Genomic DNA, 71,366 nt, shown 5'->3' with positions numbered 1-71,366 from the left:
CCCTTCCTCTGCATGGTTGTGCCTTTCCTAACTATGCATGTCGCCCAGCTCTGCTCGAACTGTTCGTCTAGACTGCTAGCTGGATCTCTACACTTGTTAATTCAACACGGATCAAGCTGTTCGTCTAGTCTGCTAGCTGGATCTCAATGCTTGTTAATTGAGGGCTGCTCGAGCTGTTCGTCTAGTCTGCTAGCAATCTTAATCTAGGACTTGTATACATGTCTTTACAATCAGATAGGTTCACTGTTCAACCTTGTACAGAATATGTTTTTTGCTGGTTGCTGGTTAGCTGAATATTTGCTTTGGATCAGTCCCTTTTTTAACCGACTAATTGGAGATTTACATGCACCTCTATACATAATGAAGACGCATTCGTCTGTTGTAAATGCAACGAACAAATTCTTGAACGCTGATTGTTTCTTCTATTAGTATTATGTTGTTCACTGCCATTGTATCTGATAAGTCCAGTCATGAACTTGTATACGCAATGAAAACAAATGAGATACTACTGGAGATGCAGGCCTGGAGCCTTGAATTCAACCTCCTCCCAAAGTTGGCTTTTAATGCAAATAAGAAACTCAGCTGCGGGTTTATCTTGCCTTATTTATGTATAAATTTCAATTTGTAAGTATTGCCGGTACATCAACCATGATGTGCAGTACGAGTCGACTAGTTTTTCTTTCTGTATTTCCTTGTGTGATTTGATATAATTAGGAATTGTTTGGTGATGGCACTATTAATTTTCCTCTCAGCAGTTGATTTGTGGAATAAGTTAGAGATTTTTTGGTTTCATGTTGTATCCTTATCAATTTTCTTGATGTTTGTGTTCATTCAAACACTTAAATTGATGCATTTTGTTTTCCAATAGCAGACAAAAAAACCAGAGCATCATGGACCACTGCTCAACTTGACCTACTCATTTCTGTGATGAAAGAGTATGCGGATGCTGCTAAATTTCGTGGTCAGAATGGATGGACAAAAGAAGGATGGAATTCCATGGTTATACGCTTGAATAACCAGTTTCCGAGAGCTAATTTTATTGTTTCTCAACTAAAATTTAGAGAGCAGCGGTTGAAGAAAGATTATTTTATTGTCAAATCTATTGTAGAGAAGAGTGGCCTTGGTTTTCATTCTGTTACAAAAATGCCAACAACCATTGATGAAAAATGGGATGAACTGAGCAAAGAACAACAGGAGTGGAGATACAAAGCTTTCCCTTACTACGATGATTTGCATGCAATTTATGATGGTATGTTGGTTTCACATGTTACGAATTTACCATATGATCTTCCATGCTTGTAGTTTACAAATTATTCCTCTGTACCCAGGTAAAACAGCAGAGGGGAAGGGTTGTAAGAGGACAACTGATGTGGTTGAAGAGAAGTCGAGTCCGGCTACAGATTTACCACGAGGGGAAAGCTTCACACAACAAGTTCTAGATGCCGCTAGGCTTAATTCGCCTAGTCCAACATTACCGGCTCCAGGCTTTGAAGGTCATAATTACGAGTGGACTGAAGGCATATATGGTGAGGATGTTGAAGTATTTCCTGCTAACAACACAGAACGTATGGAGAATAACAGTAGCCAAATTCCCACTGAACACATGAACACACTTCCTGACCCACCACCTATGAAAAAGGCTAGGACATCTAAAGGCAATGATGAAGGTAAGGCTAAGAGAGGCAAAGAAACAACGATTGAAGATCCGGTTGCTGTTAGAAAAGAATAACTTAAAACTTATGTGGATGTAAAGACGAAACAAATTGAGAGCTATAGAGAAGTGAAAATGGCGCAGATGAAAAAAAAGATCTTGACAAAGATCCTTATTGCATTGCCAATTGCATTGTCAAACTTAAGACCGTACCAGATCTCTCAGCAAGTGAACATCTTAAGATGATCGATTATCTGAAAGGACAAAGAGTTGACCGTGAAATCTTCATGACAGTGGAGCATGATGTTGTTCTGGAGATCCTCAAGCAAGTGCTTGGCCGTCAAATTTAAAGCAATAATTCGTTCTAGTTATTTTCGTGTGAAAAATAAAATTCTTTTACTCTATTATTGGTTTATTGGTTCATATTACTTTAGTTTTGTGTTTTTGTAAAGAAATATCACCCTGTACTATACCATGATTAAAAAGAGGAACACGAATGTATGTCAGCATACATTAGTTTCAGCTCTAAACTTTTATTTTGCCGGCACTCTAGTTCCTTTCCTAAAAATCACAGTCCTTTTATTTTTGTTACCTTCGCCATGTTATTTGTGCACCCGGCTTGTAGGTGATAGTATATGTAAGTTGTATATATAGCGCAATAATTTTTTTGGTGGACCTTGCGCATTTGATCAGGTATTTAGAAGAAAATTCCATGGTAGATGACGCACTTGTATTTGTTGCACAAGTTGATACTTGCATTTTACATTACATATCTACTCATAGAAATGTAAAGTGCATTATTCATGGATGAGAAAGCTACTACATTATTTTCATAAAATGATTCTACTGATCATATGAGTTTTATTCTTGCTTCAACAATTGCACAAGTCATGTGCTATTTCTTCTAGCGCGCTCCTGGAGATCCTCACATTAGTCTTTCCACATTGATTCAGCAATTTGAACCCTTTTTGAATGACCCAATGCACACCGCTCATTGAGAGATTCTACATCACTTCTGTATTTTGCATCTCCACTTGGAATATCAACTATATGTGTTGGGTCAATATCGGAGCCAACCTGGTCAAACCATTGTTCACCCACCTCGTGATTGTGAATAAAGTTATGAAGTGCACAACATGCTATGACAATATCAGGTTGAGATTCAATTGGGTAATGTAAAGCACACTTAAATACTGGGAAACACTTCTTCACAACACCGATGATGCGCTTGATGTGATTACGGAGTTGTGCATGCCTGAGATTGACAGCTCTTTAGCATTTTGTGGCCTTTGGTTGCATTTGGCTTGCACGTTCAAATGGTACCTGAAATTCAAAACAAAATGAAGATAGGTGTATTTTCACATTAGGGTTGTTGCTCTAATAGAAGAACTCGTTTGTACCTGAAATTTCGGTAGGGTGCAATAAAATTAGGTGTACTTGCATATCCTGCATCAACCAAATAAAATTTTCCCTCTGGCACATAGAAATTGTTTTCTAGTGCATCTTGTAGCACTCGAGCATCAGAAGCTAAACCTTCCTAGCCCGCACTAACATGGACGAATTGATTATCTAAATTACATGCCACCATGACATTTTGTGATAATGTTCCTTTTCTATTGTGATACGGGTCTTGTAGTCTTGGAGATATGCTAATTGGAACATGTGTCCCATCAATTCCTCCGATACAATCCTTCATAAAGACAAGAGATACTGATGAAAAATACGTAAAAATATTTATAAATTATATGTAAGAACAACAAGATACAAGATGCATACCTGAAAGTATGACATAAATTTAGGGTTGCTTGAAACCTTTAAAGGAACATTAACAGGTGGCAACTGTATAAGCTGTCCAGATAATGACATGATACTTTGTAGCACTTTATTGAAATAGGTACTTATGGTTTGACCACTGTGTTGAAATCGCCCTTGTAGAGTATGGTTGCTTGCATTCGCCGAAAGGGTATATAAGAATATTGCGACTTGTTCTTCCACGGAGACAAGCCTCTCATCTTGTAGAAGTTGTCTCTCTCGAAAGCACTTAACCAAGTTATGGAATACATATTTTTCCATCCGAAAATCTCTTTGTATCTCAATTCATAACCCTCTAAAATTTATTTCACGTACTTATGCCCCGTAAGGATGGAAGTGTGAATACGTTGGCGATTGCTTGAACCTCTCTCGCCTTTGTATACGGTTTCGATGATGGCCAACTCATCATCTTCTCGGTGTTTACACTTCAAAAAAACCCCCACATTGATGGAGCAACTAGGAGGACTTACAGAGGATAGAGACGATGCAAATATCAAGTGAATGCGTCGAGCGTGGCCGCGCAATTCCAATCCTGGCGCAGCTCTTCGTGCCCCTCGGCAGTGACACAGATGACTGGCCAACTACGCGGAGTGTTGGGTCGCCACCTCCACTGCGCCTCGATGGTGACGCGAAGAATGGTCAGTAGCTCCGTCTATGTATATCTTCACAACCAGGTGATTCATAGGAGACGTTGTGCCATGGATGATCTTTTTGTATACACAAGCCACCCGTTGGGTTGTCATGCACGCTGATGGTTAGGATATCCAGCTAGCTTGCTACAAAAGCTCAACAGAATTATTCAAACGATTGGTCAGCTGCATGTCCTTCCACTGCTAACGGCTAGGGAGCTGAGTGCTTGTACGCAACGGCTAGCCAACAATATTGTGTTTTGCGGCAACAACCAAACAGGTCGCAGTAATCTCAATACTTCAAGATACTTTGGTATATCAAAATTGTAGTATCTTGTACCCATTGACAAAAATATTGTGGTTTTTAATACTTCGATTTTTCTAATATTTTGCTACCAAACATATCCTACATGATCATGCATGGCAATATGACAATGATGATGTGTGTCATAATAAATGGAATGGTGGAAAGTTGCATGGCAATATATCTCGGAATGGATATGGAAATGCCATAATAGGTAGGTATGGTGGCTGTTTTGAGGAAGATATAAGGAGGCTTATGTGTGATAGAGTGTATCATATCACGGGGTTTGGATGCACCGGCGAAGTTTACATCAACTCTCAAGGTGAGAAATGGCAATGCACTGTACCGAAGAGTGAAAGGATCGATATGGTTGACTAGAGGGGGGGTGAATAGGCAACTAACAATTTTTAACTTTTCTTTACCAAATTAAAATTTGCATCAAAGTAGGTTGTCTAGATGTGCAACTAGGTGAGCAACCTATATGATGCAATAACAACAAACAAACAAGAAAGCAAGAGAAGTAACACTAAAGAGCTTGCACAAGTAAAGGTAAGAAATAACCAAGAGTGGATCTGGTGAAGACGAGGATGTGTTACCGAAGTTCCTTCCTTTTGAGGGGAAGTACGTCTCCGTTAGAGCGGTGTGGAGGCACAATGCTCCCCAAGAAGCCACTAGGGCCACCGTATTCTCCTCACGCCCTCACACAATGCGAGATGCCGTGATTCCACTATTGGTGCCCTTGAAGGCGGCGACCAGACCTTTACAAACAAGGTTGGGGCAATTTCCACAACTTAATCGGAGGCTCCCAACAATACCACGAAGCTTCACCACAATGGACTGTGGCTCTGTGGTGACCTCAACCGTCTAGGGTGCTCAAACACCCAAGAGTAACAACATCCGCTAGGGATAGGTGGGGGAATCGAAAATCTCTTGGTGGAAGTGTAGATCGGGGCCTTCTCAACCACTCCCGAGCAAATCAACAAGTTTGATTGGCTAGAGAGATAGATCAGGCGAAAATGGAGCTTGGAGCATTAATGGAGATTGAGAGGGAAGAGGTAGGTCAACGAGGAAGAAGGGGACCCCCTTTTATAGTGGGGGCAACAATCCAACCGTTGCCCCACTAAACAGCCCCACAGAGGACGGTAGTACCGCTTGGGGGCGGTAGTACCGCTGAGCCAGCGGTACTGCCGTTCCAACTAGCGGTACTGCCGCGCAAAGGAGAGAAGCAGGGACCTGGACCCAGAGCGGTACTACCGCGGTGGTAGGGGCGGTACTACCACTGAGAAGCGGTACTACCGCCTCTACTGCCGCAACTAGTGCCGCAAAACCTGACACGATAAAAAGAGCCCTCGAGTCGAGGCGGTAGGAACCTGGAAAGCCAGCGGTAGTACAGCTGCGGAGTCACTAGTGGTACTACCGCCGCGAAGCGGTACTGCCGCTTGTGACCCCTCAGCACTACTACCGCTGGGTAGCACGGTACTACCACTGGGACCCAGACAAGACACACAAGTAGAGAAAAGATCTCTCCATTGAAGCGGAAGAGCTCTGAGGGTGAGAAGCGGAAGTGTACGTGTTGATTCCACCCAAGCAATACCACAGCAGACCCCCTCTTGATAGTACGGTGCCCTCTACGCAACTAGACCACCGAAAGAGAAACAAAAGAGCTACACCGTCTTGAATGACACTCCGAGGGGAGGAAATCGTCTCGTGCCAAGGATGAATCTCTGAAACGCTCAAAGCACATGATTAGTCCGCAAACACGTTGTCATCAATCACCAAAACCACATCGAGAGAGATATGCCTCAATAATCTCCCCCTTTTTGGTGGATTGATGACAACTAGGGATTTGCACAAGGAAAAGATATAAAAGTAAGAATACTTAGAACTACAAAATATAGACGGGCTCCCCCTGGATGTGAGCACCTAGTTAGTGGAGCCTTTGGAATGCAAGACACACACATTCGGATCAACACTCCCCCTATATTTTATAGTCCAACAATTCTAAGCACAGGATATATCAGAGAAGGGTATAAAACAGGATAAGCATGCAACTCATAAGATACTACAGTACTGAAAGACATAAGTAATAAGGTAGCGATAGGAAGCATATGTCTCACACCATATGTCTAGAACTTAGGTCTCACTGGCACCAAACCAAACCAAGCAAAGACAACTAGAAAACACACGAGAATGCAAGACACAAAGACACGCTCGCAACACAGCAACAACCCAAATCCCTAAACTCTCTCCCCCTTTGGCATCGAGACACCAAAAGGGCAAAGAGCATTGCTACATCTCCAGGTGATGGCAAGCTGAGGATCTCGAACATCACATCTCAGCGTGATCATCTGCATCTCCGTCGTTGGTCGGAAACTGCTCGGCGTCTGAATCAGTCCAAGGGCAATGCTGGTGAATCAATTCCTCCTCTTCAGTGATCTGTCCCTCAGAATCGCTGACAACGGTCGCACCCAGGTGACGCATGAGCTCCTTGTGGCACACCCTGGCCTGCTTCTCAGCCACATGAGTCATGTACTGAACATGAGACTCCATGCAGAAAAGCTTCTTCATCTTGTGTTTAACCTTCTTTGCCCAAGAAGGTTCTGCACTAGCGGGCCCAAAGTCCTCCTCGTGATCATCAGTTGCAGCCTTACCCTCAGCCTCCATGGCAGCAGCAGCAGCAATAGATGGACCACCGTGTTTAGGCGCTGGGGTGCCCCAATTGTCCTTCTTCCTCAGACGCTTGATCTCATGAGAAACCAAGTCTCCAGTTTCCAACATCACTCTGGGATAAACACGTGCCCAGGCCTTCTCAATGAGCCTCATGATGAATGGACCATATATCGGGCACTTGCGCTCAGAAGCGGCAGAGAGAAGTTCAGACCACATAACATGAGAAATGTCCAGGCTCTCTCCAGTGTTTGCTTCCTTCTCATGCTGGCAGAAAAGAGGCATGTCCACGAGATAGGAGTGGACCTGATCCAGATTCCCGATGCGAGGGAAGAGAGTCTCACGGAAGACATGATGAAGAATGTCCAGAAACGTAGACAGCTCATAGGTTTCCTTCTTAGTCACTGGGTGAACCTTCACAGTGCAGTAGGGCCAAAGGGCTTGCTTGTGAGTGGAGGTAGCATTGCGGTGAGGGCGGAAGCCTACTGGAGTCTCAAGCCCTTGATCTTCCACATCAAGTAACTCCATGAAGGCCTTCCACTTGACAGAAAGCAACTTGCCATTGGTCATCCAAGTCAGAGTCCTATCGGCATCAGTTCCAAGATGAACGGTAGCAAAGAATTGAGCCACCAAATCTGCATCGAAATCCTTGTTGAACTGCATGATCCTGAGAATGTTCAGCTAAGTACACATCTGAAGGGCTTCGCCAAAGTACTCAGGGTGCTTCTCCATGGCATTGGTGTCGATGGAGCGAACATCAACATAAAGATTCTTCTTGGCCTTGATCACATCAAAATAGACGGCAAACTGAAAGCGGTTCCAGAACGGGCGGTTGATCAAAGTGGGATCTTGGTTCGCCTCATAGGGGTTGCGGCGACGCTTTTCCCAAAACTCCTTGGCAGTCATCTCAGTCATAGTCGGTGACACCCTCGATTCAATCGTACAATAATCATGCACGCAAATGTGTACGATCAAGATCAAGGACTCACGGGAAGCTATCACAACACAACTCTAGACACAAATTAAAATAATACAAGCTTTATATTACAAGCCAAGGGCCTCGAGGGCTCGAATACATAAGCTCGAATACACAAGAGTCAGCGGAAGCAACAATATCTGAGTACAGACATAAGTTAGACAAGTGTGCCTTAAGAAGGCTAGCACAAAAGCAACAACGATCGAAAAGGCAAGGCCTCCTGCCTGGGAGACTCCTAACTACTCCTAGTCGTCTGCGGTCTTCACATAGTAGTAGGCATCCTCCGGGTAGTAGTAGTCATCAGTGGCGCCGTCTGGCTCCTGGGATTCGTCATCTGGTCGCAACAATCGGGTATGGGGGAAAAGAAGTAGCAAAGCAACCGTGAGTACTCATCCAAAGTACTCGCAAGACTTAAATCCGATCTAAACTAAGTATGCATCTGTATCAAAGGAATGGGTTGTATCTGTGGACTAAACTGCAGAATGCCAGAAGGGAAGGGGAAAGCCTAGCCTATCGAAGACTAGCATCTTCTGGAACCCACCATCTTGCAGCAACAGGAGGGAGTAGAGTAGCATAAAGAAAAGTAGTAGAAGTGTTATCAACCTCGGCCAGAGATCCTTTCTCGACTCCCTGCGAGAAAGCAATCCCGGAGCCATAATATCCAGTTATCCTCACAATCCAATCCTCGTCACCATGTCTCATCTCAAGTATCCAGCTCTAGTTGTGTCGATCGGGATACAACTCCAAGTGTCCGTTACCGTAGGACATGCTATCGATAGATGTTTTCTTCCCTGCAGGGGTGCACCAACTTACCCACCACGCTCGATTAACTCCGGACGGACACACTTTCCTGGGTCATGCCCGGCCTCGGCCAAACAATACGCCGCAACCCAACCTAGGCTTAATAGAGAGGTCAGCACGCCGGACTAAACCTATGCCCCCAGGGGTCATGGGCCATCTCCCCAGGAACTCCTACACGTTGCGTGGGCGGCCGGTGAGCAGACCTAGCTACCTCCTTCAAAAAGGTAGGTGCTTACCAGTCCAACCCGGCGCGCGCCGCTCAGTCGCTGACGTCTATTAAGCTTCGGCTGATGTATACGACGTAGAACGCCCATACTATGCCCACGTGATGGTTAGTGCTATCAGGCAAGAGGCCCCTCGGATCAAATATCCAAATCATAGTGGATTGGGAACGCGCGGTAACGAGCAGAGACTCACGATCGATGTGACCCCGTCGCCCCGTCTTGAGTACTTACAGCAAGGGCTAAGAATGCCCAGCCACGCCTCATAAGTATCTCGCGGGCACCTTCCAGGTCAACCCGACTCCACATCACTCACTATTAAGCTCGCGTGGGTACCCCTCAAGGTCGACCCGTCTTTAGTAACATGGTTCAGTGTAAAGTCTGTGTGTCTAACACCAAAGGGAAAACCCGAGGAATCACCCCCGGTGAACTCCCCTCGATGTTGTCATCAAGGTGAACGTAAGAGGATCCACCCTCGAGGTTCATGTTTGATGGGTTGCACAACAGAGCCGTAAAGGAAGTGGTTAAGGAGGAAATCACCCTCAATGACCTCGACCATATAGCTACACTACGGAGATCTCATCAGGAGTGATGTAAGAGGTTCCACCCTCGGCACTCGATGGTAACTCTGCAGAGTCGTACAACTAGGGGGGTGATGTGCGGTGTCGGGGCCTGGATGTCGATCACGTTGACCAAGTCATCGAACATAAAGCGAGGCAACTGGGACAAGGTGGGGGTCACTGATGGATCACTAACCAACCTATACTAAGCAGTTTAGGATAAGCAGGTAAGGTATGAAAGCAGGTAACAAAAACAGGCTATGCATCAGAGTAGGATCATACAGTAAGCAGTAGCAGTTCTAATGCAAGCATGAAAGGGAAAGAAATGGGCGATATCGGAATGCTCAAGGGGGGTTTGCTTGCCTGGTTGCTCTGGCAAGGAGGGGTCGTCGTCGACGAGTCGATCACAGGGGCAACATCGGTCTCGGGGTCTACCGGAGAAGAAGAGGGGGAAGAAAAAGTAAATAGGGGGCAAACAAGCATCACAAACATATAACAAGGCAAAAGCGGTGCCAGGGTGACCTAACGCAATACTAGGCGATACTGGCGAAGGGGGGAAACATCCGGGAAAGTATCCCCGGTGTTTCGCGTTTTTGGACAGATGAACCGGCGGGGGAAAGTTGCGTGTTCGCTATGCTAGGGATGTGTGGCGGACGAATGGGCTGCGTATCCGGGTTCGTCTCGTCGTTCTGAGCAACTTTCACGTACAAAGTTTTCCCATCCGAGTTACGAATTATTTTATATTAATTTTCAAAGTTTTTAGCAATATTCTGAATCATTATTAATTTGAAATTAAATAGCTAAATGCTAGGAGCACCTAGCTCTACATACACAGAAGTGCACCAGAGGCTGACAGGTGGGCCAGGAGGTCCCAGTTGACCAGTCAAAGTTTGACTGGTCAACAGGGGGTGGGGCCCCCCTGTCATTGACTGTTACATTAACTAACTAATTAATTTAGTCTAACTAGGTTATTAGTCTAATAAATTTTAATTAGTTTAATTAAACCTAATTAAACCTAATTAATTAATTACTTATATATTTTAAAATCTTTTAAAATCTTTTTTTAACAGGAGGTGTGGGGCCCCGCGTGCAGTGGCACAGAAGGCCAACCGGGGCGGGCGCGTCGTAGCGGGCGTGGGCAGGGGCGCCCGTCGGGGCGAACCCAGGCAACGGTCGCGGCTCACAGGCCAGCCACGATAGGAGCAAGCTGGCGCAGGGCGCGCCGGCGGCGGCCCAGCAGCGGAGGTGGCCTCGAGCGACGCGGGAGGGGAGGCCGGTGGCCAGGGACGGAGCGGCTGCCCAGGACGACCGGCCGGTGGTGCAAGTGGGAGTAGTGGGGGAAGCGCGGGGCGGAGTGGTGGCCGGAGAAGGCGGGCGACACGGGGCTAGGCGAGCGGCTGCAGCAGGCGTGGGCGGGCCACGCAGGGAGGGCGAGCAGGGCGTGGCCCTGATGTAGGCAGAACGCAACAAATGGAGCGGCCAGTGCGCGCGGGTGCTTGAAGGGGGGCGGCCAGGAGCGAGTGAAGGCGCGGCAGGGGAAGCGGTAGGCGCAGCCGGCGTGGCCCCGGGCGTGGCCAGCGTGCGGGGAAGCGGGACGCGGGTGCGGCAGAGTAGCAGCAGCAGTCGCAAAGCAGCGGGTGCGACCATGGAAGGTCGGGGCGCAGGGTTCTGGACGAGATCGAGGCGACGGCTACGGTGGTGATTCGAGGAGGGGGAGAGGGGAACACCTACGAGAGCTCACAGCGGGGCCGACAGGGGGGCTCAGGGGAGCTGGAGCGGTCTCGATGGAGCGGATCGACAAGGTGGACGGCGGCAGCCGTGGTTGGGGAAGAAGACGATGGTGGCGTCACCGTGACGTCCTAGCCTCGATCCAGCGGCGTAGGGGACGAAGATGATGATGGCGGTCCTCCTTGGCACGGTCTCACCGCTCGGGGAGGCTAGTGGCCATGGCTAAGACAATGGCGTGGCAATGGCCGAGCTCAGACCGAAGTGAGGGAGGCGCGAGGGGGGAGGAAACGGAGCTAAGGTTAGTGAGGGTGGTCGGGGTGGCCTTGTAGACGCCGAGGGAGGGTTGGATGCTCTACACGTGGCCATCCATGGCCACGGACGAGCGTGCAGCGTCCACCGAGTCTCTGGTGAAGAAAGGAGGAAGAAAATAGGGGAGTTGGGCTTTGGTCTGTTGGGCCAAAAGTATTGTGGTCATCAAAGGCCCAGTGGCACCGCTATTAGTTAGGCCACTTTCTATTTTTCCTTTTATGTATTTCAGTTAGCTACTGTTCATATTTATTTGAGTGACAAATTGAATTTAGTCAAACTTGAAATTTGGCACACAATTTGAGAACAACATTGTGGTGTTGCATAAAAAGTTTTAGAGCCAACGGAAATGTTCAAGCATTTTTAGAAAATGAAAAGGACATCTTAAAAACTGTTGGACTAGATAATAAATTCCCAGGGGTAATTTGGGAATTCCAAAAATGCTGGCTTCAACATGACAAATATCTAGGGATTATTTGCCGTAGGATGAACTATTTTATTTGCATGAAAGAAGAAGCAAATATTTGATGTGCAATTTGAATTGTATTTGAAGCGGATTTTGGACAAGTGGCATTTTGGCATGATGATCATGATGACATGACCTTCATTAGGGGGAGATTACTGTAGTGTGATGCTGGGGATGTTGCAAATCTCCTCCACTACAAGAAATCTCGTCCCGAGATTTAAGTGGGGAAGTAGAGAGTAACTTCGGGTGAATTGGTCCTTATAGGGTTAATTGTCTGGTGAACTATTCAGGGAATGAGACAGAAATATCTCTCGAGTTGAAACTTAATAAAACATCGAGAGCAAAGTATGAAGGTATCATGAGAAGTTTTAACGGGCAAGCAATCATTCGATGCCTAATCAAAAGGTGAAAGGGGTTCAGAGCAACAACAACAACAACAACAACAAAAATTATTGCGTCGGATACTACAATAGATCACTAGGAAGGTAGCTCATCAATTACATATGAAGTCATGTGAAAAAGGATACTTCAGAATCAAGGATGTACAGGAGAGTCAGATTTTGATCCTGTGGAACTGTGGGTTATGGGCCCATCATGTGTGTTAAGGGTAGGAAGAGCGGTGACATCTTGCACGGTGATGATAGTAAGGCAGTTCAGGGGGTAGCTTGTCAGTTATGTTGGCAACAACGTTGGTACCAAGGGTGAGGGACAAAGAGAACTATTTTCCTGCTCATTGAAACGAGGCAGACCAATAGGCGAAGTTCTCGTCCACCGGCGGTTACCGGATTGTCATCAACAATAATAACAGGGTCTTACTGCCAAATTGTGCACCGAGGTGTTTACATAACCAATGAACTATTACTGCGTAGATCATATAGATCACAAGAAGGTTAAACAAACCAATGGAAAGGAAAATGAAATTATAGGATTAATCAAACCAATGGAAAGGAAAATATGTTTACACACCATAATTGGGAGTATATCCTTCCCGAGGGGAAGTGGAGCAGGATATACATGATATGACAGCAAGTTCAAAAGCATTTAGATAAAGGGGCGAGGTAAGAATCATGATATTACCCATACAACGGTGTTTGGATAATAGATCAAGAAACATTCGGCAATGAGCTTCCAATGTTCTTGTTGATATTCGGAATACCTTTGTGATGCTTCGAGGTAGCAATAACATAGTCCAAGTAAGGGTTGGATCTGAAGATCACAAGAGACACGAAGGAACATTTCCAAGAATATCATGGAATGTAAGATATAACTAAAACATGATCAAGTCTGTATTGGCAGGACGTCAAGGATGGTGTTGATGACAACACGAATCATCGATGGGTAAGGATGGTATTTCTCGTCAATAATTAGATTGATATCCTGAAAGAGCTCAGAATGTTGATGATGATCACGACACATTTGTCGAGCGATTTCACGAAGATGTAATCGATCAGCGATGACATCAAGTCAAAGGAATGATGAACCAAAAGGTTATTGGAACCACGGGTATGACACAAACTCAAAATTAAGCTTGTTGTTCAAGGCTAAAAAGATATGACAAGGAAGATCGACGTAGGCTTACCTCATCATCGAAAATTGTGCTCTGGGAAGAAAGACCAGGTAGCATAGTTTAAAATTTAGCATGGTAATGATATAGCCGATCAGGCTAGGAATGACGTGATGGAGTATCATTCCAATGAGAATTCACAAGAGGTAGTCCAATGACACAATATCCTTGAGATATCAAGGGACAATACTCGAGTTAGATTAAAAATAGAGGTTGGACAGATGAAATGATCTGCAGAAGACAAGTATTTTAACTTGTCCAGGAAATGGAATTAAGGAGAAACTATGGTCGGAACCACGGTTATGAATGATCAAACCACCGATACAAGTTGAACTTATAACAAGGGGTAATCATTTTTACGAGCAGCTTCCATGATAAGTTCTACATCGGGTCCATGGGCATGAACACCAAGGTTCAAGGTCGACTCCCACTTCTTCAATACATAACCTTTCATTCACTCCTCATTTTCGAAGAATTTGTAGTGCGGAAGATTTATCTGGTGAAGCACCAGAAGAGTATGACTCACATCTCTTTCGAGTTCACACGGATAGGGAAGGTATAGGTTAAACCCATAGGGGCATCTTGGGAACATATACCACAAACTCCACGAGTAAAATAACACAAGCTCGAAGGCAGAGCATGGTTGAGAAGGCAGAGGATACAATTTACCAAAGGCTTTATGTATTTGAGGAAAGGCTCCAAGAGGTTATCGAATATGAAGGACGTTGTCAGATAAAATCCAACAAAGGATCTGGCGGTCCACATTGGATCTGATGGGAGTATCGATACTCAACCAGAAGAAGAAAGAATGCAAAGGCTTCGAATTATTATAGAAACATCTGAATAATTCGATGCTTTAAATGCAAAGAAATCATGATTTCAAAAATAGAAGATCAGAAGCAGACGCTCTGATCAAAAGATAAGTAAGTTGAAAAGACATAGATCGACAATCAATCAAGGTTTGATTTGTTGAACACCAGCTCATGTCAGGGGGTGACGTCTGAGTCGAAGGGAAGAATTCTAACTTTGATTGATGATTGCAAGTATTCACAAACATATCGAATCAAATGCTCAAAATTAAATATGACAAAGGATACTACTTAATATTGCCAGACATATGGAAAGCATCCACAATGCAAGCAGACAAGGAGGAGCAAGAGTAATAGGTTTCTAAGGATTTTCGGAAGATCGGATAATATTCCAAAGAATTTTGTGAAACAGTGAACAACTATGGACGAACGGATACTCGGCAAGCGCGAGTAATTATCCGCAGGGGTATTCATGTGGCAAAGAACTGCAAGGCAATAGGCTCAACGAATTCTCGGGAATACGGAGAGTAATTCAGGAAATCTTGTAATAACAAGAGCAACTGGGGATGAAGGTATGAACGATAACGTAGGTAGTTACGCCTAAGGATTTATTGGTGGTACGAACCGCAACGGCGAAGGGCACAAGGGTCTCGAGAAAGCATTGGATAGTATCTTTAGAATCTTCTAGTGCACCAAGCAATCATCTGGAGTGAGGGGCTCTCCGGTAGAACATATTTACGAGAACCTAGAGTTAGCAAAATCATTTAACCCGATTAGAAGAGAGATGAGAGCCCCAGAGTAAAGGTCGAGGAGTAAAATATCCTAATACCACCCAATGGCGACGTGAGCCCGTAAGCCACACAGCCATGTTAGTAAAACAGTCTTTCAAAGATTAGACTCAACTTCGGCCAAGGAGTTGGAAAGGGGGATCGTACAGGCAGTCAGCTCTGATACCAACTTGTGACACCCTCGATTCAATCGTACACTAATCATACACGCAAATGTGTACGATCAAGATCAAGGACTCACGGGAAGCTATCACAACACAACTCTAGACACAATTTAAAATAATACAAGCTTTATATTACAAGCCGGGGGCCTCGAGGGCTCGAATACATAAGCTCGAATACACAAGAGTCAGCGGAAGCAACAATATCTGAGTACAGACATAAGTTAGACAAGTGTGCCTTAAGAAGGCTAGCACAAAAGCAACAACGATCAAAAAGGCAAGGCCTCCTGCCTGGGAGCCTCCTCACTACTCCTAGTCGTCTGTAGTCTTCACGTAGTAGTAGGCATCCTCCGGGTAGTAGTAGTCATCAGTGGCGTCTTCTGGCTCCTGGGATCCGTCATCTGGTCGCAACAATTGGGTATGGGGGAAAAGAAGTAGCAAAGCAACCGTGAGTACTCATCCAAAGTACTCGCAAGACTTATATCAGATCTAAACTAAGTATGCATCTGTATCAAATGAATGGGTTGTATCTATGGACTAAACTACAGAATGCCAGAAGGGAAGGGGAAAGCCTAGCCTATCGAAGACTAGCATCTTCTAGAACCCACGATCTTGCAGCAACAAGAGGGAGTAGAGTAGCATAAAGTAAAGTAGTAGAAGTGTTATCAACCTCGTCCAGAGATCATTTCTCGACTCCCTGCGAGAAAGCAATCCCAGAGCCATACTATCCAGTTATCATCACAATCCAGTCCTCGTCACCATGTCTCATCTCAAGTATCCAGTTCTAGTTGTATCGATCGGGATACAACTCCAAGTGTCCGTTACCATAGGACAGGCTATCGATAGATGTTTTCTTCCCTGTAGGGGTGCACCAACTTACCCACCACGCTCGATTAACTCCGGCCGGCACACTTTCCTGGGTCATGCCCGGCCTCTGCCAAACAATGCGCCGCAACCCGACCTAGGCTTAATAGAGAGGTCAGCACGCCAGACTAAACCTATGCCCCCAGGGGTCATGGGCCATCTCCCTGGGAACTCCTGCATGTTGCGTGGGCGGCTGGTGAGCAGACCTAGCTACCTCCTTCAAAAAGGTAGGTGCTTACCAGTCCAACCTGGCGCGCGCCGCTCAGTCGCTGATGTCTATTAAGCTTCGGCTGATGTATACGCCGCATAACGCCCATACTATGCCCATGTAATGGTTAGTGCTATCAGGCCAGAGGCCCCTCGGATCAAACATCCAAATCGTAGTGGATTAGGAACGCGCGGTAACGAGCAGAGACTCATGATCGATGTGACCCCATCGCCCCGCCTCGAGTACTTGCGGCAAGGGCTAAGAATGCCCAACCACGCCTCGTAAGTATCTCGCGGGCACCTTCCAGGTCAGCCCGAATCCACATCACTCGCTATTAAGCTCGTGCGGGTACCCCTCAGGGTCGACCCGTCTTTAGTAACATGGTTCAGTGTAAAGTCATAGTAACCATAGTAACTGTGTGTCTAACACCAAAGGGAAAACCCGAGGAATCACCCCAGGTGAACTCCACTAGATGTTGTCATCAAGGTGAACATAAGAGGATCCACCCTCGAGGTTCATGTTTGATGGGTTGCACGACATAGCCGTAAAGGAAGTGGTTAAGGAGGAAATCACCCTCGATGACCTCGACCGTATAGCTACACTACAGAGATCTCATCAGGAGTGATGTAAGAGGTTCCACCCTCGGCACTCGATGGTAACTCTGCAGAGTCGTACAACTAGGGGGTGATGTGCGGTGTCGGGGCCTGGACGTCGATCACGTTGACCGAGTCATCAAACATAAAGCGAGGCAACTGGGACAAGGTGGGGGTCACTGATGGATCGCTAACCAACCTATACTAAGCAGTTTAGGATAAGCAGGTAAGGTATGAAAGCAGGTAACAACAACAGGCTATGCATCAGAGTAGGATCATACAGAAAGCAGTAGCAGTTCTAATGCAAGCATGAGAGGGAAAGAAATGGGCGATATCGCAATGCTCAAGGGGGGTTTGCTTGCCTGGTTTCTCTGGCAAGGAGGGGTCATCGTCGACGTAGTCGATCACAGGGGCAACATCAGTCTCGGGGTCTACCGGAGAAGAAGAGGGGCAAGAAACAGTAAATACGGGGCAAACAAGCATCACAAACATATAACAAGGCAAAACGCGGTGCCAGGAGTGACCTAACGCAGTACTAGGCGATACTGGCGAAGGGGGGAAACATCCAGGAAAGTATCCCCGGTGTTTCACGTTTTCGGACAGATGAACCGGAGGGGGAAAGTTGCGTGTTTGCTATGCTAGGGATGCGTGGCGGATGAACGGGCTGCGTATCCGGGTTCGTCTCGTCGTTCTGAGCAACTTTCATGTACAAAGTTTTTCCATCCGAGTTACGAATTATTTTATATTAATTTTCAAAGTTTTTAGCAATATTCTGAATCCTTATTAATTCAAAATTAAATAGCTAAATGCTAGGAGCACCCAGCTCTGCATACACAGAAGTGCACCAGAGGCTGACAAGTGGGCCAGGGGGTCCTAGTTGACCAGTCAAAGTTTGACTAGTCAACAGGGGGTGGGGCCCCCCTGTCATTGACGGTTACATTAACTAACTAATTAATTTAGTCTAGCTAGGTTATTAGTCTAATAAATTTTAATTAGTTTAATTAAACCTAATTAATTAATTATATGTTTTAAAATCTTTTTTAATCTTTTTTTAACAGGAGGTGTGGGGCCCCGCGTGCAGTGGCACAGAAGGCCAACCGGGGCGGGCGCGTCGTAGCGGGCGTGGGCGGGGGCGCCCGTCAACCCGGGCAACGGTCGCGGCCACGGCGGGGCTCACCGGCCAGCCGCGGCAGGAGGAAGCTGGCGCAGGGCGCGCCGGCGGCGGCCCAACAGCGGAGGTGGCCTCGAGCGACGTGGGAGGGGAGGCCGGTGGCCAGGGACGGAGCGGCTGCCCAGGACGACCGGCGGCTGGTGCAGGCGGGAGCAGTGGGGGAAGCGCGGGGCGGAGTGGTGGCCGGAGAAGGCGGGAGACACGGGGCTAGGCGAGTGGCTGCAGCAGGCGCGGGCGGGGCACGCAGGGAGGGCGAACAGGGCGTGGCCCCAATGCAGGCAGAACGCAGCAAATGGAGTGGCTAGTGCGCGCGGGTGCTTGAAGGGGGCGCGGCCAGGAGCGAGTGAAGATGCAGCGGGGAAGCGGTGGGCGCAGCCGGCGTGGCCCCGGGCACGGCCAGCATGCGGGGAAGCGGGACGCGGGCGCGGCAGAGTAGCAGCAGCAGTCGCAAAGCAGCGGGTGCGACCATGGAAGGCTCCGGGCGCAGGGTTCTGGACGAGATCGAGGCGACGGCTATGGTGGTGATTTGAGGAGGGGGAGAGGGGAACAGCTATGAGAGCTCACAGCGGGGCCGGCAGGGGGGCTTAGGGGAGCCGGAGCGGTCTCAATGGAGCGGATCGACGAGGTGGACGGCGGCGGTCGTGGTTGGGGAAGAAGACGATGGCGGCGACACCGTGACGTCCTAGCCTCGATCCAGCGGCGTAGGGGACGAAGATGATGATGGCGGTCCTCCTTGGCACGGTCTCACCGCTCGGGAGGCTAGTGGCCATGGCTAAGACAATGGCGCGGCAATGGCCGAGCTCAGACCGAAGTGAGGGAGGCGCGAGGGGGGAGGAAACGGAGCTAGGGTTAGTGAGGATGGTCGGGGTGGCCTTGTAGACGCCGAGGGAGGGTTGGATGCTCGGCACGTGGCCATCCATGGCCACGGACGTGCGCGCGGTGTCCACCAGGTCTCTGTTGAACAGAGGAGGAAGAAAAACAGGGGAGTTGGGCTTTGGTCTGCTGGGCCAAAAGTACTGTGGTCATCAAAGGCCCAGTGGCACCGCTGTTAGTTAGGCCACTTTCTATTTTTCCTTTTATGTATTTCAGTTAGCTACTGTTCACATTTATTTGAGTGACAAATTGAATTTAGTCAAACTTGAAATTTGGCACACAATTTGAGAACAAAATTGTGGTGTTGCATAAAAAGTTTTAGAGCCAACGGAAATGTTCAAGCATTTTTAGAAAATGAAAAGGACATCTTAAAACGATTGGACTAGATAATAAATTCCCAGGGGTAATTTGGGAATTCCAAAAATGCTAGCTTCAACATGACAAATATCTAGGGATTATTTGCCATAGGATGAACTATTTTATTTGCATGAAAGAAGAAGCAAATATTTGACATGCAATTTGAATTGAATTTGAAGCGGATTTTGGACAAGTGGCATTTTGGCATGATGACATGACCTTCATTAGGGGGAGAATACTGTAGTGTGATGCTGGGGATGTTACACAGTCTTTCCCTTTGTCTTGTTGGCAGATCTCTTCGACTGCTGAGGTGGTGGAGGTGCACTTGCGGATGCGCCTGCTAGTGGTGGTTGAGTGCTATAGGAACCACCTGCTGGCTCAGAGGTGCGGTAGCGCTTTGACGTTGCACGCCCGGGGTTGACACGGCGGACCTGCTGCTCAGGATGATCATCACCTGGAACCAAACACAAGAACACGCAAAACAACCAGAAAGAACGAGCATAATCCAACAAACACAACAAAAGGATCAAGGTACGGCAGGAACATGATGGAACTTGGCAGGCAGCGGTAGTACCGCGACATGCACGCGGCAGTATAGCCCAAGCGGTAGTACCGCTCCAAAGAGAGCGGTAGTACCGCTCGAGGCGGGGAAACAGCAGTTCCCTACTACCGTGGTCAGATCCGGCACTATCGGCCTGCCAAATTCAAAAATATTCCTACCAAACTCTAATCTAGATAGTCTAGTTGCCTTCTCCAACCTACTCAAGCCTAGATTTAGCCAAAAATCTAGAGATGCAACCACCATTGTCCCTAAGACGCAAGATCTGAAAACGAGACAAAAGGAGAGAAGGAACGGGGGCAATACCGGCATCCATGGCAAGAGAACGAGGTGGGGATCGACTCCACCGAAGGAAATGGAGAGGGACGCCCCGGAGACGAAGATCCGCCGGAGCCCTCCCGCGGCGATGCGAGGCTGGAGAGAGGAAGAGGAACGAGGGGGCGAAGCGAATGGGTATGGGGGAGAAGAAACCTCCCCCTTCCCTGATATAACCCCCTGGTCCCATCCCTCAGCGGTAGTACCGCGCTGGGGCGGTAGTACCGCTTATAAGCGGTAGTGCCGCGCACCACCAGCGGTAGTACCACCCAGCACGCCACGGCAACTAAACAACACGGCTTAGCTCGAAAGAAAAACAAAAAGGCAAGAAGAACAGAGAACACACCAGCAAAAGGCCAAGACACACCTCTTCAAGAGAGGGCGGTGGCCGAGGCCACCTATGTTTGAGTCAAGAGGTATGGCGCCGCGAAGATTTTAACCTTGGTCCCATGACCAAAACTCGTCTTTGAAGCACAAGTACCATCAACAATGGCTAATGTGAAAGACTTGATCAATTTATGCATAATGGGGGGAGGGAGAGTTCATTGAGAGAACAACACTCCCCCTATGTCCATGCCTACATCTAAACTAGACAACAAGTTGAGTGTGGTGGGGTGTGCAAGGGTTCAAGTCACATTGCTCGAATCAATGATATTTAGATCATGCCTTAACTCGCGAAATCTTGCTTCATCCAAGGGCTTCATGAAAATATCTGCAAGGTTATCATGAGTGTTGACATAGTTGAGCTCAATCTCTCCTCGCCTAATGTGACCCCGGATGAAGTGATACCAAATCTCAATATGCTTCATCTTGAAGTGTTGCACCGGGTTGAGAGAGATCTTGATGGCACTTTCATTGTCACACCAAAGAGGCACTTTGTCACAAATGACACTGTAATCCTTTAAAGTTTGCCTCATCCATAAGAGTTGTGCACAACAACTACCGGCCGCTACATACTCCGCTTCGGTGGACGAGAGATACACACAACTTTTATTTTTAGAAGACCAACTTACCAAAGAGCAACCAAGGAATTGGCACCCTCCGGAAGTGGACTTCCTATCCACTTTGTCTCCTGCCCAATCGGAATCCGAATACCCTACAAGCTTGAAGTTTGCTCCTCTTGGGTACCATAAGCCAAAGTTTGGGGTATGAGCCAAATATCGAAAGATTCGTTTGACCGCCACATAGTGACTTTCCTTAGGTGCGACTTGAAACCATGCACAAATTCCCACACTCAACATGATATCCGGTCTAGATGCACAAAGGTAAAGCAAGGATCCAATCATGGAGCGATATACCTTTTGATCCACCACTTTACCATTGGGATCTATGTCAAGTTGGCACTTGGTGGGCATTGGAGTGGAAGCCGGCTTGACGTCACTTAGCTTGAATCTCTTGAGCATGTCTTGAGTGTGTTTGGCTTGGTTGATGAAGGTTCCTTCTCTTCTTTGCTTCACTTCGAACCCTAGAAAGAACTTCAACTCTCCCATGGAAGACATCTCAAACTTTGAGGTCATGAGAGCGGCAAATTCCTCACTGAAAGCTTTGTTAGGGGAACCAAAGATAATATCATCAACATATAATTGGCACACAAACAACTCCGCTTTGACCTTCTTAGTAAAAAGAGTGGGGTTGATTAGCCCAACTTCAAAACCACAGTCTTGTAACAACTCGGTAAGGTGGTCATACCACGCACGTGGGGCTCGTTTAAGGCCATAGAGTGCCTTATCGAGTTGATACACATGATCGGGAAAGTAGGGATCCTCGAACCCATGGGGTTGCTTGACATAAACCAATTCATTAATAGGACCATTAAGAAAAGCACTCTTCACATCCATTTGTTGTAACTTAAAGTTATGATGAGAAGCATATGCAATAAACATGCGAATGGATTCAAGACGAGCAACAGGAGCAAAGGTTTCACCATAGTCGATACCCTCGACTTGGGAGTAGCCTTGTGCTACCAAACGAGCCTTGTTGCGAATGATAATCCCATGGGCATCTTGCTTGTTCTTAAATATCCACTTGGTTCCAATGACATTGTGGTTCCCCGTCGGTCTTGGCACCAATCTCCACACTTTGTTGCGCTCGAAGTTGTTGAGTTCTTCATGCATGGCATTGAGCCAATCCGGATCTTCGAGCGCCTCATAGACCTTGTGGGGTTCGACACAAGAGACAAACGTGTGATGTTCACAATAGTTTGCTAATTGTATACGAGTGCTTACCCCCTTTCTTAAGCTTCCAAGCACATTCGTCATGAGATGATCCTTGGTGGAGAGCTTGGAAGCAACCTTGGCGGCACGACGCTCCAATTCCTCCTCGGGGGTGAGACGTGGAGTGGTCACTTGATCATCTTGAGCGTCACCTTGAGCTTGTTCTTGTTCTTGAACTTGCTCGGAGGAGAGAACTTGACCTTGGGCATCACCTGGTGTGTCAACACCGTCTTGAGCATGATCTTGCCCTTGGTATTGTTCTTGAGGATGAGGGCCTTCACGTTGTTCTTCGGAAGCGTGTGGGCCTTGGGTTGGTGATAGCTCCACTTGAGTGGAGCATTGTCCTTCTCCTTCGGCCACAAGGGGTTCCTCAATGGGTAGGATAAAACCAACACCCATTCTTATTATGGCTTGAGGAGGAATTTCATCACCTACATCACAAGTGCCACTTTGCTCCACTTGGGAGCCGTTATTCTCATCAAACTCCACGTTACACGTCTCCTCAATAAGTCCCGTGGATTTATTGAGGACACCGTAAGCATGAGAGTTTGTAGCATAACCAACAAATATGCCCTCATAAGCTCTAGCCTCAAATTTAGACAACCGAACACCTTTCTTGAGAATGAAACACTTACACCCGAACACCCGAAAGTACTTAAGGTTGGGCTTGTTTACCCTTTGAGAACGAAGCACCGCATTGTCGGCGGTCTTGCCCAAAATGTTCATGGCCACAAACTCATCCAACACTTCGCTTGAGGTCAAAGTGTGGAAGTCCGGCCTTTGACGAATGACGGAGGACATGGCCTTGTGGTAGGGCATCATTGCCTTGAGGAATTTGCGCTTGATCCAATTGTCATCCATGTCCTTGCTCCCGTGATCTCGGAGTGAGACCGCGAGTTTGGTTACTCTCCGATAAAGCTCACGAGGTTCTTCATCTTCTTTCATTGCAAACTCATCGGCCTCATCTTGCACCACTTCATAGTTGGAGCGTTGAATGCTTGCGCTTCCCCGGTAGAGACAACACAAAGCCATGCGTCTTTGGCCAAGGCGAAGGGCCGAAGATGAGGTAGATCTTCGGATGGAATTGCATCTTGAATGATGAAGAGAGCATTCTCATTGAATTGATTATCTGCGGCTTCTCGAGGAGTGAAGTTGCTTGGATCATGCGGATAGAAACCTTCTTCAATGATTCTCCAAAGATTAGTGTTCACATGATTTAACTGACGTTTAAAGCGGTAAACCCAAGAATCAAAGTCCTCATTTTCATAATCTTAGGGGGAGGACCGGCATGATTCAAATGAGTGGAAGGAACCGGTCCACCATAAACAAGTGGTGGTTCCACATGAGCAAAGATGCCGGTGCCATTCTTACCACTAGAAGAAGGATCCTTTTCACTACTAGCTCCCCCCTTATCAGAGGTAGCATCCGTCACCTTGTCGGTGGGATTACCCACTTTCAACGGTGCGGTGGATAGTTTAAGCCCTTCAAGGAATTTAGTAAACATGCTTTCAACCTCGGTCGTCATGGAGGTTTTTAATGTCTCCAAGGCCACATTGAACTCCTCACGAGAGACCGAGGTTCCCCCATCGCCTGTAGACGAGATCGGATTCACACTGGAGTGTTCCTCCACACTGTCTACGGTATCAACCATACTCTTCGGACGGTAAAGTCCTTAATAAAGAGAAGAGGCTCTGATACCAATTGTAAGGATCGATATGGTTGACTAGAGGGGGGTGAATAGGCAACTAACAATTTTTAACTTTTCTTTACCAAATTAAACTTTGCATCAAAGTAGGTTGTCTAGATGTGCAACTAGGTGAGCAACATATATGATGCAATAACAACAAACAAACAAGCAAGCAAGAGAAGTAACACTAAAGAGCTTGCACAAGTAAAGGTAAGAAATGACCAAGAGTGGATCCGGTGAAGACGAGGATGTGTTACCGAAGTTCCTTCCTTTTGAGGGGAAGTACGTCTCCGTTAAAGCGGTGTGGAGGCACAATGCTCCCCAAGAAGCCACTAGGGCCACCGTATTCTCCTCACGCCCTCACATAATGCGAGATGCCGTGATTCCACTATTGGTGCCCTTGAAGGCGGCGACCGGACCTTTACAAACAAGGTTGGGGCAATCTCCACAACTTAATCGGAGGCTCCCAACAATACCACGAAGCTTCACCACAATGGACTGTGGCTCCATGGTGACCTCAACCGTCTAGGGTGCTCAAACACCCAAGAGTAACAAGATCCGCTAGGGATAGGTGGGGGAATCGAAAATCTCTTGATGGAAGTGTAGATCGGGGCCTTCTCAACCACTTCCAAGCAAATCAACAAGTTTGATTGGCTAGAGAGATAGATCGGGCGAAAATGGAGCTTGGAGCATTAATGGAGCTTGAGAGGGAAGAGGTAGGTCAACGAGGAAGAAGGGGGACCCCTTTTATAGTAGGGGCAACAATCCAACCGTTGCCCCACTAAATAGCCCCGCAGAGGGCGGTAGTACCGCTTGGGGGGCGGTACTACCGTTGAGCCAGAGGTACTGCCGTTCCAACTAGCGGTACTGCCGTGCAAAGGAGAGAAGCAGGGACCTGGACCCAGAGCGGTACTACCATGGTGGTAGGGGCGGTACTACTGCCTCTACTACCGCAACTAGTGCCGCAAAACCCGACATGAGAAAAAGAGCCCTCGAGTCGAGGTGGTAGGAACCTGGCAAGCCAGCGGTAGTACAGTTGCGGAGTCACCGGCGGTACTACCGCTGCGGAGCGGTACTGCCGCTTGTGACCCCTCAGCGGTACTACAGCTGGGTAGCACGGTACTACCACTGGGACCCAGACAAGACACACAAGTAGAGAAAAGATCTCTCCATTGAAGCGGAAGAGCTCTGAGGGTGAGAAGTGGAAGTGTACGTGTTGATTCCACCCAAGCAATACCACAGTGGACCCCCTCTTGATAGTACGGTGCCCTCTATGCAACTAGACCACCGAAAGAGAAACGAAAGAGCTACACCGTCTTGAATGACACTGCGAGGGGAGGAAATCGTCTCGTGCCAAGGATGAATCTCTAAAACGCTCAAAGCACACGATTAGTCCGCAAACATGTTGTCATCAATCACCAAAACCACATCGAGAGAGATATGCCTCAACAAATAGGCTAACAATGATGGAAGGGTGAGGGTGCGTATAATCCATGGACTCAACATTAGTCATAAAGAACTCACATACTTATTGCAAAAATCTACAAGTCATCAAAACCAAGCACTACGCGCATGCTCCTAGGGGGATAGATTGGTAGGAAAAGACCACCGCTCGTCCCCGACCGCCACTCATAAGGAAAGCAATCAAAGAACACCCCATGCTTCAAATTTGTCACATAACGTTTACCATACATGCATGCTACGGGACTTGCCAACTTCAACACAAGTATTCATCAATTTCACAATTACTCAACTAGCACACCTCTAATATTACCACCTTTATATCTCAAACCAATCTATCAAGCATCCAACTTCTCTTAGCATTTAAAATTTATAACCAAAGTGAATTACCATGCTGTTCTAAAGGACTCTCAAAATGATATAAGTGAAGCATGAGAGATCAATTATTTCTATAAAATAGAACCACCGCCGTGCTCTAAAAGATATAAGCGAAGCACTAGAGCAAAAATTATCCAACTCAAAAGATATAAGTGAAGCACATAGAGTATTCTAATAAATTCCAATTCATGTGTGTCTCTCCCAAAAGGTGTGTACAGCAATGATGATTGTGGTAAACTAAAAATAAAAGACTCAAATCATACAAGACGCTCCAAGCAAAACACATATCATGTGGCGAATAAAAATATAGCTCCAAGTAAAGTTACCGATGGACGAAGACGAAAGAGGGGATGCCTTCCGGGGCATCCCCAAGCTTAGGCTTTTGGTTGTACTTAGGTTTTACCTTGGGGTGCCTTGGGCATCCCCAATCTTAGGCTCTTGCCACTCCTTGTTCCATAATCCATCAAATCTTTACCCAAAACTTGAAAACTTCACAACACAAAACTTAAAAGAAAATCTTCGTGAGCTCCGTTAGTAAAAGAAAACAAACCACCACTTCAAGGTAATGTAATGAACTCATTCTTTATTTATATTGGTGTTAAACCCACTGTATTCCAACTTTTCTATGGTTCATGAACTCTATTACTAGCCATAGATTCATCAAAATAAACAAACAACACACGAAAAACAGAATCTGTCAAAAACAGAACAGTCTGTAGTAATCTGTAGGTTTCGAATACTTCTGGAACCCCAAAAATTCTAAAATAAATTGCTGGACGTGAGGAATTTATCTATTAATCATCTGCAAAAAGAATTAACTAAATATCATTATCCAGTAAAAAATAGAAGAAATTCTCGTGAGCGCTAAAGTTTCTGTTTTTTACAGCAAGATCAAAAAGACTTTCCCCAAGTCTCCCCAACGGTTCTACTTGGCACAAACACTAATTAAACACAAAAAACACAACCAAAGCAGAGGCTAGATAAATTATTTATTGAATAACAGTAAGGAAAAATATTGGGTTATCTCCCAACAAGCGCTTTTCTTTAAAGCCTTTTAGCTAGGCATTGGTAATTTCGATGATGCTCACATGAAAGATAAGAATTGAAGCACAAAGATTGCATCATAAAACATGTGACAAACACACTTAAGTCTAACATACTTCCTATGCATAGGCATTTTATAGGCAAACAAATTATCAAGGCAAGCAAAAAGTAGCATATGCATGGAAGAGGAAAGAAACAATAGCAATTTCAACATAACGAGAGGTAATTTAGTAACATGAAAATTTCTACAACCATATTTTCCTCTCTCATAATAATTACATGTAGGATCATAAGCAAATTCAACAATATAGCTATCAAAAAACATATTATTAACACGATCCACATGTATGCAGAGTTGACACTCTTCCAAAATAGTGGGATTAACATTAACAAAGTCATGACCTCTCCAAACCCACTTTTATCAAAAACTTCATAAGATTGAACATTCTACAAATATGTGGGATACAAAGTTGACACTCTTCCAAACCCACTTTCGATATTATTGCAAACATTATAATCAATATCATATTCATCATGGGACTTAAATAAATTTTCAAGATCAAAAGAAGAATCACCCCAATCATGATCATTGCAACAAGTAGTGGACATAGCAAAACTAGCATCCCCAAGCTTGAGGTTTTGAATATCATTAACACAATTGACATTAAGAGAATTTATAATAACATCATTGAAATCATGCTTTTCATCGAAGGAACTATCAAGTATGGGTGCAATAGCAACAATCTCATGTTTAACATAAGGAACTATAGCAAACTCATCTTCATAAATATTGGCATCATGGCTACAAGAATAGAAAGCATCATGTTCATCAAGGGATATTTCAATCAAATCATCGGAATCATAATTATCTATATATTCATGCATATCATTATTTTCTTCCGAAGCAACGGTCATTCTTTCAATAAATTCTTTGACATAGACATTATGAGCATAGTTTTCATAGCAATATTTAAGTATGTCAAAATTTTCAGATTCGTAGAGAGTAATATCATACTTTTCAATCAAAGAAGCAACTTCATAAGCACCCTTAAAAGCAACAAATTCTTCAATTTGTTCGATATCGTAGTAACTATAAACACCCTTTTCATAAGAAGATAAGATTTCATTATCATTAAACTCACATAGATAGGGGACATGTTTTTTAGGGTTCTTAGAGCAACAAGTCAGATCAAAAATTTCACAAAGATTCCAAGCATAACATAGCAATCTGTTTATTTGATCCCATAAGAGCATCCCTTTTTTAGACAAATGGTGATGCAAGAAATGAGCATGCTCATCTAAAGATTTCCCATCAACTAGGCTAGTTGGGGTTTCAGCACGAGCTCATAAGGATCGAAGATGATCCAAGTAGAACACTTTAAGTGGATCCATGTCAATAGATTTTTACCAAGAAAATAGAAGGCACATGGAAACACAAACAAAGATACATACGGAAAGAAGGCAAACGGAAAAGAGGGCGAATAAAACCGCAAGGGTGAAGTGGGGGAGAGGAAAACGAGAGGCAAATGGCAAATAATGTAATGTGAGGGATAAGAGTTGTGATGGGTACTTGGTATGTCTTGACTTGGCGTAGATCTCCCCGACAACGGTGCCAGAAATCCTTCTTGCTACCTCTTGAGCATGCGTTGGTTTTCCCTTGAAGAGGAAAGGGTGATGCAGCAAAGCAGCGTAAGTATTTCCCTCAGTTTTTGAGAACTAAGGTATCAATCCAGTAGGAGACCACGCGCGAGTCACCTCGTACCTACACAAACAAATAAGAACCTCGCAACCAACGCGATAAAGGGGTTGTCAATCCCTTCACGGCCACTTGCAAGAGTGAGATCTGATAGAGATAATAATAATAAGATAAATATTTTTGGTATTTTTATGATATAGATTGAAAGTAAAGATTGCAAAATAAAATAGATTGGAAACTTGTATGATGGGGAATAGACTCGGGGGCCATAGGTTTCACTAGTGGCTTCTCTCAAGATAGCATAAGTATTATGGTGGGTGAACAAATTACTGTCGAGCAATTGATAGAATTGAGCATAGTTATGAGAATATCTAGGTATGATCATGTATATAGGCATCACGTCCGTGACAAGTAGACCGACTCCTGCCTGCATCTACTACTATTACTCCACACGTCGACCGCTATCCAGCATGCGTCTAGATTATTAAGTTCATAAGAACGGATTAACTCTTTAAGTAATATGACATGATGTAGAGGGATAAACTCATGCAATATGATATAAACCCCATCTTTTTATCCTCGATGGCAACAATACAATACGTGTCGTTTCCCTTTCTGTCACTGGGATCGAGCACCGCAGGATTGAACCCAAAGCTGAGCACTTCTCCCATTGCAAAAAAGATCAATCTAGTAGGCCAAACCAAACTGATAATTCGAAGAGACTTGCAAAGATAACCAATCATACATAAAAGAATACAGAGAAGATTTAAATATTGTTCATAGATAATCTTGATCATAAACCCACAATTCATCGGATCTCGGCAAACACACTGCAAAAAGAGTTACATCGAATAGATCTCCAAGAGAATCGAGGAGAACTTTGTATTGAGATCCAAAGAGAGAGAAGAAGCCATCTAGATAATAACTATGGACCCGAAGGTCTGAGGTAAACTACTCACACATCATCGGAGGGGCCATGGAGTTGATGTAGAGGCCCTCCATGATCAATGCCCCCTCCGGCGGAGCTCCGGAAAAGGCCCCAAGATGGGATCTCTTGGGTACAGAAGGTTGCGGCGGTGGAAATAGGGTTTCGTGGTGCTCCTAGATGTTTTCAGGGTATGTGAACATATATAGGAGGAAGAAGTAGGTCGGTTAAGCCACAGGGGCCCACGAGGGGGGGCAGAGGGTAGGCGCGCCCCCTGCCTCGTGGCCACCTCGTTGATTGCTTGACATCCACTCCAAGTCCTCTAGATCACGTTTGTTCCAAAAAATCATGCTCCCGAAGGTTTCATTCCGTTTGGACTCCGTTTGATATTCCTTTTCTGCCAAACACTGAAATAGGCAAAAAACAACAATTTGGGCTGGGCCTCCGGTTAATAGGTTAGTCCCAAAAATAATATAAAAGTGTATAAATAAGCCCATTAAACATCCAAAATAGAATATATGATAGCATGGAACAATAAAAAATTATAGATATGTTGGAGACGTATCACCGGTTCATAAAGGAAACCGGACCGGGTTAATAAACACCGGATATTATCATATCTCAAACTGGCGACTTATAGTCAAAAGCCAGGCCGGGTTAATAAACACCGGAGAATATCTCATACTGGTGACTTATAGTCAAAAGCCAGGTCGGGTTAATAAACACCGGTGAATTATAATCATAAAACTTTATAAGCCTTATCAAATAAACCGCAAAAAGAAAGAATCTGTTTAAAAAACAAACGAGAAGCGAGGCTTTTCATGGGCTGCCAGGCCCAAACATGAGGCTTTTCATGGGCTGCCAGGCCACTGAGTTAAACCGTTTTACAAACCTTATAAGATGGACCTCACATTAACCAATCGTGGTTTTAACTTTGACAAGTTCAGGGTCTGCATAAGATTGACTTGTCAAACGTTCGGCGGGTCATTCCAGGATTACCTGGGCAGAGTGGCTTACTTAAAAAGGCAGGATAACCCGGGGTTTTAGGTGAATACACCTGGCTTCCAAGCCTGGCTTTTAAGCCTATTACAAGGGTTATACAAACTATTTGTTCTTTAGAACAAAAAAATCCCCCAAGCAATATTTTGAGCTGTGCTCAAGGGGCACCTATGTTTGAGTTGTGCTGTTGCAACAGACTCTCTTTGGTCCCTTTAACCTGGGTAATCATAACTTTGTTGTATAAAGCAGAAGCCCCCATGTGACCAAAAACTCATTATTTAAAGAGAAACAATGACAGAGGCCCTGCTTTAATAGGGATGCCAGTTTATTATATTAATCATAATATATACATTGTCAAAAATATGTACATCAGAAGAGCCAGTGGCTGAAGTGTAGTAAGGCTGAAGATGAGCAATATTCCATGGCCGGCGGGTCTCTTCCTCCGACGTGCGTGAGTCCTTGTGGTCTCGAACATCGATAAGGTAATATGACCTGTTGTTCAGATTCTTGCTAACCACAAAGGGTCCTTCCCAAGGTGGGGATAACTTGTGCATATCAGTCTGATCCTGAATAAGCCGGAGCATCAAATCGCCTTCTTGGAAAGTTCTGGTTTTAACCCGGTGGCTGTGATAACGGCGCAGATCTTGCTGGTAAATCGCCGAATGAGCCGCCGCAATATCATGCTCCTCATCCAACAGGTCAAGTGCTTCCTGACGTGCTTTTTCATTGTTAGTTTCAACATAAGCTGCCACACGAGGTGAGTCATGACGGATGTCACTAGGGAGAACCGCCTCTGCTCCGTAAACCATGAAGAAAGGTGTGTGTCCTATAGATCTATTAGGGGTGGTATTGATGCTCCATAACACGGAAGCAACTCCTCCACCCAACAACCTGGCATCCTTTGCAAGGGAACCATGAGCCGGGGCTTGATGCCTTTCAAGATCTCTTGATTGGCTCTCTCAACTTGACCATTAGATTGGGGGTGAGCTACTGACGATACGTCAAGCCGGATATGCTCACATTGACAAAACTCTTCCATATCACCCTTAGAAAGATTAGTGCCATTGTCTGTTATGATACTGTGTGGAAAGCTGAAATGGAAGATCATCTTCTTCATGAATTGAACCGCCGTTGCTGCATCGCACTTACTGACTGGATCTGCCTCTACCCACTTAGTGAACTTATCACCCGCCACCAAAAGGTGGGTCTTCTTATACTTGGACCTTTTGAAAGGTCCAACCATATCAAGCCCCCAAACTGCAAATGGCCAAGTAATTGGAACCATCCTCAATTCTTGAGCCGGAACATGAGCTCGTCTTGAAAATTTCTGACATCCATCACACCTGCTGATGAGGTCCTCCGCATCAGCATGAGCTATTAGCCAGTAAAACCCATGATGGAAAGCTTTAGCCACGAGAGATTTTGAACCGGCATGATGACCACGGTATCCTTCATGAATCTCACACAGGATCTCACAGCCCTCCTCTGGAGAAACACAACATTGAAATGCCCCTGTGACACTGCGATGTTGTAGCTCTCCATTAACAATTTTCATTGACTTAGACCGCCGGGTTATCTGCCTGGCTAAGGTTTCATCCTCAAGTAACTCGCCCCGGGTCATATAAGCCAAATAAGGGACTGTCCAATCTGGAATTATGTGAATAGCCGCCACCAACTGAGCCTCCGGGTCAGGAATAGCCAAATCCTCCTATGTTGGTAACTTGACCGACGGGTTATGCAGAACGTCAAGAAAGACATTAGGCGGCACCGGTTTATGTCGAGAACCCAGCCGGTTTAAATCATCCACCGCTTCATTTTTCCTTCGATCAATGTGCTCAACTTGATAACCCTTGAAGTGACCAGCAATAACATCCACCTCTCATTGATAAGCCGCCATGAGTGGATCCTTGGAATCCCAAGTACCAGAGACTTGCTGAGCCACCAAATCTGAGTCGCCGAAGCACCTAACCCGGCTTAAGTTCATCTCCTTAGCCATCCAAAGACCGTGGAACAAGGCCTCATACTCAGTTGCATTGTTAGTGCAAGTAAACATCAAACGGAGAACGTAACAAAATTTATCACCTCGAGGGGAAGCGAGCACAACTCCAGCCCCTGAGCCCTCCAATTGCCTGGACCCATCAAAGTGAATAGTCCAATACGTATTATCTGGCTTTTCCTTAGGCATCTGCAGCTCTGTCCAGTCATTGATGAAATCCACCAGTGCCTGAGACTTGATGGCCGTACGAGGCACATATTTTAACCCGTGAGGTCCAAGCTCAATGGCCCACTTAGCAACCCAGCTAGTTGCTTCCCTGTTTTGGATGATATCTCCCAAAGGAGCAGAGCTAACCACCATGATGGGATGACCTAGGAAATATTGCTTAAGCTTCCTACTGGCCATGAACACCCCATACACAAGTTTCTGCCAGTGCGGATATCTCTGCTTGGACTCAATAAGCATCTCACTGATGTAGTAAACCGGCCTTTGAACCGGATATTCCTTGCCTGCTTCCTTCCTTTCTACCACAATGGCTACACTGACAACCCGGCTATTAGCAGCCACATATAACAACAAAGGCTCTTTTTCAACAGGGGCAGCAAGCACGGGCGGCTCAGCCAGCTGTTTCTTCAAGTCCTCAAACATTGCATTAGCCGCATCACTCCAGACAAAATTATATGTCTTTTTTCATCATCTGATACAAAGGGATAGCCTTCTCCCCAACCGGCTTATGAACCGGCTTAACGCCGCAATACGACCCGCCAGACATTGCACATCATTGACACACGCCGGTTTATCCAGAGAAGTGATGGCCTTGATCTTCTCCGGATTAGCTTCAATGCCCCTGTTAGACACCAGAAAACCCAAAAGCTTGCCTGCCGGTACACCAAAAACACACTTGGCCGGGTTAAGAATCATTTTATAAACCCAGAGATTATCAAAGGTTTCCTTTAAATCGTCTATCAATGTCTCCTTTTCTCTGGATTTTACCACAATATCATCCACATAAGCATGAACATTGCGCCCAATTTGATCATGAAGGCAATTCGGCACACACCTCTGATAAGTTGCCTGGGCACTCTTGAGCCCAAAAGGCATAGACACATAGCAGAAGGCTCCAAAGGGAGTTATGAAAGTTGTTTTCTCCTGGTCCTTAACTGCCATCTTGATCTGATGATAACCAGAATAAGCATCCAAAAAACTCAAATGCTCACAACTCGCCGCAACATCAATAATCTGATCAATACGAGGGAGAGCAAAAGGATCAGCCGGACAAGCCTTGTTGAAGTACCAATACCGAGTTAGCCAACCACGCAGGATGAAACACCTCGATGATAAACGCAACCGCCAAGAGCCGGGCTACCTCTTCACCAATGGCCTTACGCCTCTCTTCGTTGAAGCGATGAAGAAACTGCTTGACCAGTTTAAACTTGGGATCAATATTAAGAGTGTGCTCAGCGAGTTCCCTCGGTACACCTGGCATGTCTGAAGGTTTCCATGCAAAGATGTCCCAGTTCTCACGGATGAACTCGGTGAGCGCGCTTTCCTATTTCAGATCTAGGTTAGCACTAATGCTGAACTTCTTAGATGAATCGCTAGGAACAAAATCAACCATCTTGATATCATCTGCCAATTTAAACTTCAAGACCGGATCATGCTCTGTAGTTGGCTTTTTTAAAGAGGTCATATACACCGGATCAACATTGTCCTTATAAAATTTTAACTCCTCTGTCACACAAACCGACTCAGCATAAGCCGCATCACCTTCTTCACATTCCAAATCTATATTTCGGCTCCCATGCACTGTAATAGTCCCCTTGTGACCCGGCATCTTGAGCTGCAGATAAACATAACAAGGCTACGCCATGAACTTGGCATAAACCGGCCGCCCAAACAGAGCGTGATATGGACTATGAATCTTGACTACTTCAAAGGTCAATGTTTCTGTCCTAGAGTCATGATCATCTCCAAAAACAACTTCCAGAGATATCTTTCCAACCAGGTATGCCGATTTACCAGGCACCACGCCATGAAAAATAGTGTTCGGCGGTTTAAGATTTTTATCCGTCAACCCCATGCGACGAAAGGTTTCGTAATACATGATATTGATGCTACTTCCTCCGTCCATGAGTACCTTGGTAAACTTATACCCTCTGACCTGAGGTGCAACCACCAAAGCCAGGTGACCCGGATTATCAACCTGGGGCGGATGATCTTCCCACTCCACACAATGGGCTGCTCAGACCAGCGCAAGTAACGGGGAACTGCCGGTTCAACAGCGTTCACCGCCCTCTTATGAAGCTTCTGGTACCGTTTGCATAAACTTGTGGTAAAGACATTGTACTGCCCACTATTCAACTGCTTCGAGTTGCTCTGATAACCAGACTGTTGCTGCTGTTGACTCCCCTGATTATTCTGCTGGCCGTAACCACCCTGGTTGCCATGATTACCTTGATTTTCTTGGAATCCAGAGTTAGAACCTCCACCGCCATAACCCAGACCATGAGAGCCGGATCCTGAACCGCCAACTGGCCCATGACTGTCTTAAAAAAGATTGGAACACTTGTACTCCTTCATAATATATCAATCCTTCCAGAGGTGCCCAGATGGTTTTTCTCGCGTACCATGTCTTGGGCAGGGCTGTTTTAACATATGTTCAAGATTGATACCGGATCCTCCGGTCTGTGGGGGCGGATTACCCTTACGACGCTGACCATTATTCTGTGCATTAGTGTTAGCCACAAAGTCAAAGCTATTATCAGCCTTGCGCTTACCGTTGCCTCCCTGGTTCGCCGGATTATGCTGCTGCCCCTTGGTGTTGCTGCTCTTCTTTCCCTTCCCCGTATTTTTGTCATCAAACTTGGGGTCCTTGGTACTATCAGAGTCGGCATACTTAAGCAGAGCCGCCATGAATGTCCCCATGTCATTGCAGTGGCGTTTGAGCCGCCCCAGTTCCTGCTTTAGGGGCGTGAAACGACAATTGTTCTCCAACATCAACACCGATGAGTCAGCATTGATGCGATCCGACGAGTGCAGGATTGTTGAGACCCGGCGCACCCAATGGGTTGTTGACTCACCTTATTCTTGGACACATGAGGCTAATTCCACAATTGACATAGGCTGCTTACATGTGTCCTTGAAGTTCTGGATGAACCGAGCCTTTAACTCGGCCCATGACCCGATGGAGTTGGTAGGAAGCCCCTTCAACCAAGTGCGGGCTGTTCCCTCCAACAATAGGGGGAAGTATTTAGCACATGCAGCCTCGCTGACATCTAGCAATTCCATGGCCATCTCATAACTCTCAATCCATGCCCCAGGACTTAAATCAGCTGTATAGTTAGGCACCTTGCGAGGACCTTTGAAATCCTTGGGCAGGCGCTCATTACGCGGATCCGATACTAAGCATGGCATGCCCAAATTTCTAAAGGTTACACCTGGATCCACAAAAGTGGTTGGACGAACCGGAGTAGGTTGACGGGCCGCATACTGTACCGCTAACTCGGCCTCTTGATGGGCTCTTCCTTGATCCACCACATTTTGAGCATCAGCGCCATCGCTCGCCGGGTTATGTCCGCGGGGCGGGTTATGGTTCTGTCCACTGCTTGACACCGCCGGCTCATCAATATGTCTGCTGTAACTCCGACTCGGGTGAGGGGTGGAATGAATCCTGTCACGACTGTAAGAATAAGCCTACTGCTGAGTCAGCGCTGTCTGAAGAAGCTCTCTAGCCCTCCGTGTCTCAAATGCCGTCGGCGACTCACCATCAACCGGGAGAGCCGCCAATCGTGATGCCACAACGATCATGTTATCCAAAGGGTTAGAATAATGACCCAGTGGCGTCGGCACGTGCTGCGGCGGGTTATTGTTCTGACGAGGCGGGTTTGTTGTGCGTGGCTGAACCAGCATACCCGTCCCAGGCGCTTCGACCCGGTTTACTACTACCGGGTCACTGGTTCCTGCTCCTGGAGTGTGAAAGAGATTTCTTGCCTCATAAACCGACGGCAGACGAGTCTGATGCCTCCTCCTCATGACTTCGTTTGAAGCGTTCTGATCTAGCATGAGCCGGTAAGACTGTGATTGAATTCGTTGTGCCTGAGCATCCAAAGCATCCCGCTCCTCGGCCATCCTGGTGTTTTCTGCGTTTAGCCCCTCCTTGGCCTGTGCTATCTCATCACACACCTCCGTGATCGCCGCATTATGCTGATCCTGATCTGCCGGGTTAACCACCGCTGTTAACAGCGCTGTCAGCTTATCCAGTAAGTCGGTTAAGACCTGAGCCGGCGAGCGCTCAGGGCCTCCTGCCCCGGCAGCCGCTACCGCTGTTGACCCGGAAACCAGCTCTGCCGCCGTTGATGAGTGCTGCACAGGCTGTGTTCCGGCCATGAAGATTGCAACCCGGTTCGGCGGCTCACAGGGGTCCGGAATACTATCGCCATCGGAACAGCCCCCAAGTCGGCCGTCTTGTAGCTGATACAATGACTCGGTCTCACCGATGGATGACTCGCCATCAGAGTAAACGACGGTCTCCCCACCAGATGCAGGTTTATCCTCATATTCCGCTCCACGGATAAATCCCACGAAGGCACGTTTCATGGCGGGCTGAACCCGGGCGGGTCTCGCACGCTGAGCCATCTCGATGATGTCGGTGCAGATGTCTGGCTTAGGGCCCGGTTCGCTTGCCGATGAAGACGTGAATTCTGCCGAAGGGGACCCGGTACCCGTACTCAATTGAGCCGGCCTCGGAGCCCCAGCCTACGTCGTCGATGTAGAGCTTGCCGCGACGACTCTTGGTCATCCGGCCCACGACGTATCCCTTGATCCCTTTGAAATTGCCCTCTAAGAACTTGAAACCATCATGCGATAGCCCCACGGTGGGCGCCAACTGTCATGGAATTGTCATGGCAGATGTCCTAGTGTGAGGACTTAGTCGTGGAGCCATCGCGACTAGGTTAGCTTAAAGGGGTTAATCAGGACAAAGGACACGAGGAGTTTATACTGGTTCGGCCCCCTTACAGCGAAGGTAAAAGCCTGATCTAGTTGTAGGTGTATTGCTAGGGTTTCGATGAGCAGGGGGTGAATACGCTTGACCCGGCTCTCGATTTGTTGTTTCTTGTCCTCGAACCGCCGTCGGGTCGTCCCTTTATATACACAGGTTGACACCCGACGGTTCATAGATTCCTGGCCGGCTCATAGACAAGTCCGGCTCGGTATCTACTCTTTCCTATCTTACAACACAAGTTATACTCGTATGGCGGTTTACATTTATGGGCCCTAATCCGCCCTTTGGGCTTTAGGCCTTCTTACTAAGTCTCCCTCGTAAGTCGCCATCCTTCTATGTCTTCATGGGCTTCAACATTGGTAATCCTCACGAGCATAACCCGGCCCCTCCTGGGCGGTTTATACTCAATAGTTATATCCCCAACACATATGTTATGTGCCTATTGCACATGTTTGTTTGCATTGTTGCATGTTAGTATTCCAAATTTCATGCATGTTCTACATAGGAAAAATATTTTATTTGAACATATCGACATCGAAGGAGCTGCACCCTAGGCAGGGCGGGGTTAGAGAAGGACATCGGTGTACATATGTACACCCATTATTTTAGGAAGAGAAGTTTAATGATCGGAGTTAATCTTCCTATAATGAATTAGTAAAACATCAAGCTTCAACCTCTCTGTACGCCCAATAAAATAAGGACCCTAATATCTGGCGATCGCTAGTTGGGGAGGTTCCCCTAGCCAATGGTTCATTCATGAAAACACACACAATCCCTTGGTGGTTTTGGCAATTCATGTCAACGTACATATCCTTGGACTATTATTGTTCTTGAGTATATCTCAGGAAAGTTCAAGGTACGTACAACAAGGGAAGTGAAAATGGACCCCTCAATATGCTAAGGACAAATGCTGGATCAAGCCTCAAGACTTCATTTTATGTTTAAGTGATCAAATATTACATTGATTCCATAGGTATGCCAATACTATCAAAAAAGGATGAGGCCGATATGAAGATTGAAATCCAAAAGCCTCAAACAATTTCCCAAAGTCCCACTATATCACAAACCAAACATTCAACTCAGACTCGCTAAATCAATCCCATCAGAGTCACCGAGTCACATTGATACATCGTTGTCCTAAACCCTAAATTTTCTGTCTCACCAAGTTGATCCTTTGGTCTCATCGAATGGCACTTGCCAACCTTGTGTTGCCTACTGAAATTCATTTTGAATTTCTGAATAGTTTAAGTCGGGGACACCAAAGTGTGTAAAGTGCTCAGGTCAGAACAACTCTCGGAGCCACCGAACAGTTTCATCCAGTGTCACCCTAAATGAAACGCTCCCCTCGAGCGTTCGTTCCAGTAGGGGTCCAGCTCCCCCCTAGCTGGCCACTGAGCTGATTTTTTTCTTCGAAAAATTGCCATCAACAGGAAAACAAACATTTCCTTGTACAAAAACGGCAAAGAAAACATAAATTAAGAAATGGCCATTTAAATTCCCATCCTCCTCTATAAAATCAAGTTGTACAAAAGTTGTACTTCAACAAGTTCATATTTGCCATGATATTAAAAAATAAACTTCATGGCAATTTAGTGCAAAAAACACATAGTTTGCCATGATTTATATTTTCATTTAAAAAAACATAAAAATTATACACATGAATTTGCCATGATAAATAAAATTTTCATGCTCTTAAAATAGAATTGCCATGTTATTAAAAATAAAAATTTCATGCTCTTAATAATAGAGTTGCCATAAAAAATGGTAAAAATTCCCAAAGCTTTGCCATTGGAGCATTATAAATAGACCTGCCATGTTTGAAAGACAAAAATGTTATGAATTAAAATGTAGATGGCAAAAATGTTTAAATCTGCCATATGTCAAGTTAAAAAAAAACTGCCAAAAAAGTTGCCATGTACCTGAAAACTAAATAAATTATATTTTGCCATCTAGTCAAGAAAAGGTGCCCCTAAAAAAAAGTAAAGAAAAGGTGAAACCATCCCAGATCTCACGAGTGGAGCTTAAGGCACGACCCAGTGTGGTGGGTGGATTGTGTTTAGAATGCGTTCGCGCAGTTTTTGCGTTGTAGCGAAGGACTTTCAAAAACTGATGTGCAAGCAACCACGCATCAAAATCTGTGGGCGCATCCAACAGCAGCCAATGCTGCTGAGAGGAGCCAAAAAATCTGATGTTTGCCATATACTAGCTTTTTCGTAGAAGAATGCTGCCTCTTCCCGGAGAAAGAAAGAAAAGAAAAGAATGCTGCCTCTCAGGGCATCTTTAGCAGAATTTGACAAATTTGGCCCCTCAAACGCGCATCCAAGGGCACTGATCGGACACTCTTTACAAAATACAATCCACATTCGGACACCTCAATTATCATATCTCAAATTCATACAAACTCATGCCACTATGTTGACACACACATATCGTCCGGCTACTCCATTACACTACACCAAACATACCATCGACTACCAAAATACAGTTTCTTCACAATGCAGGCGCGGATGGCTTCCTCCACTGCGGTCGCCCGCGCCGCCGCATCAGCCGCCTCCGTCGCCGCCATTTCCGCCACGATACGGGCCTCGGCGGCCCTTATCCTCTCCTTCCCACGGCGGGCCGCCCGATCCCGGCGGGACTCATCTGCCCGACCAGTGATTGGGAAGGAGAGGTGTTCCGGCCGGGACCGTGATGATCCAGCACCAGAGGACCCGAGCGCCCGATGAGGCGACGCTATAGCGTCGCAGCGGACGGATCCGTCCGTCGGCCGGGCGCTGTCCACTAGGGAGCGGCGGAGTGCAATGCGGACTGCCATTGCCTCCTCCAACCCACACGAGACGACACCTCAGTCGACGGATCCGGACTGGTCGGAGTCCAATTCACTGCCTGCCATGGCAGAGAAGGCTGCAAACCGTCAGAGGTGAGCTCATGTGGCGGAGGGGAGTGGAGTGAAAGGGTAGAGTTTGCTCCGACGAAAGAATGAGAATGAATATAAGCGAGGTGGGTGGGCCAGCATGAATCGGGTCCAACGTAGCGGTGTCCGGGTGTCCCATATCCGCTGTCTATTGGACTGGATATGGAGTTGTTGGTCAGTCCAAACGTTTGAGACCCGTTTGAGACGTTCGTCTAAATTAAAAAATCATGATCGATCAATGACCGGACAGCTTGCCCGGATGTATGAGGCAGGTTTGGAAGCTCGCGTTGTAGGTGTAGATGCTCTCACAGTTAACCGAGGATCGGCCGTCGGACTCAGAGTCCAGCACTCGCCCGAAATCACTCTCGAACCTAGCCAGAATCTTCAATGCCAACTTGGCAACAAGGGCCACGTGCGCAGACCCGTTCCCGTCCCCGGGAAACCCAAATCGCAACGCGAACCTAGAAGATTCCGCCACTAGGAAACACACGCCACCCAACCAGAGGCCACAGCCCCGAATTCCACAAGGAAGCAGTAGGGGCCCACCGCCTAGTGGCTGCTCCGCGGGGCCAGCCGATCCACCACGCCCATCACCCCCCTACCCAGTTGCAGGCCAGCAGGCACCCCCACGCGCGTCCAAGTTGAGCCATTCAGCCACCCGACCCCACCCACTGTCTAACCGCGTGGCTCGCGCGGGTCCTCGGTCCGCCCAATGCCAGGCGGGCCCGGGCGGGCGCACTCGGGATCCAAGGCCCCGCACGGCCTGGCGCGGGGCTTTCGAGGCGCAGCCGGCCAAGTTGCCTCCCTCCCTGCTCGCAGCGCCGCGGCACGTCCGGCGGCAAGTGGGACGCCAGGATATGGTACGGCCCACTGTCCCGCCTGCCGTCACCAGTGCGCCGGGCCCCATGAGGCAGAGGGAGCCCCGCCTCGCCCACGGTGGACCGGGTCCACGCGCGCCGGGGCTGGCTGCCTTCGCTTTCCCGGCTCCCCTTCCTGCATGGCCCCTCCCGCAAGTTTTTCCCGTCGCTTTCCTCGGCCGCATCCGCGAGCAGTCACGGCGACGTCACGTCCGCGGACCGCGCGTCCCTCTCCCTGCCGCGCGGGCGCTCACCTCGCCCGGACCCACCCGTCAACGGCACGAGATGTACATAGCCCCGTCCCAACCAGCCGTGCCCCGCTCGCCCGCAGCGAGCGAGAACTTTCCCTGTTACCCCAAACAAAACTTTCTTTATTGATTGCGCACAGTGCGCACCAATCGCGCTCAAGCGCCGATTTACCAGTGATTTTTCATACTATTTAAAATGGAATCAAGCTAAGAGCACCCCGTCGGGTACACAGAGAGAGTGTGGCGCGGCCGCAAGCGAGCGGGCAGCCGCCGGCCGGTGGCAGCGGAGCAAATAGTAAGCGGGGGTTAAGTTAATGCGGCTTTGGGCCGCTCGTAAGCAGCAGCAGCAGGTCAATACCGCCTCCTCTTGGCTACAGGGAGGCTATAGCCTATAGCCGCTTCGTCTCCTCAGCCTGCCTGCCTGCCTGCATCCGGAGCGATGTCGGATCCGCCACCGCCGCAGCAGCACCACCACCGCAGCAGATAGCGCCGGCGGCGGCGGCGTCGGCGGCGGGCGTGCGCGATGAAGAACTTCCTCCGGAAGCTCCACATCGGCGACTCCGCCGGCGACGGCGCCTCGTCGCCCGCGCCTCCCCTCCCGTCCTCCAAAAAGGGCGGCGGCGGCGGCGGCGGGGCCGGGGGCCACCACGCGTCCTCTGGAATCTCGAGCTGGCTCAGCTCCGTGGCCGGGCGCCCGCACCCGCCGCAGCCGCCCTTGCTGGCGGCTGCGGCTGCGGCGGCGGTGGAGACGGAGGCGGAGGAGCTGGCGCTGGCGTCGTCGATTGGGGAGAGGCAGGCGGAGGAGGAGGACACGGCGAGGAGGGACGAGCGGAAGGAGGACAGGAAGAGGGAGATTGAGAAGCAGGAGAAACGGGAGGACGAGCTGGAGGAGTACCACATGCAGCTAGCGCTGGAGATGAGCGCGCGGGAGGACCCCGAGGCGATGCAGATCGAGGTGGCCAAGCAGATCAGCCTCGGCTCCTGCCCGCTCCAGAGCTCCGCCGCGGAGGTCGTCGCCTTCCGCTACTGGGTAACTAATCCCTTCCTCCTCCGTCCGCCGATCCTACACATTCGCATTGTAACTGCGGTGGGATCTTACTCATGCTCTAATGATGCAACTTGTCCGCTGGATTGCTCAAATACACCCAGTAGGTTAGTTGAAACCAGATTGTATCACACATTTCATTTGTTTGCTGAAAATACGTGCCGATCATGGTGTTGTTTTTCCGATGACTGTTCAATTCAATCGTCACCGAAGGGATGCACCAAATTTTTTGTTGCTACTGTAGTTAGGCAACTTAGCTAGATATATATGATATATGCTCCTTCGCTTCACTGGTTGCTCCACAATGATGCTTGTGACTTGTGAGCAATAGCACCTGGGTTCGAGGGCGACCAGGGCCCAATCGACTGAGGATTTCTTAATTCCCAGCCTAAACCGTGAGCCATAGAGTTCTCATCCAACTGTAAAAAAAGGGGGGAAAACATGTTGATGCTATTCTGATGGCTACGCTCAGTCCACTAATATAAGAAGTTCTAAGTCGATTGCATTATCAAATCCAAATGAAATAACGAGCCAACCTGCTACCTTCGAAGATATGGGCTAACAGTAATTTGTTTAGTGAACACTCAACCAATAGTCCTGGAATATCCACCACGGATCCTTTGCGTAATTAGAGAGTACAGAGTAGAGACTGTTAAGTGAATATTGCCCTACATTTTTGCGATTCTTACAATTTTCTTGCTTGCCTTATATGGTAGATTTGTTCGTGCTTCACAGAGTTTCAGTGCCCTTAGCTATGACGACAAAATATTGGATGGTTTCTATGACATTTGGGCCACTGGGGGCAAGCCCGCACTGCGAACCATACCCTCTCTGATGGAGCTGCATCAGCAACCTTTTTCTCTTGGAGCTAAAACAGAAGCTGTGTTGGTCAACAGAGCACAAGACTCTGAACTTGTAGACCTTGGGCAGAAGGCACTCAACATGGCCGTTGACTTCCGCTCTCAAACTTCACATTCTGTTGGCCGTGTTTTAATTCAGAGGCTAGCTATTTTAGTGGCAAACCACATGGGTGGGCCAGTTGTTGATCCAGAAAACGTGCTCTTGAAGTACCAGAATATGAGTAGTTCTCTGAGAGCTAGTATTAGAAGCTCCGTCATGCCTCTTGGCCGCATCACAATTGGCCTGGCTCGTCACCGTGCGCTGCTTTTTAAGGTCAGTAACTTATTTCATTGTGGCCAACTCCTTTTTCTGATTACAAAGTTTATCTGCCGGGATATAGAATACATGAAAGTGTCAAGGTCCATCTATTTCTCAAATGCAATACCTGATCTATTCTCTTTTCTCAAATTTAAGTTCAGTAGATAAATTCGCGTGAGCATATTCTTCCTCTCCTTATCCCAGCAGTAGCACATAACCTGACTATATTCTTGTTGTACGCTTCCTAGTCCTTGAGCTGAATTTCTGATAGGTGCAATGCATACACACAAGACTTGTCCTCTAGCCAATTAGTTGTCGATGACAGTATGTTAATACCCACTTCTGTGCAAACATGAACCTAGGTGTTGGCCGACAACCTTGATGTTCCTTGTCGACTAGTCAAAGGAAGGCAGTACACTGGATCAGATGATGGAGCCTTGAACATTGTGAAATTGAATGATGGAAGGTACTTATTGATTCCTTGACAGATTTTTATGTTACGCCACTTTTGCAGTGAGAAAAATGGAGAGTTGCATTACATTAATACATTGTCATGGTATTACATGTACTACTTTCACATTTTTGCAGGGAATACATTGTCGATCTCATGTCAGATCCTGGTACTCTTATTGCTTCAGACGGTGCAGACTTGGGTAGAGAATTTGAAGAAAGTTCCTTTGCAGATAACCACCAAGGTGACAAAGATGACGGCGACACTCAGTTGCGATCTTGTATTAGTGAACCTTCAAGTTCTGTGTGTGGTTCTTTTGAAAACGAGTCAAAAGGATCCACACCTACCAATGTTGTGGATCCGTATTGTGTAACAACTAGCCAGACTCGTAACCAAGGATCTTTGCAATCAAGTTCATTGGGGGAACTATCAGCTGGCTCACATGCAAGTGAAAGTTTGCCTATTATCAAGGAATCTAGAAATGCAGACCATACCTTGGCTGTGAAGAACAAAGAAAAGCCGATTGCAGCAAATAAGTCATCGTCAAGTTCACCTTCGTCTTCTGAGGTTGGTAGCGCTCCAGCTGTAAGGAGGACGAAGGTGAAAGATGTCTCAGAGTATATGATTAGTGCTGCAAAAGATAACCCCCAGTTAGCTGAGAAGATCCATGCTGTATTACTAGAAAATGGAGTTGTGCCACCACCTGATTTGTTTTCAGAAGAATCTAGGGAACAACCAAAAGACCTAATTGTGTATGACACATCTCTGTTTCAAACGAAAGGTGAAATGATAAAGCGGATGAATGAGCTTGAATCCACATCACATGATGAAAGTGATCATGGTCCTTCGTTGCCACCTCATCCTGGATATGAACACCAAACAAAGGTTGTTCCTTACCGGCCTAAACCTGTCCAAGGAATGGGTATTTATCACCCCTCAAATTTCCATGATAACAGTAATCCATCTTTACCTCTGTATGAATCATCTGCACTTGCCCGGGAATACCCATTTCAACTCATAAAGCAAATGCCTGTTACAGCTGCTGCAGTTGCAACTGCTGCAGTGGTTGCATCTTCAATGGTTGTTGCTGCAGCTAAATCTAACAGTGATATTAAACTAGATGTCCCTGTTGCTGCTGCTGCCACTGCTGCTGCTGTTGTTGCTACATCCGCTGCTGTTAAGCAATATGAATACATGGATCCGGGTTGTCAATTGATTAGCTTGCCTAGTTCTTCAGAGGCAAATGGACCAGTCCATAGAGTTCGACCTGACTGCTGGGATAAAGATCAGCTGGAAGTTGATCATGGACAAGAAAATGCTCTCGAGCAAGGAAATGCTTTGGTTGAAGTCCCTCGGGAAGCTGAACGGATCTCTGACAAGTCAATCGGGACAGAGAGTGTAAGATCTGATGTAACTATGGACGATGTTGCAGAGTTTGAGATCCAATGGGAAGAAATTGTTCTAGGAGAACGTGTTGGGCTAGGTAAAATTATCTTGATTTTCTGTAAATTATTATATTTGATAGCTCTGCTGATATTTTAATTATGTGAGTCTTTGTAGTATTACCGAGCTACCATTCACCAGACATTGTTATCCTATGACATAACGTGAAACATACCCTGTAATAGTGTTGTATTGCCCTTGAAAAAATTGTTCTATTTCATTATTTTCCCACTTTCTTTCCTTTTGTGTCTCACATGGCTTTCCCACGAGACAACATAAAGATCTCCGTAGAAGATGTGGTTTTGTAATATGCTGTTCTTTGAACTAACATCTTTCTCCTCTTCTGTGGTTCAGGATCTTTTGGAGAAGTGTACAGAGGGGAATGGCATGGAACAGTAAGTTTTTCATTTAAATGGCTGAATGTATTTGGAAATCAATTCAACTTGCTTGGGACAATGTAACGAATTTCGAAATTATCACCAGGTTGGAATAATGAGCTTACACTTTTGGTCTAATGAGTTTAACTCCAATCAAGAAAAATGCGGTGTTTATATCATAGTCACAACATATTGCTAAGGATTAGCAAGAATTCTAACTTCAGACCGTGTATAACTTAGCAACGACGAATCATCTTCACTTCAACACTATGAACTCTGTTACAAATTGCACCTAGATACCTGATTGCATCCTCAGGCATCAAATGATGTTTGCTCGTAATGTAATCATGGATGCCTCGTGCATGAAACAGTGCCAACCACTTTATCTTCCACAGTTCATTCATTGCTTCCAGCCTGTGCTGGAAACTAGCATTGTATTTCTGTACATGCCATTCCGCTGAGACACAGGGTGTTCCTCTGGCTTGCTTTCAATGGTTGCCTCAACACCGTGGTAATGGTTACAAAGACTTGGGTCCTCATGCTAGATGTGATTGTTGTCCTGCAGTTGGATGATGGACCTACCTACCACATTATGCTTCACTATGATAGTGCCCAAAGAGTCGGACAGCAACTGTCTTTGAACCGCTTGGCTTCGCGCTTGGCCACCGTTGGTGTTACTGTGGGAGCATGATGCATGCGCTGGCAGCAGTGCTATGTGAATCATCATTTCTTTCTGTTTGCTGCCTGTGCCCTGCACCTGCGGAAGGCGTGGAATATGCTGATCTTCGGCAACAAATCATTACTCTGGCCAATATCGCTTGGTTGATGTACGATGACTTTCAGCTCTGGACTTCAGTGACAAGTGAAGCCTGTCCATGATAGCTTGGACTGTCCTGCTTGACCTCAACTAGTACTGACAAATTCATGACTTTTCGTGCTTTCCTTTGTTTCCTTCGCTTGGGTGGTGGCCAGTTTTCCGTCTGTTGCTCTTTTGTTTCACTTCTGCTTTTAATCCTCTCCGCTTTGTAACTTATTGTCTGTAACAGTTGTTTTCAATATAATGATAAGATAGAGATTCCTACCTTTTGCCTCAGATAATAATCATGGACCAATTAAAATTTGATCTAGCTATCACTCCTCAGTCACTCTGTTTTCTTTGAGTCATACTAATGTCTTCCACTACCATTTTGTAGTGTTCTTTTTTGCATCATATTAATTTTTTCCTTCTGTAGGAAGTTGCAGTCAAGAAATTCTTGCAACAAGATATTTCAAGTGATATACTGGAAGAATTAAAAGCTGAGGTATATGGCTTTCTGCAACTCAAATGCCTGAAGATAAAAAATGCATTCTCTTGTAGCTGTAGTACTGATGTGCTTACTTTTTTTAATGGGAATGAACCAATCATTGTGCCCCGGAGACAGTAACAGGGATTTAAGCATTAATATATCTTTCGGTTTGGCTGATGTTACCTTTGTATTGTAGAGAAATACATATGACTGAGTTGATAATATCTGATCTGTATGTCTGCATAGCGTGTGGCAAGAGTATTTTGGGCAATAATTGAATTCACAATACTGTTAATTACTTAAGAATTGTCTGTTGAGCTCCCAAAAGCTCCCTCCATTGATCTTGTTTGAAAGTACGACACTCATCTGCGCTCATTTATTTCCTGTCTTCAACATTATGAGTAAATAATCACACCTACATCCTTTTATTCCCAAGACATAACACCATGGATAACATGGCTGTTCCCTCTAGGACTCTCATTTCATGACCTTCTGAGTTCTGACTCCCCTTGCTATTTGTTGTATAGGTGCGAATAATGAAGAGACTGCGGCATCCAAATGTTGTTCTATTTATGGGTGCTGTCACTCGTATACCCAATCTTTCTATCTTGACTGAATTTCTTCCAAGGTACGTTTTACTCCCTTGATGGCTTGATGCATTTTCTTTTGTTTTTTAGTGCAACTGCTTCAAAATTGAACAATACCGGGGCCCATTTACACGCCAAAGTTTCCCAGAATTAGTGATTATTAGTTCACAGACTGTCACCTTTTCTTTGTTTTGCTAAAATGGATTAGGGATTAGTTCACAGACTGACACCTTTTCTTTTGTTTTGCTAAAATGGATTAGTGATTAGTTCACAGACTGTCACCTCATTTTAAAAGGAACTGAAAGAGGTTGTATTTGGCTCAAAGGTTAACAGTTGTGCGCTGTTCAAAGAAATTTCAGATGAAGTTGTTGTCCCCATAGGACCTACGTGTAATTTCTTGATACGAATCAACCTCGTGAAAAGTTTATGGTCACCTGATCTTCTGGACTGTATCATCTTTGAATGAATAAAATAACTACTGGGAATATACAATCGAGGTAGCAAACTTTCAAATAATCTTCTAACGACAAATTTGAGACTCTACCTAATTGCCGGCTGAGAACCATACGTTGAGAGATGCAGTCACCCTCAGCTGAGAACAATATGTAGAGAACCTGCATATATACAATAACTCTCACTTTCTTTTACACACATGGAAATCAAACACTAGCTATCATGCAGATAATTGTTGGGGAGCTAGTACTTTGGTCTAATGGAGTCCACATGTTTGAGTCCACGGCCTAGTAAGAGTCCGACTATATATGTATTTGAATCCGACTATATCAGTATTTTGAGCGCTGATTCGATTGTCATCCAAAAGGACTTCTATCACGAACTGGAGGGAGTAGTATATATAAGCTTTTGAGATTGTGATGTTCTTAATATTTCTCTCAGTAGACTGCTGGACTCATTGACTAATAATTGCTAACTGTGATATTGACAATGGCACAATGCAGAGGTAGTTTGTTTCGGTTGATCCGTCGCCCCAACAACCAGTTGGATGAAAGAAAACGTATAAGGATGGCACTTGATGTGGTATGCCTGCGTTTTTGTTGTACTAGCTCATTCATGTGCAGAATGTTGGACTAAATTTGACTGTATCTAACTTGCCTACCTGGTTCTTGTTTGCCACAGGCCCGTGGAATGAATTATTTGCACAATTGTACCCCAGTTGTAGTTCATCGAGATTTGAAGTCACCGAATCTACTTGTTGACAAGAATTGGGTTGTGAAGGTAGTAAACAGTGATATTTTTTGGATTCTTTCTGCCATTTCTTGATGTATAACCATTTTCATTGTCTTGTTATTATTTAGGTTTGTGATTTTGGTTTATCACGTATAAAGCACAATACCTTCCTTTCCTCAAGATCCACAGCTGGAACAGTAAGCTTGCTTGTGATTGTGTTTAATTTTACATTTTCTACTAAACTAAGAATAGGAAACCTTTTTTGTTGGAAAAACATAGAGAATAGACAGCTTATGTGTTGGTTCTGCTTTTGTATGAACTTCTTTATTTCACTGTAATGTAGGCGGAGTTTGTGCTTGCTGAGCTTTGTTGTGCTGGACTTATATTCTAACCTGCTGTGGGTTAGCTGCAGAAACAGAAGAAAGTTGGTTAGCGAAATGATAAAACATGCACAAGCTAGTTGAGAAAATGGGATTGTCATAATCTACATCATTGCCAAGCATAGCCATAAACATGTATATGGGTCTATCTGTAACTCCATTGTGTAGGAAAAGTTGAAACGCTAGCCGACTCAATTTTAGAGATTGCTGTAAGTAGGTTCAGGGGTTGGGAGAAGGTTTGTGTAAGTAGCTTCAGGGGTTGGGAGAAGGTTGTTGAGCTGTAGGCAGTTGCTTTGATTTATTGTGGCATGAATCTTCTTTAAACTTGCATATATTTGTGTGGCAAAAGGTCTTTAACACCTGGAAAGTGCTCACAAAAGATAAAATTATGTAAGGGCTTTCTATGTATTACACAAAGGGCCATGGTCCCTGGATAACAAACCTAGAGTACAGATTGGCCCCTGTGTAGTCGACTTTGCATACCGATTCATCATTTATTATTCATAGTTACTTGTTTGTCTACCACTGAGTGATGCATTCCTGTGGGTATGAGACTGAGTGGATTGGAATGATGGTCAAATGATGAAATACCAGTACATCAATAAGAACACAGCCTTCATATGGCCATTTTCATGCAAGTATTTAGACACAACTGGTTTATCTTGTTCCTCGACTGTGTGTTTACTGTACTATGAGCAAGTTAGCGCTACATATTTTGAACGTACAAGTTCTCTATTCTTGTATCTAGGATATTCTTAAACATGGAAGTTTTTTGAATGACTTAAACATGGAAGTTTGCTGATCTGGTAGCTGGGTCTAGGTCAAATACTTTTACAGGTTACTGACCATGTGCATCAATTGCAGGCGGAATGGATGGCACCAGAAGTGCTTCGAAATGAACCGTCGGATGAGAAGTAAGTTCTTCATGTTGCTCCCTCATATGTGTGCTTTTCCCCTATTTTATTTGACAAATGATTTATTTACCGTTTACATTGCAGATGTGATGTTTTCAGCTATGGGGTTATATTATGGGAACTTTGTACCTTGTTACAGCCATGGGAAGGTATGAATCCCATGCAAGTGGTTGGAGCTGTTGGCTTTCAGGAACGACGCCTTGATATTCCAGCCGAGGTGGATCCTGCCATAGCAGAGATAATAGAGAGATGCTGGCAGACGTTAGTATGCTTGAACTTGCTTCATATACATCATTATCTGATAGAATATCACTGTTTCTATTATTTTCCTGGAGTACTTTGCTGCAAGATGCTGGTTGTTTCAAGGCGTTGTGCATTTTGTTACTCACATCGTAGTTACACTAGCAACTGTGGGCATGTTGCATGGGAAGTACTCCCTCCGTCCCTAAATAGATCACCTATAAATTCAGTTAAAAAGTTAACTACTTCTAAGTTTGACCAAATATATAGAAGAAGCTATTAACAACTACTCCCTCCGTCCCAAAATAAGTGTCTCAATTTTAGTACACCCTCCATAAAGAAATATAAGATCATTATGAAAATATATTCCCTCCATAGTTAATAAGCTATTAACAACTACTCCCTCCGTAGTGGATAAATTCATTATGAAAATATATCTAATAGTGGATATATTGATATTGATTTGATATTGTTTATCTTCATATTTTTGTATATATGCTTGGTTAAACTTAGAAAACATTGCTTTTTGACTCAGTTTATACGCCAGTAAAACTTAGAAAGCATTGACTTTTTGACTCAGTTTCTACGCTATCTATTTGCGGATGGAGGGACTATACAAACAGTTGTGAAAATCCATATTTATATAATTTTTCCACCATATAATTATTTCTTTCCCAACCGCTCAAAGAAGAAGACTTGGCACTAAGCATAGGTTAAATTGCGAGCCATATGCCTGCAATTAAGAGGTAATGAAGTGTGTCTTAAGTCTACAATTAAGAGGTAATGCGATGGGAGATGCATTCACGATTCAGATCGAAAGTTTCACACACCAAACTATTAGAAGTCGGAAGAAAAGTGGAATATGAACAATTTGGCTTAACCTTTAATTGTTTGAAAGGACATTAGCACCCCTAGAGAAATATCACCTTCTTTTGCATGCTAGAGAAAGCTAGTGGTGCTATGCCTACTTGCCAAAGAACATCATGTTTCTGTTTTTCCTTACAAGTGAAGTTCTAGATGACACTTTTATTGGGATATTTGTATTTTCGGGTTTGTTGTAGTTGCTAGTTTCTGGTTTAGAAGTCGAATCTTGTAAGCTTGTTCAGATATCAAATTCGTATGTTCTCTTCTTGCATGATAAATTGTTAGAAGTTCCTATAATATTTCCACTTGTATAAAATGGTACTATAAGCAAATGAGGTACTCTTAATTTCACATTCATTCTATTTTATATGCCTATAAATGTGTTCAAGAAAGAACCTATCGACTCATTGTGAGAGGGAATAAAGTAATGACTTCGCATTATACTGAAGAAACTACATATATTTTTTTATCACAAATACTAACATACACCATACCTGAAATGGTAAATTAGGACTACCTCCGTCCCACAATATAAGAGCGTTTTTGACACTAGTAGTGTAAAAAACATACACATGTTACTATCTGACGACCAATACTAAAACAACAGGTTACCATAACCATTCTTTCATCTAAGTTGAAAAAGAAAGCGATAGTTACATGATTCTTTTCTTCTCTGCCTTATCAGTCTTACATCTCCAACTGTACTTACATATATGCTTAGGGTCTGAATTCTGTTTGTATTTTGTCTGATTGTAGAGACCCAAAGACGCGTCCATCATTTTCAGAGATCATGGCTGCCTTAAAACGAGCATTGAAAAAATTGTCTGCCAACCAACCACGAAGACAGCGAGTACAGGAAACAGATGACTAAGAAAAATCAGAGATCAACATCAGCTGATAACATAAACAAAAAGGGTGCATTGGTTTTTCCTGCCGTCCACCAGCTGTCCGTCTGTAACTATACCATTCTTTGTATAGCTCCAAGAAATGCTTGCCGATGATGGAAAAGGTGAGATTTTGGTCGTTTTACCCTCCAAAGACAGCTGTAAATTTTCCAGTGAGGCTGGCAGAAATCTGCCGAGCATTACTGCTTCAGTCCATCTATTGGGTGGAAGACAGTCCAAAAAATAAACACATCCATCAAGCAAATCAAAAGGAAGGAAAAAGGAAGAAAAATTCCAGGACAGTTAGTCCAAAATAGTGATGTTGGGCAATGTCATAACAAAGTTGAGATTTCAGAGTCAGCATGCCAGGTAGAATGGGATCCTCCTTTGTTTAGTTATATGTCTTTAGTTTTCCAGCCAAAGTTGGATGATTCATGTTTATTCAACAGAAAGATGCTATTGATACGTTCACCTTGAGCATCAAGAGGCACCGTGGCCAGGGCCTTGTGTATATCACACCATGGCAAATTTGTCTGAATTGGCAGTTAGATTTCCAAAGAAAATCTCTGCTGTTTGTGCTAAAATCACTATTCTTTACAGCAGCAGTGTTGATTCTTCTCTCTCTCTCTTTATTTTTTTGCTGTAACAAGTGTACAAAAATAAATATTCCATAGAATAGGGTGCTGCTAATTGATCCTTTGCTGCAACATGAACTCTATGCATTTACCCCTGAAATTAGGTGGCAAGGAAGAGTAGAATATGTTGCCACATTTCCTTGTTTTCTATATGTGCCCAGATTTACCTTATTTATAATACTGGTGCTCAGGTAGTTGAGTTGCTCCTGGAGTAGTGGTATTGCCATTATCATGATTTTTAGATAAAACTATACTTATATTAGTCGAAAGAAAATGTTTTATTGAATATAGCAAATTGCTCTTTTTAGATAAAACTATACTTATATTAGTTTTCTATAATTGTCCTGTTAGTTAGAAATATTTAAGGTCACCTAGGTAATAGGACGACATATGAAATAAACGGATGTTCCCTGCAAAAAAAAAACGGTATGCTATCGTGCTGATGATGTTCCCTGGGAGGGCATGGTAGAATGGAAGTTTTTTTTATGGCAATTTATATTGTTGTGAGGATGGCAGATTTGTCATGCTTGTCAACTAAACCTGCCATCCTTAGCCAACATAAATTGCTATGCAAGTCGTTCATGATTGTCATGCTTGGTTAAGTCGGTCCTAAAGAAAAATACTCTCTCTGTTCACTTTTGTAAGTCATTTCAGACAACTCAAAATGGACTGTTTTGTACATTGTCTGAAATGTCTTAAAGATCTTATAAAAATGAATAGAGGAAGTAGTAAAAATCGTGCATAGATGAGAAAATTACGTTTGGCGGAGAGGAGACGGGGTGGCAGTAGACCATCACCACCAGTCCACAACAATCTATTCGCGATGAATGACGGACAGCGGCTCGTCGCGCATGGAGCATGCGAATGGTCTCTATTGGCCTCGCAGCCGGGACTGGCCTGTCGCCCCTGATCAACTCCAAGAGTGTGCACGTTGGTACATGGGTCCTAATTCCTATACTCACTCCCATACATTTTGGCGAGTCTTCTCCAGTAAAAATCACGGTAAACACACACGACAGTCAGCTTATTACCCGGTGCGCGGCCACATGATTTTTGTGACGCGGTCACCCAGGCCAGGGCGCGGCAGCCGAACGTGCCGTTTTCACCCATCGCGAGCGGGGGCAAAAGGCACAAATTTGACCTTAAATCGAAACTATTTTACAAACTAAACTGTTCTTGAAAGTATTTCATCCGGCTGACCTTTAATGTGCAGGGCCTGACAGTAAGGCGCCGCACTCTACTGTGCAACGCCTAACACTTAGGCGTTATATTGTGCAGCTCCTATCTTTAAGGAGTTGCACTATACTGTGCAGCGCCTAGCTCTAAGGAGTTGCACAGTAGAGTGCAGCGTCTTGTTGTCGGGCGCTACACAAAAGGGTCAGCAGTGTGAAATATTTTCAAAAGCAGTTTAGTTTGTGAAATATTTTTATTTTGAGGTCAAATTTGTCAAATTTGTCGCGGGGGCAGATCACGATGGGAAGAGACCAGGCAAACCGGATCCTCCATTCCCCCGGTGCCGCGCGTCCAGCGTGCCCTGTCGGCTGCCCGTCTTCGCCCGGTGTCCCGGTCACCCCCAGTCGGCCAGTCCCACCGCCCAGCCACTCACCACGTGCACCCCGCGACTCCCACAGATCTCGCGTTCACCCCCACACGTCGCCGACGCGCTAATAATCGATCGCATCCCTCCCATCGCACCGCAGCATAAGCACGCGCGCCCTGTGGACTCCCAGGTCACACACCACTCCTGCCCCCCCTCCCCCGATCTCCGCCCCGATCCCGCACCAGCGCAGCAGCAAGTCATGGCGACCGCGTACAACCTGAGGTCCCGCGACGAGCCGGACGACTTCGACGAGTTCGACTCCACGCCCTACGGCGGCGGCTACGACCTCTTCGTCACCTTCGGCCGCCCGCTCCCGCCCTCCGACGAGACCTGCTACCCCTGCTCCGCCCCCTCCACCTCCTACGACGCGCCCCACTACGCCGCCGAGGAGCCCTCCCCCTACGCCCACCACCAGAAGCCCCAGCCCGCCTACGGCTTCCGCCCCCAGAACGAGCAGCCCTCCTACGGCCGCGAGGACGACGACTCCGGCTACGGATCCAAGCCCAAGCCCCAGCCCGCATACGGCTTCCGCCCCCAGGCGGAGGAGCAGCGCCCGTCCTACGGCGGCGGGGGCGAGGAGGACGACTCCGGCTACGGATCCAAGCCGCAGCCGGCCTACGGCTTCCGCCCCCAGCAGGAGGAGCAGCCGGCCTACGGCTCCGGCTACGGGTCCAAGCCCCAGCGCTCCGAGGAGGACACCTACGGATCCGGCTACGGCCGGAAGCCGCAGCAGCAGGAGGAGCCCGCCTACGGGTCCGGGTACGGCTCCGGCTACGGGAGGAAGCCGCAGGCCGAGGAGAGCTACGGATCTGGGTACGGGAACGCGACGCAGCCGGAGGAGGGCTACGGCTCCGGATACGGGTCCAAGCCGCAGGTGGAGCAGACCTACGGCGGATCCGAGTATGGCTCTGGGTACGGAAGGAAGCCGCAGGTGGAGGAGAGCTATGGGTCGGGGTACGGAAGCAGGCCCCAGGGAGGGGGAGAGGAGTACGGTAGCGCTGGGTATGGCGGGAGGAAGACTGAGGAGGAGGGCTATGGTGGTTCTGGGTATGGATCTGGCAGGAAGGTGCAAGGCGAGGATGAAGGTGCCTATGGGTCTGGTGGGTACCAGAAGCCCAAGCCGTATGGAGAGGAGACCCAGGGTTCATATGGTGGTGGGTATGGCCAGGGGAACTATGGCCGCAAGAAGCAGGTGAGCTCCTGCCCGTTTCCGTTACTGTTTGAGCATATGATTTTGTTACAATTAACTTGTTTATTGAATTGTCAAGGATCATGTAAGCTCCTGCTCTCGTGTGTTTACTGTTTTGTGCCTATGCATTTTGTTGTGATTAACTTGTTTAGTGAGTGGTCAAGGAATGGTTAGATGATTATTACTTGCTGGCGTGGTTGTAATTGTGTCTTGCAGCAGGTGGGAGATGATGGATACAACCATTTCTTGCCATTCAACTACATGTCGTTAGCTGACAAGTGACAACAGTTCATGGGTTTTGAAAGGGGTTAGAGTTAGCATGCCAATGCACAATTTAGAATTCATGCTTTATATGTGGTCAAGAAATAAAAGAGTTGCTCATATAGTAAATTTAAATGCTGGAAAGCAAAAAATGTTTTGCTGAATAGTACAGTTGTTATGCTAACATGAACGGTTCTGTTCAGCCGGTCCATTGAAATGCTTAGTGCACTGGGAATTTTTTCTTGTTCCCAGTACTCAATAAGCATGCTCATGTGCTCACTTGTCTACTAAAAATTGAGTTAGTGTAATGTTACTTTTGAGCATTGACAACACTGATTGATTCTACATGTGGTGTTTCTTTTGATTATTTGATTGACAGTAGTGATTGACTCTATGTGGGAGTACTTTTTTGTTGTGCAAATTCATCATTTACTTAAATACTGATATGGTTGTAAATTAGTCTGGTACTCCCTCCGTTCCAGAATAGATGACTCAACTTTGTACTAAAGTTAGTACAAAGTTGAGTCATCTATTTTGGAACGGAGGGAGTATATGCTATCGTTGTCTCCCAGAAGAATTTGTCAGAAATGTAGCTAAACAAATTAGTGACAATCACACTAATGGTTAGTCGTCTAAGATTGAACACCTAGCTTTAAGAATGCAATAATCTTATGACCCATACTCATCGTACATTTGATAACTTATCATCTGTGTACTTGAGTAAATGCAATCTTTGTATATTTAAGATAAAAAAATTGTGCCATAGCCCTCAGCAATAGGAGTATTGTTTGCAATCTTGCTTGTACCACCTTTTTGCTGTATTCTTTTCCCTTTTTTTGGTGCACTTCTTGAAGCAGACAAACATTATGCTTCCTGTAATGTTATAATCAGATCTTTCTCATCGACCCTAAATATTTCGTGCTGCTTCTTTACAGGATGACGACTCTGATGATGAGAAGAAGAACCGTTACGCGAAGCGCGATGACTCTGATGATGAGAAGAAGGAACGTTACGAGAAGCACCACCACCATCGCCGCCACAACTACGATGACTAAGCATCCAGCATGGTCTTGACCTGCTGCCATCGGCCCCACATCTCGCTACTACACGAATAAAGATTGGTCTTGTTTCCCTTGTTGGTGCTGGATCATTCCCCTCTTTTATGAACTTGTATGACTGCAACCTAAAGTGTGTTATGTGGGTGGTTTATATGTTTGAACTATCTCCTATCTGTGTGCTTGAGGTTATGTGTTTATGTACGTGGTTTGCTGTGTCTGAGACTGGGTTCTGCTTGTGCTTCGTTATTTGATCTTTGCTGCTGCTCCTCTTTGAACTATTGGAACTTGCTGGGGATGATTATCCGTTGTAGACTCTGCTGCTATCGCTGTGCTTGGCGCTGCCCCTGGCGCTCCTCTTGGCGACAGCGACAGCTGGCAGGACCTGTGCCCGAGGTTTCTCCATGGTGCATGCCAGCGACAGCTGGCAGGACCTGTGCCCGAGGTTTCTCCATGGTGCATGCCGACCCCATGGACGTCCCAGTTTGCTCATTTTTGTGAAGCTTTGCAGATTTTGCATACACTTGTTTAAAAGTCCATAATCTCCACGCTTGTTTAAACTTTATGAACTTACTAGCAAAAAGGCCTGTGCGTTGCAACGGAAGAAAAAAAATTCTCTCATATCTCTAGATGGGTCAATTGGGCAAACTATATGTGGTCGGTTGGCGGGTTATGAGATTGAGCCCTGTCATCGGCTATTTTATTTTTTGCCAGCTCTCCGAATGTGGGCCACAGTGCACCGTCAGGTGCGCTTCCTCTGTTGGGCCAAAACAGGTGGCAAGTAATGAAACCAAATAGCGTAGGTGAAATTAATTGAAGCGGAACGAAACCAAGAATATCACCTCTTTTTAATAGTAGGTATAGATTACTTACTCTCAAGGATCTTTTTTTAACTTACTACTCTCAAGGTTCTACGCAAGATTTTATGTCATACTATATACTTTTTCCACCAGAGTTTTTGAAGGAAGCATATAAGGCATATTTATTGAAAGGTTTTTTCACGCGAGTTATCAAAGAGGCAATAACCATTATATGATGTATCATTTTTGTGTGTGTTTCTCACTGAGTTTGAAGAAGTTTTAACAACACATCGAGCACATTTTTCCCACGGATTTTTGAAGAGCTTTTTCAAGATATGATGCGTGGAGATGCGTAGATTAAGGGATATGTTGAAAACTTTGTTAGCACGGAACACTCCCTCTGTAAACTACTGTAAGATCATTTATAGATCAGAGTACTTGTTAAGGGGAATTCTTCCCTCATTCTAAGCACGAGCACTGATACGCGCACAACACTATGCACACGATTCTTGAATGACAAATCCAATAAGGCCATCCATGCATGGCAACAGACAGCAGCACACCGCTAGATGAGCCATCGTGCAATGGTCGTGTGCACAACAGTTCCCGTAAGCTCTCTTGTAAACAGTCGCGTTCACAATCGCACCCCCTCTCTTGTAACTGTCGCCCCTTCAGGGCATATTAAATATGTAACTGTAATCAACGAATAATGCACACAATCTTACTGCTCATCGTCTCTTCATTTTTACAGCAACCTTGACAATGGACCACTTGAAACAGCCTCATCGTCTTTGTGATGGCAACTGTGCACATATCGGATCAGCCACACAGGAAAATGTTCTGGACCACCAATAGGCAAAGCAGTCGAAAACAATAGTGCCTAGCTAGGCTGTTGGGGCCAATTCTTTTGGGCGATTCTACCAGAATCACCCCCCTCCCCAGCTTCTCCCAGAATCACCACTCCATATTTTTTTTTTTACAATCCTAACTAATTAGACCTTAATTAGATAGGATTGTAAAAAAAAAATGGAGTGTCGATTTTGGGATAAGCTAAGGAGGGGGCGATTCTGGGAGAATCGGCGAAAAGAACTAGCCCTTGGTTGGTTACCTGGCGCATTGTCTTCAACCTCCAAAGCTCAAGAAAGAAACATTAGTCAAGCTATGAGATCAGTAGGCACGTGAATGTGGCGAGTCACCCCCTTGCTTGTATAGGTCGATCGGAACAACGCACAACATGTTGACTCCGAAACTCCCTATGGTGATAGCTAGCATTGTTGATTCTGAATGTAATCATCATGGTTGATTTATGAAGTTCCTTTCCAAAAAAAAAAAACCCTCCAAAGCTGTTGCAGGGGGCCTACGTAGAAGTTTTAAGCCGTGTAACTTATCACATCACACACCATGATCCAGACATCAATTCTGCATGATTAACCGAAGAACAAGAAATTAGGAGTACTTACTTTTGCTCAATGACAACAGGCAACTAAGACAAGTTTGCGCCTCAACGAAGCACAATTGAAATGTTAGTTCATTTACATGGTGAATACTTTCCAGGTCCACATACAAAACATTTGAGCAAAGGTGCAAGCACAACATAGAACATCAGTCAAGTTCCAATTCGAATGCAGAACACAATATGCCATATGGTCTTTGGGTTTGGCCAAGCAACGTCTGGCCTACTCTTTCTTTGGCGAGAAATGGTTGCCGCCGGTAGCAATTTTGAACAGATAGAATGCCAACATCAGAGCACTGTGACGGTGAACAAATTAGCTCTGTCAGAGATGCATATTGTGTTCACAACAGCGACATAAATGAAATATATGAAAGTTCTTCACATGGTGCTACCAGATGCACAACGTTGTATAATCCAGTGGGGGTGCATGGTTGGAAAAGAAAAAGGAAATGAAGTTACCTGAGGCCAGCAACGACACCAGCCGGCATTATCTTTGAAGTTTCAAGGTATCTTTGCCCCATAACAAAGGTCAAGGCCAGTGCGCAAACTGTTCCACACCAAAATAAATGCACGGTTAGAGCAGAAACAACAGATCAAGGACTCATGTTTCAGGCAAGCCCACAAGAGTAGGTACATTTCTTGCATAACCTTCCCCATTCCTAAGGGGGAGGACTCCCTTTTATTTCCAGATTCAAGAATTGATGGTTAACATGTCGGACTAAGAATTCAGCACTAATAACCTATGTTACTTTTCTACTAGAGCAAACAATGTTCCAGTTAAAGTTCTGTGAAAGGAAGATATGACGATATGCTCAAAGCATTCCAGCACAGATGTAAAAGCAAAGCTCATTGAGTTAGAAACCTACAATCCCAAGAGATGCTTTGCTAATGAGTCTCAAAATTTGTAGTTACAAGTAACCCATTCACATTAAAGTGGATCCAAATATCAGTCCAAATAAAACATCAAGATAAAATTTAGAAGGATCAATGTCAATAAGCCAGTATCTACATGCCTACACGAGACAAGGTACCGCAGGTTACAGGTACACATTGACACACATTCCATTAAAGAATAATGGATATAACGAATTAACCTGGTAACCAGGTATTCAGACACTACAGGACCCAGGCAAGTGAGCAAGCTACAATGCCAAGGAAGGCAATCAGCGCCCTGCTCTCTGATCATTCCGTTGACTATGCTCAAAGTCCCAATCAGTAAAGTCTATTCACCTTTAATGTTATGATACACCGATGCAATTAACTGAAACTTTGAAGGGAGCATTTTACAGCAATGCATTCTATTATAACCACACCGGAACCATGCGTATGTCAACAAGAAGTGCTCTTGCCATGTCCTAAATGAAAATGGCTACTATGCTGAGAAATACAACTACTCCATTTATAATTTTTGTAGTGCCCAAGCACGTCTGAATGCATGTCAGGACCGGTTCTGCGTTTCGTGTGGCACCAATTTTCACTGACATCAGGACAGAAATCTCTAGTCCAATTTCCTACATGCGCAATAACCACAAAGTCCTGATCCTAACCAAATCAAAATGTTGGAAACCACCGTCTCTATTAGTAATTCCATTCACATGGAGATCGCATAACTCCCATGACGCCCGGCCCACTTCGCACTAGTTTAACCAGTGACGTATCATCCACCATCAATGACAAATACATTTTTCCTTCTTCTGAATGGCAGTATGATCCGAAGATACAGAAACAAGAAAATGGCGGAGTAGTCTCGACACCGTGCAGCTATCCGTTTCTTTTCTTTTGTGATGAATTAGAAAGCATACAATTAAATGCGCAGTTGAAATTGGAGGAAGGGAGACGGAGCGTACGGGTCTCGAGTGCGAGGGCGAGGTAGGAGTTGCGGCGCTTCTCGAAGGCCTTGAGGCTGACGAACCCTGCCAGGAGGAGAAGCCCGCCCACGCCGGCGCCGCCCGCCAGTGAGGCGGTGCTGCCGCGGCGGAGGTAGCCCAGCAGGCCGCCGGCCAGGACCGCGAACCCGTAGGGGATCGTGAAGCAGAAGTCGTGCATCTCCGAAGCACCTCTCTCTCAGATCTCTCTCGGAGCCGAGATCTTGGAGGCCTTTGCCTTTTCTTCTGCTTCCTCTGTTTTTGGTCGTCGACTTGTGCTTGTGCGCGTGGTGGTCTGCGCAGAAGGGGCCAATGGTGGTTTTCTAACGGCGTTGGTTTCCCACTAAAATAAGTGGCCTAGGCCGCTTTCCGTGACTGTGAGTTGGAATGGATCTCATTCATCTTCTCCGCACAAAAAAAAAGTTATGTTGCACATTTCACTTATTTCAGTATTTGTTTCAGTTTCACTTTCTTTTAGTATTTCGCATATTACATAATTCAGTTATTTGAAATATTTCCGAAGCATATATCTCAAACATTTCAGTGCCTATTTCACCCTCCCTCTGTCCTGTAATATAAAAGTGTTGGTATATATTTTAGTTCACTTGTTGGTATATATTTACAACATACTTCCTCCATTTTCATAATGCAGTGCTTATAGATTTTTTTTCTTCTAAAAAACAAGCTTTACAAATTTTGATCAAGTTTCTAGAGAAAATTAATTACATCTACAACACAAAATTCACACCATTGGGTACACTCTCACATGTATTTTCACATTATATATGTGTGGCTTTATAGATATAGATGGTTCCATCTCTAAACTTGGCCAAACCTAGTAAAGTTTGACTTATAGAAAAATATATAGGCTTTACATTATGGAACAGATGGGAGTATATCTCAATCATTTTTATTTTCAAAACAATTAAAATCATTTCTGAAATGACTAAAATCATTTTCTGAAATAGTTGTTATCACTTGTGAATTCGTGAAACTTGTGAAATGTATTTGAATCAATTTGTCAATAGTGAAATTCAAACAAGTTTTTTGCAGGTCTAAAAATTCAAACACGTTCAAAATATATCCAATGATGGTCTTGTTTAGAAGGTCTTTTCGTTAGGATTTCAAAAAATATAGAACATTTTTAAAAATGAACTTATAGCTTAGAAGATATCAATAATCAATATATGCTAATAATAACAATAACAACAATAATAGTAATAAGGATTTGTTCTGATTAGGGAGACAAGGGAGTGATTCTACATGCAACTAAACCTCTCTCTCTCTCTCTCTCTCTCTATTCTCTCACATTGACTATCATTCCAGATCCTATCATCACTAGAATTATCATCTCCATCAACATCCTCATCAGCACTGTTATAATCCCCAAGTGCAAGGAAACACAATGATGGAAGTGGTAAGTATGGAGTGTCAAACCCACAGGAAGCTAAAGGTAAGATCAATATTCTCTCAAACTCTATCTGCCTGATACAACCCTACGTACACAGAGCGTTTCTTTATCTAGAAACAATAAATAAAAGTATCTTGCAAGTATAAAGAGGTAGTTTTGCAAGATAACAAAGAACGTAATCATAAACGATAAGTGCTTCCTAAGCAAAGATACAATATATTACAATACAATACAAATAGCGAGTGTGGAATAATGGTGGTATGGTGTGCGGAACTGTCCCTAGGCAATTAGCTAAGTTACTAAACCGATTGCAAGTTTCCATGTGGGAGAGGCCTCTACTAGCATGTCATCCCTTACTTGAAATTCTATGCACTTATGATTGGAACTATTAACAAGCATCCACAACTACTAACAAGTTAATTAAGGTAAAACCCAACCATCACATTAAGATATATTGTCCCCCCTTCAATCATGTACGTATCAATTTCTATGGTTAGGGGTGGTTTCTATTACTCCTACCCCTAGATGCATAGTCCTGTCAAAATACTACTAGCCCTAAGATGTGATCCACATGCGCGCTCATATGATGGGCACGAAAGGACAATAACATAACCACAAACACTTTAAACAAACCATAACAATTCACCAATTAACCCGTAGGACAAAATAATACACTCAAACACAATAAAGACAACACAAAATATAATTCATAACATCAAACACCATGTTCAAGTAGGGGATTATAGTAGGTTGCCGGAGAGTGAACCCTTGGAAAGAGGTGCGAAAGGTGATGAAGATGTCAGCGAAGACGGCGACGTTGATGAAGACGATAGCCGCGATGATGGTTCCCCCGACGGCACTCCAGTGCCACCGGGAGAGAGGGGGAGATAGGATCCCCCTCCGGCTTCCTCCCCCATGGCCTCCTCCTAGATGGGGAGAGGTTCTCCCTTATGGTCCTTGGCTATCATGGCTCTGGAAGGGGCAGGAGCCCCTCTGAGATTGGACCTCTTCTCTCTATATCTCTGTTTTCTGGTGTTGTTTTTTGGCCTTTCACCATTTCTTATATAGCTGGAGATTCATAACTTTGATCGGACTAAAATTTTGAGGTGTCCTTCGAAAATTAGCTTTCTTGCATGAACAACTTTGATCGGACTAAAATTTTGAGGTGTCCTTTGAAAGAACAACTCGAACCGACTTACAGGGCAGCCACACGGGCCCATGGCACGACCAGGGGGTGGCCGCGTGACCTATCCATGTGCGCCCCAGGCACTATTTTGCGTTGGTTCCTTCACCCAAAATTCACATATATTCCATAAAATCATATTAAATCGTCGGGATGTTCTGACCTTCCTAGATATTGATTTTTTTTAAAACAAAAGGCATGCAGAAAACAGGAACTGACACTAGATTAATAGGTTAGTCTAGAAAAAAACATATAAAAGTGCACCAAAACCATTAAGAAATTATGTAAATGTAACATGAGTAGTTCAAAAATTATAGATACATTGGATACATATCATGCGGTCATCTCCATCAGCTCCCTCAACCCTAACATTCTGATCTATGAACTTTTACCACCGATCCTTTGCTGGTATAGTTTATGGTGTTGGTTACTCTGTGTAGTTAATGCTTATTATTTTTTTGGTGAAAGATTAATTTGTTAAGATTTTTATTTATATATTCGTATCAATTGATCGATCCATATGATGTGTTGCGAGTAGCTTGTTATGTTCTTAAGGACATGTGAAGTTGAACCTAGTTCAATGTTTTGATATTATGGTGTGATGTAATTCTCTAGTGGTGATGTGCAAACTCAACTGGATATCACTTCACCTTCGTGGGTCTACAGGATAGCATTGTGTCATTAGCTTGTTCATGGATGGTGGTTAGAGTGACTAAAATTACCAAACCCTAAGTTTAGAAACTATTGCATGATGGGCTATTGGAACCTCAAAGTTTATCATACGTACTCCCTCCGTCCCAAAATATAAGACCATTTTGACACTTCCATAGTGTCAAAAATGGTCTTATTGAAAGTGCAACTATCCCTGGGTGGTTTTGGTAATTCCTAACAACATATAGCCCATTGAGCTAATGCTATTTCAAGATAAATATTTCAGGAAAGCTCAATGTTTGGCATGCCATGGATTAGAAAGTGGACCCTTCAAAATACTAAGAACACATGTTGGCTCAAGCTCAAGACTCTACATTTTACTTTTAGTGATCCAAGATCACATTGAGTCCATAGGAAAAGCCAATACTATTAAAAGTGGATGAGGTGTTGCTTAATGAGTTACTTGCTCAAAATGCTTAGTGATATGCTCCAAAACCCTCAACTGTTTTCTCATATCCACATATGTCCCAAACCAAAAGTCAAACTCGGCCCCACCGAAATTTCCTACCTGGCGCCACCGAGTTCACTTGACATAGCCACTGCCACAAACCCTAGTCATTTCGGTCTCACCGATAGGGATCTCGGTCTCACCAAGATGGGATTGCAACCTCTCTGTTTCCCTTCGTAACGTTTCGGTCCAACCGAGATGAGCGATCGGTCCCACCGAGATTGCAAATGCAAACTCTCTATTTCCCCTTTGTAACGTTTCGGTCTAACCGAGATGAGCGAATCGGTCCCACCGAGTTTGCCTGACCAACTCTCTATTTGCCTATTACCAAAATCAGTCCCACCGAGTTTGTGTAATCGGTCTCACCGAGATTACGTTATGCCCTAACCCTAATGGAATCGGTTCCACCGAGTTGACATGTCGGTCCCATCGAAAATCCTAACATTCACATTTTGAACTAAATCGGTTTGACCGAGTTTCATGATTCGATCCCACCGAGTTCGGTGATTTGTGTGTAACGGTTAGATTTTGTGTGGAGGCTATATATACCCCTCCACCCACTCTTCATTTGTGGAGAGAGCCATCAGAACATGCCTACACTTCCAACATACATTTTCCGAGAGAGAACCACCTACACTTGTGTTGAGGTCAAGATATTCCATTCCAACCACATAAATCTTGATCTCTAGCCTTCCCCAAGTTGCTTTCCACTCAAACCCTCTTTCCACCAAATCCAATCCTATGAGGGAGAGCTAAGTGTTGGGGAGCAAGGAGTTCATCATCAACACACCATCTATTACCTTTCGGAGAGTGGTGTCTCCTAGATTGGCTAGGTGTCACTTGGGAGCGTCCGTCAAGATTGTGGAGTTGAACCAAGGAGTTTGTACGGGCAAGGAGATCGCCTACTTCGTGAAGATCTACCCTAGTGAGGCAAGTCCTTCATGGGAGATGGCCATGGTGGGATAGACAAGGTTGCTTCTTCGTGGACCCTTCGTGGGTGGAGCCCTCCATGGACTCGTGCAACCGTTACCCTTCATGGGTTGAAGTCTCCATCAACGTGGATGTACGATAGCACCACCTATCGGAACCACGCCAAAAATCTCCGTGTCTACATTGAGTTTGCTCCCTCAAACTCCTCCCTTTACCTTCATATGCAATTATCTTACATTCTGCTGCTATACTCTTAGAATTGCATGTGTAGGTTAATTACTTGACTTGTGCTAAGTTGTTTAAATCTGCCAAGACTTAAAATTGGGAAAAGGCTATATTTTTATTTGGTCAAGTAGTCTAATCACCCCCCTCTAGACATACTTTCGATCCTACAAGTGGTATCAGAGCTTTGGTCTCTATTTGCTTTGATTTCCATAGCTTTTTTTGAAGGTAAGCAAATAGCTTTATTACGAAACATTCAGGGCAAGATCGCCCATAACAGAGTCAGCAACACTTGCTGGAATTACATGATCCGCAAATAAAACCTCTCCCATTGGGAGAGTCGTGCCTAATTGCGCCATATGGTGAGCTGCCATGTTGGCCTATCGTTTGCAATGAGCAAACAAACATGAAGAGAACCATAGCCGGGATTGCACCTTGATATCCTCAATCGCCGCTGCGTACCGCGAGCAATCTGGAGTACGTCTGTTCAGAGCCTGTACAAGCATCTGGGCATCCATCTCCACTGCCAGCCGAATCACTCCCAACTCCGCCGCAAGTTCAAGAGCTTGTTCCACCGCTCTCAGCTCAGCACCGAAGGCATCAACAACATTGTCAATACGGCCAACCGGCGCTGCCACCACCTCGCCTGCATTAGTCCTTACAACCACGCCCCAGGCTCCCAGCAATTCATCCTCCTAAAAAGCCCCGTCGACGTTGAATTTGAGAATATCCGGTGGTGGAGGGGTCCATCGGACCGTGCTCTTTGGTGGGGGTGGTGGTTTGCAGAAACACCCTTCATACTCTGCAGCCGTGCATGCAGCCCTCATGGCAAACTGCGCGTGGTCCATCGGCTTCTCTCCCTCTCGAACCTTGTTGCGTTGAGACCACCATTGCCACCACATGACGATGATAGCTATTCGATCCTTCTCAGGTATTTGCCAGAGGCAATCCAAGGTGATGTACGCGCTGTCACATTCCGTGAGTCTCAATCTCACAGGTTCAAGATCGAGGCCCCGCCATACCTGCTTTATCTCGTGGCACTCCACAAACAGGTGCTTAGCGGATTCATGCCTCGCATTGCACAGGAAGCATTTGTGATTCTCGATCGCCATACCCCTCCGACACAAAATGTCCTTTGTGGCCAGTGTGTTGTGCGCTAGACGCCACATAAAATGTTTGACCTTCCCCGGGCACGCTATGTCCCATAATCTTTTCCATTTTGCCTCCCCTCCTCCCTCCAGGTTACCATCGGCCAGTGCAAGCCTAGGTTCGGACAAAGCCTGCTTCAGCTTATACGCTTGCTTAACTGAGAACACACCTTTAGGATCGAAATGCCATGCTAGAAAGTCACCGGCTCCGTCCCTTAGTGGCATTTGGAGGATCAGTTTGACATCCTCTTCCCAGAACATCTCATTAACCAGGTCCACACCCCAGTTGCCAGATGTTGGGTCAATGAGCTCAGCGACTCTTGTCAGTAGGTTTGCCCCGCGAGGAGTGATGACTCGCCTAGACCAAGCACGCGGAATCCATGGATCATCCCAGATGTGGATGCTATGCCCGTCCCCAACCCGCCAGATCATTCCTTGCTTAACAAGATCAATGCCGTATGTGATACTGCGCCAGGCATATGACATGTTTGAGGTCGGTACCGCATCCAGTATAGAGCAGTCTGGGTAGTACTTTGCCTTCATAAGCTACGCACACAGACTCTCCGGTTGCTCTATCAGACGCCAAACCTGCCGGGCCAGCATAGCAATGTTGAAGTCATGTATGTCCCGAAACCCCAGGCCTCCCCTTCCCTTCGACCGTGTGAGCCTCTGCCAACTAATCCAATGGATCTTGTTGTCTTTATCTTGGTGCCTCCACCAGTATCTGGCAATCATAGAACTGAGCTCTTCACAGAACGATTTTGTGAGGTAGAAAACTAACATTGCAAAGGTTGGAATCGCTTGTGCAACTCCTTTAACGAGAATTTCCTTTCCTTGCCTAGACAAGGTCCTCTCATTCCAGCCCTGCATATGATTCCAAATCCGGTCCTTAAGATAAGCAAAAGCCTTGCGCTTGGATCATCCAATGTACACCGGCAGCCCCAGATATTTCTCATTGTATGCTTCACTTTGTATGCCCAGCGCCCCTTTTACATTTAACTTAGTTTGCTCGGAGCAGTTTTTGCTAAACATCACCGCAGACTTCTCATGGTTGATGCATTGCCCCGAGCACCTCTCATAAACCTGAAGGATGTGTTGGAGTTCCAAAGCTTCCTCCATCCGCGCACGCATGAGCAGCACTGAATCATCGGCGAAGAACAAGTGCGAGATAGCAGGCACCCCTGGGCAAATCCGTATGCCCTCAAAGTTGCCTATCTGCTGGGCCTCATTCAGCAACGCCGACAACCCCTCGGCACAAATCACAAAGAGATAGGGCGAACTTGGATCGCCCTGCCAGAGCCCTCTCGATGGTGCAAACTGTCGGGATAACTCACCATTAATCTTAATGATGTACCGCACTGAAACTACACACTTCATTACCAGCTTCACCCAGTTACGCGCGAATCTAAGCTTATGCATCATAGCTTCCAAGAAAGCCCACTCAACCCGGTCATAGGCTTTGCTCATGTCCACCTTTACCGCTGCAAACTCTTCTTTCGCAGTCCGTTTGTTCATCAAGAAGTGAGAAATCTCATAGTCCATGAGGATATTGTCCGTTATCAGCCTTCCAGGTACAAACGCACTTTGGTTGTCTGAGATGATCTCCGGCAGAATAAGCTTGAGTCGGTTGGCCACCACTTTTGAGACAATTTTGTACAAAACATTACACAAGCTGATAGGACGGAGATCCTTAATCCTCGAGGGGTTTTTCACCTTGGGTATTAGCACAACATGGGTATCATTCCACCCCTCCGGCATATCACCCCCCTCGAGTACACGCCGCACCTCCTCGATTATGTTCTTGCCCATCAACAACCAGTATTTTTTGAAGACCAGTGCGGGCATACCATCCGGTCCTGGTGCTTTGAGGTCACCAATCTGATCAAGTGCCGATTTGATTTCCATATCCGAGTAAGCAGCCATGAGGGTACCATTCATGGCACCTGTAACTTTCACCGGCACCGCCCGGAGCAGCTCATCATATTGGCCAATGCCATTCGAGGTGAAGAGATCCTGAAAATAAGACATGACATAGTTAGTTAAACCCCTTCCTTCCTCCACCACCACCCCATCCTCCCTTCTAAGTCTCCTAATTCTATTGGCCTTCCTCCACGCTGAGGCATATCTGAAGAAAAACTTAGTGTTCCTATCTCCCTCCTTTAGCCACCACACATGAGCCCGCTGTCTCCACTTAATGTCCACTACTTCCTCCAAATGATCCACCAAGCAATGCAACCGCACCTCCTCCGCAACCCTTTCAGGTGTAATAGCCTTCTTCCTACAGTTCTCCAGCTCCCGCTTGGCTTCCTTTAACTTTTTCTCCGAATCACCCACAACATCCTTACTCCATCTTGAAAGATCTCGAGCCACTCCATTCAACGCCGCAGCCACATCCACAACTCCGCCTTCTCTTACTCTCCTCCACGCCTCCTCCACCACTAAATCGCACCCTTCCTCCTTTAGCCACTTGGCCTCAAACCGAAATCCGCCACCACCCCCCTTCTCCTTGTTGGGGAACGTAGTAATTTCAAAAAATTTCCTACGCACACGCAAGATCATGGTGATGCATAGCAACGAGAGGGGAGAGTGTTGTCTACGTACCCTCGTAGACTATTCGCGGAAGCGTTATATCAACGCGGTTGATGTAGCCATACGTCTTCACGTCTGACCGATCCAAGTACCAAAAGCACAGCACCTCCGAGTTCTGCACACGTTCGGCTCGGTGACGTCCTCGCCTTCTCGATCCAGCAAGAGGGGCGAAGTACTAGATGAGTTCCGGCAGCACGACGGCATGGTGACGGTGTTGGTGAAGAACAATCTCCGCAGGGCTTCGCCTAAGCACTACGAAAACTATGACGGAGGATAAACTAGAGGGGATGGGGTTGCCGGCACACGGCTTGGTGTTTCTTGATGTGTCTTTGGTGCTAGCCCTACCCCTCTATTTATATGTTGAGCCCCGGGGTCGAAACTTGGAGTAAAAGCCTCCTCAAAGTCGGTTTCACCCGAAAGGCAAGAGTCCTTCTCGTACTCCAGGGCTAGACGCCAGGGTTCCTGGCGTCTAGCCTCTGGTCTCCGCAAAACTTCCTTTTGCACTTTCCAAAAGCCTCGTGGGCTTTCCCCTTTGGCCCAGATAAAGTGTTCTCGTGCCCAAACATTTTGGGAAACATCCGGAACCCCTTCCGGTGAATTCCGGAACCCTTCCGGAGATCAAACACTACTATCCCATATATCAAACTTTATCTCCGGACCATTCCGGAGTTCCTCGTCATGTCCGTGATCTCATCCCGGACTCCGAACAACATTCGGTCATCAACATACATAACTCATATAGTACTATATCATCAACGAACGTTAAGCATGCGGACCCTATGGGTTCGAGAACTATGTAGACATGACCAAGACACCTCTCTTGTCAATAACCAATAGCGGGACCTGGATGCCCATATTGGCTCCTACATATTCTACGAAGATCTTTATCGGTCTAACCTCATAACAACATACATTGTTCCCTTTGTCATTGGTATGTTACTTGCCCAAGATTCGATCGTCGGTATCTCAATACCTAGTTCAATCTCGTTACCGGCAAGTCTCTTTACTCGTTCCGTAATACATCATCCCGCAACTAACTCATTAGTTGCAATGCTTGCAAGGCTTATAGTGATGTGCATTACCGAGTGGGCCCAGAGATACCTCTCCGACAATCGGAGTGACAAATCCTAATCTCGAAATACGCCAACCCAACAAGTACCTCTGGAGACACCTGTAGAGCACCTTTATAATCACCCAGTTACGTTGTGACGTTTGGTGGCACACAAAGTGTTCCTCCGGTAAACGGGAG

The 71,366-nt window shown here is 45.6% G+C and overlaps 4 protein-coding genes across 8 annotated transcripts in view; 3 read left to right on the top strand and 1 right to left on the bottom strand.

Moving 5' to 3' along the window:
- The window catches only part of LOC125525184 (uncharacterized), a 2,102-nt gene extending 101 nt beyond the window's left edge, over positions 1–2,001 (top strand). The window contains exons 2-4 of the mRNA XM_087532309.1: positions 872–1,249; positions 1,329–1,667; positions 1,796–2,001. Coding sequence (XP_087388435.1) covers positions 872–1,249; positions 1,329–1,667; positions 1,796–2,001 — 923 coding nt within the window. The remainder of the gene's footprint in view (positions 1–871; positions 1,250–1,328; positions 1,668–1,795) is intronic.
- A 40,048-nt stretch (positions 2,002–42,049) lies between these two features.
- On the top strand, positions 42,050–53,235 carry LOC125520067 (putative serine/threonine-protein kinase SIS8). Of its 5 annotated transcripts, XR_007288406.2 has the most exons (14): positions 42,058–42,833; positions 43,584–44,021; positions 44,369–44,472; positions 44,595–45,940; positions 46,255–46,295; positions 47,510–47,578; positions 48,091–48,191; positions 49,107–49,185; positions 49,285–49,383; positions 49,464–49,532; positions 50,580–50,629; positions 50,714–50,890; positions 52,490–52,986; positions 53,067–53,235. XR_007288406.2 is itself a non-coding variant. In XM_048684862.2 (13 exons), exons 1-13 carry the CDS (start codon positions 42,327–42,329, stop codon positions 52,602–52,604), a joined length of 3,195 nt encoding a protein of 1,064 aa, XP_048540819.1. In that variant the 5' UTR covers positions 42,058–42,326; the 3' UTR covers positions 52,605–53,235. The 5 variants fall into 5 exon arrangements, 3 of the variants coding, with proteins under 3 accessions (XP_048540820.1, XP_048540819.1, XP_048540821.1); XM_048684862.2 differs by having other exon boundaries at positions 52,490–53,235; XM_048684864.2 differs by having other exon boundaries at positions 42,589–42,833; positions 43,565–44,021; positions 52,490–53,235.
- Positions 53,236–54,928: 1,693 nt separating this feature from the next.
- On the top strand, positions 54,929–57,577 carry LOC125520068 (uncharacterized). Its single transcript, XM_048684866.2, has 2 exons — positions 54,929–56,044; positions 57,238–57,577. The coding sequence occupies exons 1-2, from the start codon at positions 55,052–55,054 to the stop codon at positions 57,355–57,357; spliced, it is 1,113 nt and encodes a 370-aa protein (XP_048540823.1). The 5' UTR covers positions 54,929–55,051; the 3' UTR covers positions 57,358–57,577.
- Positions 57,578–59,641: 2,064 nt separating this feature from the next.
- Positions 59,642–61,797, bottom strand: LOC125523989 (protein FATTY ACID EXPORT 5). Its single transcript, XM_048689072.2, has 3 exons — positions 61,458–61,797; positions 60,070–60,157; positions 59,642–59,906 (listed from the first exon to the last, which is right to left on the bottom strand). The coding sequence occupies exons 1-3, from the start codon at positions 61,654–61,656 to the stop codon at positions 59,834–59,836; spliced, it is 360 nt and encodes a 119-aa protein (XP_048545029.1). The 5' UTR covers positions 61,657–61,797; the 3' UTR covers positions 59,642–59,833.
- Between the last annotated feature and the right edge of the window lie 9,569 nt (positions 61,798–71,366).

Source organism: Triticum urartu, chromosome 7A, assembly GCF_056163025.1.
Source record: "Triticum urartu cultivar PI428250 chromosome 7A, HENAU_Tu73, whole genome shotgun sequence".
Lineage (NCBI taxonomy): Eukaryota > Viridiplantae > Streptophyta > Magnoliopsida > Poales > Poaceae > Triticum > Triticum urartu.
This window is presented reverse-complemented; position numbering and strand designations above follow the sequence as displayed.

What these genes read in the sequence shown, in the direction of transcription:
- LOC125520067 (XM_048684862.2), top strand. Translation starts at nt 42,327, where the DNA reads ATGAAGAACTTCCTCCGGAAGCTCCACATCGGCGACTCCGCCGGCGAC. An exon ending in GTGAAATTGAATGATGGAAG is followed by an intron (nt 44,473 to 44,594) that starts GTACTTATTGAT and finishes ACATTTTTGCAG; the next exon opens with GGAATACATTGTCGATCTCA. An exon ending in TGGAAGAATTAAAAGCTGAG is followed by an intron (nt 47,579 to 48,090) that starts GTATATGGCTTT and finishes TTTGTTGTATAG; the next exon opens with GTGCGAATAATGAAGAGACT.
- LOC125520068 (XM_048684866.2), top strand. Translation starts at nt 55,052, where the DNA reads ATGGCGACCGCGTACAACCTGAGGTCCCGCGACGAGCCGGACGACTTC. An exon ending in ACTATGGCCGCAAGAAGCAG is followed by an intron (nt 56,045 to 57,237) that starts GTGAGCTCCTGC and finishes GCTTCTTTACAG; the next exon opens with GATGACGACTCTGATGATGA.
- LOC125523989 (XM_048689072.2), bottom strand. Translation starts at nt 61,656, where the DNA reads ATGCACGACTTCTGCTTCACGATCCCCTACGGGTTCGCGGTCCTGGCC. An exon ending in CGCCCTCGCACTCGAGACCC is followed by an intron (nt 60,158 to 61,457) that starts GTACGCTCCGTC and finishes GGTGTGGAACAG; the next exon opens with TTTGCGCACTGGCCTTGACC. An exon ending in GGTGTCGTTGCTGGCCTCAG is followed by an intron (nt 59,907 to 60,069) that starts GTAACTTCATTT and finishes TCACCGTCACAG; the next exon opens with TGCTCTGATGTTGGCATTCT.